This window comes from Mercenaria mercenaria, chromosome 6 (genome assembly GCF_021730395.1).
Source record: "Mercenaria mercenaria strain notata chromosome 6, MADL_Memer_1, whole genome shotgun sequence".
NCBI lineage: Eukaryota > Metazoa > Mollusca > Bivalvia > Venerida > Veneridae > Mercenaria > Mercenaria mercenaria.
In genome coordinates, this window is record NC_069366.1 from 56,866,145 (window position 1) to 56,938,233 (window position 72,089).

The following is a 72,089-nucleotide window of genomic DNA, read 5'->3' on the forward strand; positions in this document are numbered from 1 at the left end:
GGAATGTAACTATTTACTATGAAGCTGAGATGGTTTTGGCGACATTGGTCATGGCCTGCAAGAAATGTATTCTTTCATTTGACGTATTTAAGAACTTTTCATTAAATACGCACAGTTGTAACAAAAGCTTTAATTTCTAGATCGTACATCCATATCATGAATGACTTTTCACCTAGTGTAATGTTAACAACCTTAAACTAGTATTTTTGGAATATTACCATATGAAGATAAAATAACCATCAAGTATTTTAAAAAGTAATTAATTTTTCATCTTCTGTAATTTGTTTAAAATGGCCCAGTCCGCTATCTAAAATCTGAGTACGTTAGCTGACGTCGAAGTTGCGATACGAACTGACATCGTGTCTGCGTTCGCATACTCGATTAAATCTGGAAAGATGCAACTAACCTAAATTTATGGATAGTCTAGAGAGCATAATAAAATCAGCGGCGTGTCTATGAAGCATGTTTATTTTTTAAACAATTATCAGCAGTGACTGGAACCATTAACGGGATATAATCAAAGTCAGTCAGACATGAATAATCGCTATCAAGCCAGTTTAGAACCAGTAATTGTTTGATGACACGAGGAAACTAATTTGCATTTCCATTTAGGAGATTAATAGAGGAAATTATTTCCATTCATTTTGCATTCTGTTGTCATATCATATATTAGATCCATGGGAAAACGCCGTGTCTTAAACGTTTCTTTTGAAGTCTCATTTGAATAAGGTTATTTATTGGATTGACTGGGCCTTTTATTATTTATGCAAGAATCAAATAAATGCTTTATCTCAGTTATTGTCCAATGTCAGACAAATTAAGTACAGAAATACAATTTTCTTAAGTCAGAACTTGATAAATCTCTTTTAGGACATAACGTATTTGCCAGTATATATATATAAAGCATCAGAAGAAGAATGAGTATCAGGGTTTCCATTGAAATGCTTTCCCGGTGTAAATCATCAAAAGACTCTCTTTTACATACAATATTTACACATAGCAAGTCGAGATGAGCAGACAGGGTTCTCTAGAATATTCAGAGATGTATCAGAGAAAGAAATAGCGGATTTTAAAGTATGGTGGGAATTATATTCTTCATGATTTTTTTCTTTTTGCCTTGTACGTAGCTGAAAAAAGGCTTATTCTTAAATGTGACATTATATATAAAAAAAATTAAATCTTATTTATAACGTGAAATAAAACTAATGGTTCATCTTGTATGTGGATAATCAGCTCGGAATTAAAAGCATGTTATCTGACCTGTCCAATGCTACTTGATAATGGTAAGAACAGGAATAAGGGACAGCGAACGAAATAAGCTAAAGCGATACTAACTTGTGTCAAATTATTAAGAATTACATACATACGGTTACTTTTCTAGGTCTTTCTGCAATGTCTGGCCTGGTAGTCAAAGCCCTATTAGTCCATCCACAAGTCCGTGAGAAATTGCAAAAACTACCGTAAAAGACTGAAATGCAGTAATAAAAAGATATTAATGGAGGGAAAATCTATTTGATAATAGTGAAAATGAAGAAAATAAACTTCATGATGAGATAGAAATACAAATATTTATCACTGTATAAGGGAAATCTTTTTATAAGAAGAAAAAAGTTTAGGATGTAACTCGAACAAAATATTTTAGGATAATTATATTTTTCAATTCATATTCGATCCGTCCGCTTAGCTCAATAGAGAGAGAGCGCAGATCTACAAATTGTGGAGTCGTGAGTTCGATCCCTGGTCGGGACATATATGTTCTCCTTGACGATTTGATTAAAGACATTGTGCCTAAAATCAATCATCCTCCACCTTTGATTCATGTGGGGAAGTTGGCATTTACTTGCGGAGAAAAGGGTTTGTACTGGTACAGAGTTATGTTAACTGCCCACCGTTACCATAATCAAAATACTGTTGAAAAACGGCGTTAAACCAAAACACAAACAATTGTTACTGACGAAAAAGCGAGATGTCATGCTAAACGGAACTAAAATTAACTCCCTCAGCAGCGCTATCTTTATCATAGACTTCGTTAATATTTTACTAAATTTTACTTTTGTAACCCAGATTTATTTTTAAAATTTGAAAATAATCTAAAGGCACTTCCGTGACAATATAATATATAAAACCTAACATTTAACTGGTGTTTGTCACTGACCGTATCCAGGCGGTGTTTATTGTTTTTCTATCTATTCATGTACGTTTGTATGTATTTCTATTTGTTTTTCATATTATTCTATATGACTTTCAATAATATATAAACCCACGTATTGTTAGCGTTTTGACTGGGACGGGCTGCTTTTTTATAACATGCCTTTTTGTTGTAGGTTCTTTGTCACTTTTAATCGGAACGGTGAATTTGAAGTTATTGTAAACAAACAGAATGGTATACAAGGAGTCAAGCTCTATCAAAAATTTAGAATTAATCAGAAAGACATATACTGATAACGATATCTCGTTCGTGGAAGAAATTATGACTGGTGACCACGGACTAGTTAAACATTTTATGTTATTCTCCTCTTTGACATTTTTATGTTTCCTTAATGTTTATATTGTCTTATCATTAATATCTAAAAGTGAGAAAAGTTTTGAATGCGAATTATGCCATATTATTTTTGGATTCAGTTTAAAGATATAGAAGACTTTTTGGAACAAAGTACAGTAAAGGGAAGAATGTTAAAGCGGTTACTTTGCCCATCAAACGTCCCACAAACGTACCAATTGTTTTGTATTAAAATGTAAAGATGAATTTTATTAAACACACACACACACACACGCGCGCGCGCACACACACACACATACACACAATTTGAAAATAGAGAATATAGAATTAGCTTCGTTCCCTTTTATGTTGAAATTTATAACCTGAAAGACTTGACAGTGTAGACACAACATTTATCATCCAAACTAACCTTAAAATGACTTCTTTCTAGCCATTAACAACAGAAATCGTAAGCCATACTTGCAGTGACTCAACTGATAATAGTGTTTTACTTAACAGAATTATTGCAAACTTGCAAAAACAATAAATAGAACATGTTATAAAAAGAAGAATCGGATAAAAATCCAAATCCAATCCAAATATTGTCATATTTACAAGAAATCATATACAAGAACAACCAAATCAAACATGCTTTCAAACTATAACATTAAATGAAATTTCAATATAGCATCGAAGAAAAGAAATACAATGTCAGCTCAGAATAGTCCGATTGTATGCCTCAGGTAAATAAAAAATATATTTCTTCATCCAAGAAAAGTAATTAAAACTTGCCAAATTTCTATGTTCATTGTGAATTTAATGAGTAAATACAACAATGCAGACTATCATTATCAGACTGCACAGATGTGCATACATTCATACATTTTGTAATTACTATTGGGCAAATATACATCAAACTGTAATAACATAGGGAACAGATCTGAAACACATTTTTAAGGTCACTAATTATAGCAGGGACGACCAGACTTTTAAGGAATACACATTAAACTGATTACCGTGTTGCAAGTTAAAATAGACTGTAATAGCCAAATCATAGCCAGATCATAGCCAAATCATTTGAGCAAGAAATATTTTGATTTTGCTCTAGAATAGTAATAACTTTTACAGATTTACCGAGAGCTAAGTAATATTGTATTCGGCAGTATAATAGATTCCTTTCTCTATAAATTTCCAAGTATCATAAACCATTGGAAAAGTCTTTTACTTCTTTTGATTATCAAAAGCATCTATCAAAATTCTATTATTCTATTTCACTTCTTTATGGTGATTAAAAATAACAAATATCCAAGCTTTTACTTTCCCTAAATTCTGAATTTTTAGTACAGCTAATTTATTTGTGAATTCCATTGATGTAAAATCTTCAATGAAAAATCCGTCATCCAGCGATAAGAACACTGTCTCGTATATAAAGCGTGCTTAGTTTATTGGTCAGCGGGCACATCGTCTGCTCGAGTTTATACTACACTAATCCTCTGCATTCAATTAAAGCGCGCAGTGAAGCGTGGTAATTTCAGTTGTTCTTTGTGCTGCCATTTGAGAACTATTTTCTGTCGGCGGAGTGTGAAATCTATGGTGGTTATCAAAAAATGGATTAAGCTGAAATTTGTATATGTATTATTGTGGTTCCACTGAACGGAATTGTCCTCGACCATCCGTCCAAAAATGATAACTTTTGATTAAGTAATTGGTCTCAAAGTTATCAAATCAATGAACACTGAGCAAAATTCCGACTTTTAAGCAACATGTGTACGTTACATCTAATATTACAATAACTAACATGGGAGATTCTGCAGTCGTCTTGTACACTAAATATGATGTTATATTGAAACAGCAATAATTACTTCAGTTCAAACGTTGTTATTTGCAAAGCGACTAACTCGTGGTTGGTTGTATTTGGTAGTACTTTGATTTTCAATCTGAGCAAACTGGCCATGCATCTTTTGCATGTACGTATGATTAAAGCAGACAAAAATGTTTAAATAGTTCTGAACCCGTGATGTATTAAAGTTGAGATTGCATACAATTTCACTTTTACTTTTCTATCATTTGAAGCAAAATGTAATGCAAATATGGTATTACCTGCAAGCTTCATCTCAACCCCCGCCCCTACTCAAAAAAATTCACTGGCAACTTCTTGTCATCAGTTAATACACTTGCGAAACAATCAGGTTCAACTCATCGTAGCGGTCGTATTACATACGTTACATTGTCCCAGTGATTTAGTATTTCTTATAATATAGAAAGTATAGAATCGTCTAGCTATCCAATATGAATATTGTAGGGAATCAAATATGAATATTGTAAGGATGATTTCCAGTTATGATTAGTATTCGGTTCAGCTTGTATACAATGTGTGTTATAACTGAAAAAAAAAATCACTTGATCAAAAAGAAACATGAGTATAAATTAATGCCGAATGTCATGACATTGTTTAAGCAGTTTATGTACAAAACAGATTTACGCAGGTATAGCCTACCTGTAAATATGTCATTACCAGAAACAAATGCACAAATAAATCAAATTATGAATGATGATGTTAGCCCGACATATGGATATTATGTAATACATTTACCAGCGCATTAAGGACAAATGTACGCTTCATACATGTACTATATCATAAAAGAGATGTAAAACGTTTATTCAGATATAAAAACAAACTTGCCTAATAACGTGCACTGAGTGCAGACACAATATATATCTGAACATTCATCAGGGCCTTTATGGCCGAGTTGTTTAGTTCACTGACTTCAAATCACTTGCCCTTCAGTTCGAACCTCACTCGGGGCGTTGAATTCTTCATGTGAGGAAGCTATCCAGCTGCCTTATGGAAGGGCAGTGGTTCTACCCAGGTGCCCGCCCGTGATGAAATATTGCACGGACGGGCTTGCTTGGTTACACTTAGTCCTTCGCACAATTTATTTTCTATTAAGGTTTAGCTGTATATCACAAAACAACAGATTTTTAAGCGAATGAACAGCATCTTGACACACAACTTATCTGTCCAATACTGTTCTGTCCCACGGAGTTGAATACTTAAAATATTCTAAATGAGTTGTCCCCCTTTAAATAAGAATGCCATTTGTAAAGAGATAGATGAAAACAATTGTCAAAACGATGTTTTACCTAGTTATATAAAGTTTAAACACTCGCACGATGTTGCAAATGCATCAAAACGAAGACATGTAACAGCTTTTTAAAAATGGTGAGTTTTATAGGCGCTGGACTGTCCAAAAGTGTGGCCCCTTCATGTAGTCCATTTCCGGAATTGAAAACATATGATGAATATATTGACAATGGTTTCGTACAACAATATAAATGTTTTATATGCTGTTATATTTTCATGACAAACCATGCGTTCTTTCTATGATTTGATAACGTTCGAACTTTTTTCTCCGAGACATGGACCTATACCTTAAAACAGTCTTTAAGTTTTTGCCGTATGTCTTCCCGTACTTGGGCTCAGTGTTGTCGTATTTTCTGGTGGAAATTAGCAAATGTATTTATATCTACCTTATTTATATTCATAACCTGATATCCAGACTAACGTATGACATAAGAAATATTTTAAACTTCATTAATTAAAAATCAAAATTTCCTTCTAAAATAATCATTGCTAATTTAATCTCTCTTAGTCCATTAATATTTTATAGAAAAGTTTTACATGGAGTCCATGTTAACAACTGAGTTTGACAGTTTTAGAGCTCTTAAACTCCTGTAACGCTTTGTCGGTTATATTTTCAGTACAAGGAGACCAGCATGCGCTCAGTTTGTGTAAAAATAAAACTTGTAAAATGAAGAATAAAATGCATGTCTAAAGCACAACATTATATGCTCTTTATTTACACTTCAATACTGTATATAAAATTATTTGAATGTGGGTGGCGGTTTTCTTTGAATCTAGACGTTTTTAGGATCCGTTTCATCATAGTCTTGACTTCTGACCGGGGTCAACATTTCTGCTTTTGGGAACAAAACATTTCATTGCCTTTGAAACGGTTAAGATATCTGTAGTATGGGTAATGTTTTAAAGTCATATAATTTTTCTGATGTAAGATTAATTTCTATTAAAAGAAAATGTATTGAGGCTGTCAAGAATAGTACTCAATGAATAACAGATCAAAAAATTAGTCAATTAAAAGATACAATACATAGAACACAAATACGTAAAATTGCAGCAGACTCGGTTTGATTGAGTCCATTCATGAGAGGTAACGAAGTGCGCGTAACACCCCGCAAACCTGCTAGCAACTCAATTATAAAATTTGATAAATATTGAATGGACTCCATGAAGCACAGGGCCAGAAAGTTCACGACCGCCAAGTAGCACTTAGACCACTCTTGTGTTTGTTATGCCTCAAATTGATGTCTGCATGCAAATATAATTTCTCGATACCATTTTCTGCTAAGTTAATGAGAAAATCTCAGACATCTTATAACTGCAATTACTGTAGAGTTTCTGTTAAAACCACTTAAAGAAGTTTAAAGATAATTTTACTGTCTGACATTTACAAGTGGAGTTTCAGACAAGTTGCTACGCAGGATTGTAAGAGTAATATCAGGACGGTAAATGGTGTCGTTCACCTATCCAGATCGTCTCTTTCTTACTGGTACTCTTTTAACATAAATGTGTATGTTCTATAATGAATTTTATAAAAAGCAAACTAACCACAGACTGAGAAAGTAAATATGTGTAGGTAAAGAACCATATCAATGATAACATAAGTGACAATGTTATTGTTCAAATTACTGGAAACTTTAATCAAACATTCACTTCCAACGACCCTTGTTTCATTTGTTACCTTAACCGCATTACTTGTCTACTAGAAGGACGATTGACTATTGGTGCGATCGTGTTGGTTTTTTGCCGAGTTCGAGAATTCGACTGTGATGTCCGACAGCCCTGACATTGCTGTCCCAGAAAGCTAAGACATTCATGAAAAGCAACCTTTTTTCATAGCCAGCAAGAATTATTTAATACTTGTCTATCTTTCAAGTCCTTTCAAAAGTACATACTCTAAGAGGCTTAATATAAACAGTCCATGGCGTAAAATAGTAAGAGTAAAGGTTACATCCATATCTTTTTTCGTCAGAAAAGAATGTATTAATTTAAGTTAACCAGTTATTCAGTAGATATCAGCATACATATAAAACTATACGTTTGCTGTGATTATCGTGAATGTAGGACATGTCTAATTAAAAACGTGTGTTCACAAAAAAGTCAAGAACTGATTATATTTTGAGTTTGCTAAAACTTTTGAGAATTTTATTCACTGAGAAAAAAAGACGATGGAAAGAAGATACTCTCTTTAATATCACAGTAACATCATCACTGTGAGCAGACTAGCAGACACCGCTATCGGCATACAGTTCGAAAAACATTTTCGCACCATTTCCTGTCGGAAATATTATTTACACTAGCGTTTAGTTTCTGTCTGATGGCTAGTTATTATATGTAATTTTGATGCCATTTAGACCGTAGAAGAGATCATGAAATTATCATCTAGAAGACAACGTTGAAAGAGTAAAAAATGTGTTCTTTGTTTTCTTGTAAAAGGGACAAACTAGTATTGAGATTGTAATTCGAGTACTGGTTTGCAGCCGCAAAGAGTCGCCTCGTATTTTGGCTAAGTTTTGAAATTATTTCTAGACCTAGGGATTATGGAGTCTATTCATAATATAGTTCAAGTAAAGTCTTGACTAGGGACATGGTGCATGTTTCCTTACATCTCACGAACAGACTCAAAGTTTAGAGATGACCATTTAGACTTATTAAACAGAGTATTCTATAATTTTCTTTGGTTGCGGTGAAACTTTTCAGCAAAGAGCTTTCAATTCATAGATGGACTGGCACAGGCTGGAATATATTATTTCTGAAAAAAAGTTTTTACATCGAATATTTATGTTGTAAAACACTGGTAAAAGAATAAAATAAATGCCGTTTAGTCACGACAAAGCCTGACGATTGCAAAAAAAAGTTTTAAAAAATAACTAAATGAACTATAACATTCGAAATAAAATTAACATCATAATGTTCCTAGAATCTTTCAAATTAATGAGACTGGTTACTTCATTTTAGGACAAGTGTCAACAAAACCAACTAATTGAATATGAATTGCTTAGGAAATTACTTTGCTCATTCATAAAAGAAGTGGTCATTTCATCTTTGAATTATGTCGATGAGGTTTAAGTATATCTCGTTCATCTGGCACCAGGTCCAAAAATAAATGAATATTTCTATAAAAAGCACTTTTGCTGTTCTATAATTGAAATGAATATGTGTACAGTTCATAAATTTTCAAGATTAGAAGTATTGCGAGGAGAACTAACGACGGACATCATTAGAATGTGAAAATAAGGGTTCTGATAGTTCACAGAATCAATTCGTAAACGTATCATTATCGTTAACTGTTGCATTATAAACATTCTTTGTCGGTCCTTTATTCTCTGTATAGATATGTCGACTTAACATGCGTAAGTATATTCAATATAAGAAGGGGAAAAGGTCAGTCATAGCTACTGTTTTTTTCCCCAAAAGACTTCCATTATAAAAGATGACACCGTCACAAGCCCCCAAATTTAAGGATGGCCATTTAAAACGTGATTGTTTTCAATAAGATAACATGTTAAACACCAGAAAATAGTAATTTTATTTAGGCTTAACAGATCCATCAGATCCATATTTTTTACAATTTCTCTTCAAACAAATTTACCCCACTGGTAAATGGTATTTAGGCGCCAAATGCGCACCGGCACTTTCTAAAGTGACAATCTAGAAGTCATGCAGTCAGCCAGGTACTTGTAAAATATTCCAGCTTTCACGGACAATATTAAATTACATTTTTTGACATTTTGTTGACACATATTTCATGATTGTACACATTACCTTTTAATCCATTTATCTGATGTCTCAATGACAGTCAGACGGGACATAATGTTACATTGCAGACTGTAATATTGATGTATATTTTTCAACATAAAAGCGGACTGCGATAAAACACTTTATAATAAACAACACTTTAAACTGAAAATAAAAGTACTTTTTACTGATTTAAAATCCTGAGATTCTGCTATATCTTACTTGTGCTTGGAATGAGAGAGAAATTACCCGTGTAATTGCTTCTTTGAAAGCTGATTGGACGTAATAGGTATAATGTATCCTGCACGACTGAATTGGTTGAACACGTCGGCTAAATTACTACATGTATCACCATGAAGGAAATGCGCTTTCTTTGTAAAAGGAACTTAGTTTTGCTTTTGTTCTTTTGGTACATGTTGTAAATCATGTAAATTGATCAGTACTTTACAAGATTTATCGATCCTATCTACAAAGCATAATTTTATTCGTTTTGGCTTGTTATTGGTGCAGTCCTGATCCAAACAAAGTGTATTTTCCAATGAATACGATAATGTTAGGTAGCTAGAACTTGTTAAGATTGAGATAAATAATCTACGTATTCCATAAGTAGTTAAATGTTGATCCGAAAATTTCCTTTTTGCAAAGAATGGGACTCCAACTTATTACTATGCTTAGTCTGAAGTTTGATAAAGTCATGTTCCTTCTAAAGTTCATGCGATTTTGTAGTATATTTGTTCAGATATCGTAATAATTACAAATTATAGCTTCATACTGTCCCGTAGTTTAGTTCGTATAAATTTATTTCCTTTGCTGGGGAGTGGAGCGATTCCTCTTCCATAACAGATAATACTATAAGATAGTACAAAAACTTGATATCTCGGCGATAAAAGACATAATATTTCTACTTCTTTTGATCTAATTCACGAAGATTGTATATGTTTTTTATCAAGACTGTATCAGTCAAAATAAAAAAAGATATATATCATTAATCGTGTTGTCTCTTATGCTTATGATAAACGTACAAATATCGGTAAATCATGCCATGTTAAGAATTTAGATACTTTATTAGAAACCCCTTTAAATGCCATTCAGCTAACTCCGTAGTCCAGTGTTTAATGTGTTGCGAGTCTTTTTTTTTCTCAGTTTTTCAGAGTTTAACCCTTATGAGGTCACTATTTTTTAGGGTTTGTTTTCACTTTTTTCAGGTTCAAAATATTATTCTTATTGATTTTTGCGCAAATGTGTAAAAGAAATCTTTGTTTTTCAATGCATAGCTGAGTTTTGTAATAAACTGAAATGAGACACAATTATATCGTAAAACATTCAAGCATTCAATGTGTCACTACCTTCTTAAAGGACTGAATGTTAGGCAGTGTTGCAATATTGGAGTAACCTCTTCCAAGAGTTGTATTAAAAGGAGTACTTGAAACAATCTGAGACGGAAAGTAAGGGGATGCATATGTTGGTTAACCTGGTCGAGGTTTAATATTTAGTGAGGGAGATAGCTAGAAGATGGTGGTATATATTGTAAAATATAACAAGTTTGGAATTTAAATGTCAGGCAGGCCTCAAGGGTATGTCAGTCAAGAGTGTTTTGCATATATATTATACTAGTGTAGCGGGAGTGGTCATTTTGACCAATCTGATTGCACACCAGTGGATTATTTCCATCCTTTGTATATTGAACTGTACATCTTGTGACCATTCTGATGAGGCATATTCTAGTTGAGGTTTGATTAATGTTTTGTAGCCCTTTTCATGCGATGTTTTAATGTTTCGTTTGAGGCAACCTAGTGTTCTGTCTGCAATTTCTGTCATTCTTGATATTTGCGTATTTCACTAAAGGTCACGACTGATGTCAACAACAAGGTATTTTGTATCTTTAACTTGGACTGATGTTTGTCAATGAAGTTTGTATAGGAATTCAATGGAATTCTTAAGGCGAGTGGTGTGAATAATCAGGTATCTACTTGGACTAAATTCCATGTCCACAACTTTTCGCATCTGTTTCTAACCTAAGGAGATCATTTTGTAACCTTGCGTAGTCTGGGTGGGACGTTACGTTGTGGTAGATGGCTGTGTCACCTGCAAGTAGGCGCACCTGGGGCGTTACCGAGTCAGGGAGGTCATTTATATAAAGTAAGAAGAGGAGGTAATCATGAATAGTTCTGTTTGAGATACAGGATGTGACGGACATGATCAGATGTGAAACAATCACCCACTACTGAGTTAGATCATCGTATCCGAGGCACTGTTTGGTCAGAATCACAGCTTTTCTACTAGCTTTTCGTTTTGCAGTTTAGGACATTTATATATTTTAGTAATATTGGTACGATATATCCAAGAAATGTGTATGCATATTTATAAATTAAGTGGTAGTACATGTTAAAGTATTATCAACTTGAATACACTTCGATTTAAAAGATAACACATAAATCATACAATTTATACGTACATCCTAAAAGAAACGGTGTTGTAATTACAATTATGACAGAATTTTGTGACATTCTACGTTAAACATTACTGCTGGTGCCAGCTACTGTTGTAGATGAAGTTACGATATTGTGGGTACACAGAATTCATTTGTTTGCTTGTCACTGACTCAAGATTGATGCACAAAACGATAGATTATTGTATTGTTACATGTCTTCTGTCCTGTTTTGTCGGGCCCTATGGTGATTTCCTTATTGCTCTGTCTTCTGCAAAGGCATTGGGTAATAGATTTTCGGTTCTTAAGCATTGCTTTTCAAAGAAAATCATAATATCATTTTTGTTTTTTACAAAACTTGCCTTTTGTTTCGTGTGTGAAGTTGTATTTACACTTTCCTGTGATTTTGTAACATGATGAGGGTCAGGGTTAGGTTACGTGCAACATAAACTGGTTTAACTCCCAAGTGATGTTTTGCCACTAAACGTACCAGGGCGGTAGCAACTGTGTTTCTTTAATTGTATGTTTTGACCTTGTGTGTAAGCTCTGTGTGTATGCCTGCGTGCGTGCCCGCCTGAATCTGGTCGGATCAAAGCTATTTACTAAATTTTCCTGAACTACAGTTACACTGCGAACATGTAAATGCTCTTTTCTGAGTTATGGAAAGCTGTGTGATATGTTGGGAAAGCTAAAGCTATCATGAGAAAAGGGATATCGGCAAAGCATCTCATCGAATTTATAAGTGCTGCGGGAAGACCTATTTAGTAAGACACAAGTAACAATTTTATACATCTATAGAACGGATAATTATTTTTTAAATATTGCTTAGGTAATGAGGGTTTCTTTGTTGTATGACGGATAAACATTTGAAAATCTGAAATTTTCGGGGTCTTTTTTCGACAAGTATTTGACAAAATAATTTTTAGAAAAAGTCAGGAATCTCGTTTTATTGTGCGCGATATACACTTTTTCAAAACAGGAATAGTTGTTAAATTCAAATATACTGTATATGTACTACACAGTCTGATATATGTTAGCAGTTTGTAGCAGTGTTTACACTATCTCGTCTTCTTGTTAGATACTAGTCTAGAGTTTTATTCTATACGAAGATAAAAAACGTACAGAAGTTAAGAAGTCTTCTTTAGTCAACAAAGCCGAACATGTATGATTGTGTTGATTACAACTTCACTTTATTCGCAAAATGTGCGTTTGCTTAAACTGCTTGCAGGTATTCGTTTCAAAAAGAGTAAAAGCGCCAAAGTGTAACCATTTTTTCCACAGCTATTTAATACAAGCAAACTCGAAAAGTAAACAAAGTCAACACAAAGACAAACCCATGGAAACTAGCAGACGGCAACTTACTTGTTCACTAACATAATTACCACTTCTAGAATTTTGCTAATGATACTAAAGCATTTTAGGGCGCTTTTCTTTACTTATCATTGGCCAATGTAGTGTTTTCATTTTGATACCTGTTTTGTTGTTGTTGGGTTTGGTTTAAACATATTTTATTTATTTTAAGTCATTACATGAATAATATACAACAACTGATTGGTTTTTGTCTTTTTAAAGCTGCTGTTTCATGTCTGTGGACTTAAAAAATTTGAAGACAAAATATATGGTAGTTTATATTTGTTCATTTGTTCATTTTGTTTCATTTTGTGGATCAACTCAACCGCAGTACCTATAATTTTGTCTGGGTTTAACGTCGCACCGACACAATTCAGGTTACATGGCGGCTTTCCAGCTTTGATGGTGGAGGAAGACCCCAGGTGCCACTCTGTGCATTATTTCATCACGGGCGGGCACCTGGATAGAACCACCGATCTTCCGTAAGCCAGCTGGATGGCTTCCTCATATGAAGAATTCAACGCCCCGAGTGAGGCTCGAACCAACATCGGTGAAGAGCAAGTGATTTAAAGTCAACGACCTTCACCACTCGGTCACGGAGGCTTAAATACAAGCAAGATTTGAAAAGGAATGCTGGAAATAATGTCCGAGTGTTCTCTGAAAGTACAGAAAACTGGTAAAAGTATCAAGCAAAGGAGATAATCGGAATACAGTGGTCATATGATAGGTTACATCACAATAACAAGTTACGTATTTTAGTCAACATACCTTATATTCCTCGACGAATCGAGAGAAACGACATCTTTTTTTTCATGCATACTATCATGTGAAGTTACGTGATTCCCCATTGTTTAGCTAATCATTTGTTTTTATAATGATGAGTGATTGTTTAAGATGATATAAGACAACATATACTAACTGTTGCCCAGTTGTCTAGTGGTTACACCTTTCACAGTCAATCCAGAGTTCCGGGTTCGAATCCCGGTCCAGGCACTGAAATGTCTGTAATGTTCTTGAGTGTCTTCTACCTAAACTAAGAGGGCAGTACTTGTTCTCCTCAGGTAAGACGGCTTCGAATGTTTTGATGCTACAAACCGAGCATGTAAAAGCACTATAAAGTTCTATTCGCAAAGAGCTGTGTCTGTTTTAATAATTTATGAGGATTTCTCTCGCTCTGCACTTTGGTCAGCACTTCGGATATATTTCTGTGGATGAATGGTGCCCCGTGGGATTGTAACGTGTTTATCATGAAAATTACGCTATGTAAGTTCCGTTTAATAATACTAAGTAATAGTAACATCGACTTTATAATAATAATAATAATAATAATAACAATAAACTTCGACAAAAGGAAAGCGATAGTCTATTCCAACATTAGGATGATGTGTTAAACGGATAATAACGGCTCATTGTTTTGTTTAAATGCATTTCCATCAAATTAAATTTTCTTTCTTTGATTTGTTTTATTTAAAAGCATAACTAAAATATGATAAATGCTTGAATGTTAATTCCAGTCTTTCAAACAAAATTGTTTCGCGTTGACATGCCAGCTACACATAAAAAATTCTTCCTGTCCCCAAATAAAATGAGTTAAAGATAAATTGTTTCCTTCTGTTGCGTTCAATCTTTTTTAATGGTGCGTTCAACTTGATAGTTTCGTTTTGCCGCGCGTCAAAAGTGTAAAACTTTCAAAAAAAAATTCTGGAGCATTTGTGCGCTCCAGGACGACACAATGAAACGTGTTACATAACACACATTTTGCGAGAATAAAATTATGTGTTCTGTTGCGTTCAGTGTTTTGTTCTGCGTATTGTGATAATTTCTTTTTGTTGCACTGGCTCAGGCGCCAAAACTTCACAACAAAAACATTCAAAAATTTAGTAACGGTGCTTTGATGCCCGTGCCAGAAAGACAAACGAAATGTGGTATATATATTTCACAAACACGCCAACTCGACAAAGTGAAAAGAGAATGGACAAATGACCCAAATTAGAAAATATTCAGTGTTTTACAATATTCACGACATTCATGACTATAAAGGGTTTATAGTTTAAGCATTCCATCGCTGTTGTCAATCTGTCTAAATAACTGATGAATATATAATGAAGATAATGAACTCTTCCTTTTGTTAAACATCTATAGGTGTGATGTGTCTGAAGTCTTTGATATCGCATTAATATGTACTGTTTTATCTATTGCTCTTTCGTCTGTCTTCACTCTGAAACAAAACCATTAAGGTTTTTTTATTGATTATGATTTTTACCGTTCTTATTGTTCTGTTTCAAGTTTCCAGTTACAACATAAAAATGCGTGATTCAACTTAAATATAAAGCAAATATGCCTAAACAAAATTCTAGTAAAGAGTAGTTATATTGTTAAACTATGCAGACAAAATCATAAATGTTTTCTGTTTTTGAAAACTACCTGTATTTCAGCAGTCTGATCCGGATACTTTGAAATGAATTGAGCAAGCCTGCTTAGCTCAATAGGGAGGCGCAGATCTACGGAATGCGGGGTCGTGAGTCCGATCCCCGGGCGAGGAGAATGTTCTCCGTGACGTTATGATAAAAGACATTGTGTCTGAAATCATTTGTCCTCCACCTCTGATTCATGTGGGGAAGTTGGCAGTTACTTGCGGAGGACAGGTATGTACTGGTACAGAATCAAGGAACACTGGTTATGTTAACTGCCCGCCGTTACATAATTAAAATACTGTTGAAAACTGGCGTTAACCCCAAAACAAACAAACAAATCAAATAAAATGGGGTTTTGTTTTGCATACGGTAAAAGAAAGAACTATAACACAAATCAATTAGATTGTGTTTTAAATTTACTTTCCAAATTGCTGCCCTTGTTCGATAGTTTCCGGAAGAAATCGGTTTAATGTTTCCGGCAAAAATATTGCTGCAATACCACCGACGATTGAAAGAACTCCAAACACGACTTGAGGTAAAGCACTACCGAACCTGCCTCCAACAAAACGATCCTATTTTTAATGTAAAAATGTTTATACTGAAGTCTAACTTGCTCTACGTTGAGTCAACGGTTTACTGTGCTGTTTAAGATGACGTTTGAAATTATTGTAGTGAGAATTATACTGTGTGCACAGGACAAAGCATAAAAGTGATATCAATACCTCTTGCACATAATCGGTAATGTAAACCAGTGAAATCTCATTAATTAATTAGTTGTTAAGAAAACAGAAAATGGAATTTAGAAGCGTTGTTTTCTAATCAGTAATATAAAGATGAGATACTCACTAGTTCAGCTATATACGGAGCAACCATGCCACCAACCCGGGCCATACATGAACTTGCACCTAGACCAGAATTACGGACCACTGTTGGAAACAGCTCACTCGAATAAATATACGCGGTAGTAAAACCAGCGGACAGTCCCATTTTACCAATCAATGCCAGAATAGTTGTAGCTACTGGTTTATCTAAAATAACAGATTCTAACAGTAGTAAAATCAGAAATGTTCGCGTGGAATTTATTTTCGCAATGTTTATAACTGTCAAAATTCCAAGTGCTTAAACAGTCTTACGCGCCAAGCATGCCGAATTTTCTACCGCGCGTACCAATTCAAATAAGAACATAGTGACTTTTAGACACGTGAAATGTGAATGTGCAGAGATTTTTTTTTGAATATATATAATAATATAATAATCTCATATTCCACTATATAAAAGACACACACACACACGCGCGCACACACACACACACGGAAATATGAGACAATTATAAGATTTGATTTGTTAGATTTAAAGTAATACCGATGAACTTAATGTTAACTGATGACATTTTTGATGGTGGAAAAAATATCCAGGTACGCCAAGCATTGTTTCATGGGTACCTTGGTAGACCCAACGACCTTTCGTAAGCTGTCACATACAGAATTCCACACAAAAATGAAAAGAGGATCCTTTTCAAACAAAGAAGGCAAACACGCAATATAATGTAAGATTGGTACGACTGAGCATATTAAAATGTGCAACACCCCACAGCCTTGAAAACAGGGCTAAGATTTGAGATATTCGTGAAAATTGAAATGAAATTGATTAAAATAGTGCATTTTGTATATTTTTGTTACGAAATACTTGTTTTCAGACCTGTAGCCTTATATAAGTTTTGAAGCAGTTTTAAAGCAGATATCAAAGCTACGTTTACCAGGAAGATAAATCAACGTGAATATTGTTGCTAGGCAACCAGCTCCGCCTATGAACATACTTCCGACCATTACTGGTTTCCTGCCTACCCTGTCCAAGATGAGTAGACATAGTGCGATCGCAGGTATTTCAACAAGCGCTTGTAACATGAAATTTAAGTAGAGGTCGCTTCCAAAATCACTGACATTGAAGGTTAGACCATAGTAACTTAGGCATACAGTTAACCTGAAATGGCGTTGTCATTTGTTATATTAACCTTTAGCCTTCTAAATTTCTAAAATGGACTGGTGCATCATTCAATTTGGCAATGCCATTTAGTATTTGAAGGGTGTTCACTGAAAATTTACTGACTGAATAACATGACAGTACAGACCATGATCATCTTGGTCTGTACTGGAATCACTTGGTGGAATCACTGCCCACCAGCAGACTAAAATGTTAATATATATATATAGAATACCCATGCTTCCATTTAACAGAAGATAAATCTTAATAAATTCAAAATTCACAACAATTTTTAAAGTCTTAATTGTTAGGGGAACAGATTTGCAAAACCTGGAAAATCATAAGCATTTGCTTCCGATCGGAAGAACCTGTTTCTGGTGGTTCTTTATTAGCAGTCCAACTTCAGGTTCAGACACCTTGATTTTATCGGAGTTAATTAATTTGTACCAAACTTGAGACTCGAAGTAATCTGACATTATCAAATGTACATGGTGTTGTTCAGCAGACATAAATGAAACGAAGCATACTCATATGCGCGCGGTTGTAAGAATTTAAAGGTGCGTCATTTTGCGCATATCATACTCTATAAAATCGTGAAGATGTTTCTATTCCTTCTATAGCGGACTCCCTAACATCCTAATTAGATGATAAATTCCTCATACTAAAATTGTATCACTAGAAAGGAAACTGGCTGAAATCAAAAACAACATTTTGAACATTTCTCTGCGCATAACAAAACAATAACAAAAACAGAAATCTTACCAAATTATGAAAATTAAAATTGTTCTGATAGCAAGCACTCTTGAGGAAAACAAATTCCACAAATTTCCTTGAACTGGCTTTTGCTCGTCTTTATCGGTCAGAACCTTGTCAAAAAACTTTTGTGGCAATGCAATTTTGTTCCATTTTGCCCAACGATTTATAACTGCTTTTCCTTCTTCGGTTTTACCACGAGAAAACAGCCAGCGTGCAGATTCTGGGAAAATCTGTTTACTGAAATGTTAAGGTAGTGTATGGTAATGCATGTAAAACAATCCTGAAAACAGAATAAGTGCTTACTGACATGTTCTTTCTATTTAAGATATTTTGAACGTAAAATATGTCTTCAATATTTGTCTTTCCATTATCATTTAGCAACACAATCTGAAACGATTTTTTTTTTCATGTAAACATATTTCATATTTATTGTAAACATAAACTATTTCCTTTTCATTTTGAAAATAAGCGCGAAAAATATTACTAAAACAAACAAGGAAACAGGCTAAGGGTTAAAGATAAGTACGATAAAAACAGGCAAATGCTACCTTGCCTTCTACGTAATAAAAAGTACGTAATAAGCGTGATCTTAAAAAGAGCTCCATGAATAATGAATGAAACCTGAAATCATTTGTTTTGTTGATTCTGTGCGAATACAATTTTCTTTACCCGGCTTGTGAATCACTTGCAGAATTGAAAGAAAAAAAAACACGTGCGTGTACGTATACGCATTCTTTTTACTACTTTTGTCCACGTGTGAGGTAAAGTAAACATGTACTTAAATGCAATTCGACGACGCGGCTGTTGTTCACGTTGTCCATAACGTCACGTATGAAGAGGGCAATATACCGTATGAAAATAAAAATGTATAGGTAGATTTGTCGGAAGTACAGAGCATGGCAAAAACATCAGGAGTCATTCGTCTCAAGACAAAGCAAAACAAACAGAGAAGTAGGACAAAACGAAAGAACAAAGGACCACAGTGGGACGCCACTCTCGGACGATCGTTGGCAAAATTACCAGCAGATAATTTCAATCGGCATTTGGTGGGTAACTTCACTCATTAAAAGAAGAGGGGATGCAAAACTTGGGTTTGGGGATAAAGAAGGTATCATTGCCAACATGCAAGTGCAATACATATAATAAGAAACGGACAAAAAGCAAGTTGAAAATAGGGGCGCCGCCTTGGAACGGTCGGTAACCTACATGTATAATGTAAAATATGATTAATTGCACAACTTCTATGCCAATTAACTGTCAGGAGCAACATGATTTCTAAATCTAAGAAAAATGAGTGTGTTCTGGTCCTGTTTCTATAAATTGTAAATAGGTTTTTATACTATATTTGTGTTTATCGATTACTCACAACCAAAACGGCAGGTACAAAACTCCCGGAAGTGATGCAGCTATAAGCAATGTACTCCAGTCTCGAATGAAATATGCCATGCCTGCCAGGGCCATTTTTCCGACGGCACCGATAAACGAATCTAAATAACCAGCAAACTTCCTTTCAGATGGACCTACAAACTCCATACCTGACAACCGAAGTATTAAACAATGATATTTTTTTATCGTTGAACAATATAAAAAAAGCTATGCTTGACATTCCCAGATTCGAGTATAGGTGAGTAATATTTAGGGCTAGTGAAGAAAAATGGAATATTTTGAGCACCTTAACCATATTTAATGTTTTAAGTTTAGATCTGATATGTCCGCGGTAACAGTTAATTTCAAGTAATATATTAGGCAAAATGCAGTAACTTTCAAAAGAAACGTAATAACTGATTGCAACACGCACGTTTAGACATACTCCTTTTATCAGGGACATATCAAGGAATAAGACAAGGCATTTTATCCCGAATTCATGAATACGATTTTAATATAACTCACGGATAACAAACGCAGGCATCCACTGACCAACATTAAAAAATCCAACGAAGAATGTAAGAATGATGAAAACTGTGTAGTTAGGACTCCATGCCATCCCGAGAGAACATGCAAATATGAGGGTCAGAGATGTACACATTGTTGTTTTACGTCCAAACCTGAAAAAAAAAAACAGTGTGCAGAAAGCGATTAGCGCAAAACGTATTGTTTGGCACATTTAGGTTTTATAGTTCACTCTTAAAATATTTCTTTTCGTAATTTTCTTATCTCTTTCTATTCATTTCGGACTTTATTTTATTATTCTTTTTATAGAGTTTTGCTTATACAGTAAGTTGGTAACCATGTCGGTTTTTCTTGGTACATTAATTGGCGGCGAAAAATAAAAATGTGGTGATCAAAACAGAACACCATAGTCCTACTTATCTGAGAATATTCCAGTGAGTAGGGAACCAGCAAATATACCAGCAAAATTAACCATCTGCGCATTTGATTTTAGTATGGCATCGTCACACACCATATTTAGCTAGAACAAAAAAAAGAACCATTGATTAAACTAAACCAATCTCTACCCAAAATTCTCTCTTTTGTCATCTAAGTGGAACTGCAAGAACGATATTAAAGTTACAAGACTTGAATTTGTTTTTAAAGATCGGCTTGATTAGTTTAATATATACGAATCAACCAAACAACTACTTTATTCTTGATTCTCGTTAATGATATCAAAGCATGGTCTGCTTTCTTACACTAGTCAAAATAGTTTAGCTTGAGGTTGACTACTTATGAACACAATTACGGTACTGGCCAACAGCAAATTCATTTTAGTCAGATTTGTGGTTTATACGTAGATGCTTACATGTACGACCTAAATAAGTCAACAGCTAATAATTGTTCTACAAACAAAACTTATACTCACATCAGCGGCAAGGGAAGATTTGAAAATAGTTTTATCATAGACCCATCTGCCACATTTTTCAAGTGTTTCTTCACCATCATTATTAACAAACATGTAGTGACACTGATCATAATAGTAATCTTCACCAGATGGCGCTAGTGGTATCGTTCTATTGACCAGCTCACGATGATACTCATTCTGTATCTCGTAGGTATCATTCTCCAAACCTGGTATCGCGCATCTTTGTTAAAAGTAAAATGAATGGACTAGTTAACAATTGTATATCTAGTTACCGAGAACCTAGAACAAATAATTATTATTATTTAGGAAAAAAAAACTGTCTTTTCTAAAGAATTTCGACCTAAAGCACGTTGATTTCGATGGAGCAGAAGATATTCTTGAAAACAAAACCATTATGGGGCAAAATACGAAAGCCTATTTTACAACAAATAGACGATTTCCAAAGGAAAATTCGTACGAAATTACATGTATTACAAAATACTGGACAATAATTAATACAAGCTGTACACAGAGGCACCAAGTAACATGTGTGCTGATGTTCTTTCAGTACTAACGCACAAGTGTCACTTCAAGCACAATAAAATGAATCCGCAGGTAAAAAATGTAAAACATTGAAAATGTATAGATACCTATGTTCAGGAATAGCAAGAACAAAGAACGATGTAAGAATTAGAAGTCCCGCATAAAATGCTGTCGACGATGCCGCCCATACTATCCATCTCTGATAACAGCCGTAGTCTCCTATTTCTTTATATATTAAGTCAAACTGCATTATTAATCAAAGGCAACCGCTTCAAATGTCTTCATACTGGTAACTGTCTAAAAAGTCTGTGTGTATATTATCTTTAGCCGGCAGTTCTCGTTTTTATCTCCCAAGTTCTTAATTCTGGCAAACGCAAACAATATCAAACATGATTAGGTCAATTTGGGTCTTCTCAGCAGATGCTAAATTTCTAAAATGGACTGGTCCGTCATTCAGTTTGGACAATACCATTTATTATTTGAAGGGGTGTTCACTGAAAATCTACAGAATGAATAACGAACAGCGCAGACCATGATTAGCCTCCACGAATTTGCAGGCTGATCTTGGTCTGCACTGGTCGCAGAGGCAGAATGACTTGCCAACAGCAGGCTAAAGGTTAAAGCATTACTGACCTGACGTAACGTTTTATGAAACTCTTGTTTTGAATTTCATTGTTTCTAACACTGATATGTATAATATTTGTTTAGCAAATAACATCAAAGCAATTTTGATAAAAGCAAATATTTTATCGCTACATTTCATAGTTGTCAAATATTCTAAAAAGATAACTAAATAAAGATACAAGTAACATGCTAAGGGTCATCGTTTCAAGTATTTATAAGGATTGTTAACTTATGTGGCATTCAACTGTAAATAATATTTTACATGGGTTAATACATTCTAGCTGCATTGTAATTCTGCGACATATCAAATAAATAAATTGTCCTCCATTAGAACTATAAACTTACGTATCATTCACCTGTATCACCCAGAATTTAATGTTTTCAAACTTCAAATTGTTTCTGTGCTAGAGATCTGTTAAATAATATTCTCACAAGTTACAGTTGTAAGTTTAGACTTGCTGAATATTGCTTCTTAGCAGACAAAAGGAACTGTTGCAATATGCAAGCATATAGGATTTTGTTCTGAAAACATCAACTGATAAGCTTATTTTCCTGTACTGTATAAATGCGCAACCTGGAAAGCTTAAATTTCCATTATGTAAATGTTCCATGATACACATTCAATAACTATATCATCAGGGTTAAATGAATTGAATTTTTTTTATATTTAGATCTTAGTGGCAAACTATAACCACTTAGGTGTACTTTAAGTTACTTCTTATAATTCTCATATTGTTGTTATTTTATTCATTAGCAATAGCAAATATTCTTGTATAAAACTTTTCCACTGCATCCGGGCATGATTTAAAGGGAGAAAAAATATGTATTAATAAGGCAATTCAAGTACTAAATACGCGATTTTAATTTTTGAAATGCTGTGCGAGGATCGAATATTTATTCTTGCGTAGATGGAAATCGGTTTTCTGTGTTTTGCTTCTTCCATGAAAAAACTGTTTTATAACATAAAAGATGCAATCTAGTCCATAGTTTATTTTGCTGTAATATGTTGATAACCCAAAACACACAGTCATCTCCCCTCTAGTATGTGCTTACTCGCTTTATTCACCTGTTCACTCTCTTAAGAATTCAGCGTTCGGAAAAAGAAACGGTTCAGTTATTTTCGTTAGCCATAAATGTAATGAATCGCATGTTTTATTTCAAAGAATCGTATCAACTACTTTTCAAAGTAACAATCGGTATTTATTGTTCAATTTCTCACACAATTCATATAAATCTTAGAAGCAGGTCAACACGTTCGCACTCAAAACAACTCGTATATAAAACTATTATTATTGGAACTGTGTTCCTGTTTACATAAATTTTAGCTGATATGCAAAAATATAGTTAATGTCATGTTTGTAATAATGAGAAATGAAAAGGAACGTTTAAAAATAACTGAACACATAATTTTGGTAATGTTGTTGATCTGTGCGCCCCTTTTTTATAGATATTTAAAACATGTTGACCGCTTCCAAGAATAACAGAATCGTAAAAATTCTACGGCAACAGAATCGTAAAGTTATCACCAATAAAGCAATGTAGCAACAATACACGTATATTTGGTATATTAACGTCTGCTGAACCCTTAGGTAAACTCTTCAGGATTCTGCAAATGTTTACACACAAAGAAATAACGTATATTCCGTTATATCACAGCCAGAAGTTTTTTGTTTCGTTCTGTGTATTGTCTTGCATCTCATAGAGAAAAATAATTATTCATTTTCCCTGTTTTAAGCAATCAAATACAGATAAAAAAGCGAATTCCCAGCAAAATAATAGCTTAGATATTCTAATATATAGTTTAAACAAATATTGCAGAAGGTTTTAATCTATCTGAGGGAATGGGCATTGCACCGTTTCTACAATTATCATGTTTATTGTTGGTAACAAATTGTCTCAGAAAGTTTGTCATCAAAACCAATTTAGATTATGGTTCAAATAATAGTAAGAAAAACAAAAACCTCTTTTTGAAGCAGAAAATTTTAATATCATGCTGTTTTATTTACACCGCACATTATATATTACAAAATAAATATGTCAATAAAATTTCCTTTTAAGGGGAAAGGCTTGTCTGGTGTTTCAATCTAGGAAAAATATCAAAGACTGCAAGTATAGCAGCTTATGATCAAAACACAAACAGTTAACATAAAACCGAAAACATTGTATAAAAGCATTCGTATCGTCCACTTGTTATATTTATAATAGTCCAATTAGGGTTTTCCTTTATACTATTTAAATCCGACGAACCCCACAGTATGTAGTCTACTTTTCTGTCTTTTTCGCAAACAAGATTAAGCGCTGAAAACATTCACAGAAGCAGTCTAAAACCAGATACCCCTTTAAACACTAATGGATTCGGTCACAACGTAAGCGCAGAAACTGGCGGCAAATTTTCCTCTGAGATATTGGCAAATTACATTATTTCAGGGGTGTGCTTACTAAGACAGGTATAAATGTCCATAAATTCTTTACAATAGTAACTAAAATAACTGAAATATGTAAAGTCAGAAAATCTTAATATATGTAATTGAAATACATTTTGTTATCACATTATTGTTTGTGAAACACCCTCGAATTAATAATAGAATGTCATAAAACGTAAGGTGCACTAAACTGTACACAAAATGTTCAGATGGCCACTCCTTCATATAACTCGGACGAGGGATCTAGCAAAGTTTTACCACATTTTAGCTTATCAACGAAGTCGGCGGAGATCATAAAATCAATCTGTTGTCAGGCTTAAGATTATTCAGGCGTGCTAAAACCCCTAAATGAAGACCTTTATTGACATAATTACATTTATTTGATATAACAGAGCTTCATCAGGTTTGAATAGTTTAAATGGCTGCGATATGTATTTCTGTGTACAGACTGAAGGTTTAAATGACTAGTCTGGTAGTCGAATTATTCAAAAGACCTAATTAATGGTCTTGAAAGTAAGAAATATTACAAAGTTTGGAACGATAACACTTTTATTAAATTAAACAGACCGTTTGAAAGAAGTAAGATAGTTCAATGTAGCAGATGATTTAGATTTCATTTGAAGTTATAGAATATTTTGACCAAAAAAAACAAACAAAAAAAATTAATTATTTGTTATGTTATTGTTAGTTATTTTTGAAATATTTTTTTACTGTACTATTTGAATAGTTTATTGGATCTTTCACACCTGTCGAGAATGATTATCAGGATAAAGAACTCTCCCTTAAGGTAAATGTCGTGAAGAACTATCCTTTATTATATTTGGCGGGAATCGAACACGATTTCTCAGTGCAATTTCCATATTTATAGCAACTGAAAAGTATAGTCCGTCATGTCAACAAAAACGATGAAAACAATCGTTTGAAGCATTCTAAGGTGTATTTTTAAACGTAAATCGTCAGCCTTTTGAAAACAATAAGGGTAATTTAAAGGGTGGCAGGAACTAGATACATGTCTTGTCTGTCTGTAAATACATTTTAAACGGACTCCGCACGTATTTTGAAGCAGCCCTTGATTTTGAAAAAACATGACCAATTTTGTATTCAAATTCGTTATCCTACGACTTATGAAAGAGTCGTAGTCGTAGTTTGACTATCTCATCGTATACTTCGTTCCAAGACGAATCCATTGGTATATACTTTTTATAACTTTTGTTAAGTAACAAACCCGCAAATCTAAATTATTTAAACCCACTCTTTTTCCGATAGAATGAACCTTAACGACGATAGAAAACAAGTGTGCACTCAGCAAATAGCAAGTCTATTGTCTAGTGGTCAACATTCAAGTTTGTTCAAATCATGACCCTGGTGTCAAAATTGACTGCGCCCCGGGATAAACAGTTTTTTACATTGACTTATATAGGGAAATACCTTTTAAAAATACTCTTTTTAAGGAACCTTAAGGCATTTGGTGTGGTCTAGTGGTTTTTTTTTACCAAGATTGTTCAAATCATGACTGTGGGGCCAATATAGCCCAAAACCGGACGGTCCCTTGTTTTGCACAGACTTATCATGCCCCTCTTCGAAGGAGGGGTATATTGTTTTGCAGATGTCGGTCGGTCGGTATGTCAGTCGATCCGTAGACCAATCCATTATTGCAGTAGACACGACTACATTTGGGGAGGCATCATAACCGAAACAATATAATAGCTATGGCTCCAAGCCAAAAAGCAATTCAAAGTATGAGCGTCGTTCCCCTCGCGTGATTTGTGCGTGTCATATCTGACATGTACAGGGAGACACTAATTGTTTTACTGTTTGCCACCTAAGTGCAAAATAATCTATAAAGAGGTCTGTGATACTTATGGAAATAATAGTGTCATTTAGCACCGTTATTCGTTGGATAAAACGTTTCAAGTTAATGGGAAGAGCAGTTGAAAGACAAGAGAGGCGTTGCATTGCGAATTCCTGTTCCAAACACGTGTTGTATAGAAAAGATTTGAAAAATATTTTTAAACCGCCACCCTTAAATGGAATGAAATACATCCACCTTTTAAAATTGCTCATGTGCTTGAATTTCAATCCTATCCACAGGATCTGGTCCAGTGTGATTATTTGTTATTTCCTAGTCCGAAAATGTTTCTTTCATGGCTCAGATATTCATATAGAAAAGCCTTGGGTTCAGCTATTATTCAGTGCCTTAATAGTTACCTCTTGAAGATTATCAATCATAAATAGAATTATGAAATTGTGTATTAGGTATATAGGAATGTACATTGAAGTTGTTTCAAACTGTTCCTTTAATGAAAAGTTATGGAGTTGCATTAGTTTGGGAACAATCCTAGTATACTACAAATACCAGTATATTCTATACACATGTACATACATTGGATTGGCATTATTTTTATGTTTTATTTTCAACCGAGTTTTATTATTGCTGGATTTTAGTTCACCTTGGAATAATTTAATTTACACTATCTCATCCAACAAGGCATGTTTTCAAGCCACACACGTAATATGAATGAAATCTATAAAAAGATCTTTGGAAGCATAAAATATCACAAAGCAAAATAGTAGCAGACTCTATTTGAATGAGTATGTTTATGAAACATAACGGAATGTGCAACTCCCGTTATGTCCATAGTACCAGTTTAAGCGGAAAACTCATATGTAATGACACTATCTTTACAAATACTTAAGACCACAAAGACATTTCGCATAAAATTATGAATTTGGGCAAACATCGTCACCGCCGATATCAATATATAACAGTTTCTTTTAAGGAATGGTTAAAAGTTAGTGGTATCTGCGTCTTTTTCTATAGTTGCAACGTGTATTGTCTTTTCAACTGGCATTTCATCGTTCCTGAAAGAGAATTAAAATCTGGTATAGAATTTTGACAAAGTTTTCAAGTACATTTTTGGTTTACACTGAATTGTAGAAGATATATTCTTATGATCATGTAACTTAACAGATTATAATATTTGATATTTTAAAAGAGTCTCAATGACAAAAGTTTAGACAACCAAAATGTAAATGCATGGTTGGATTGTAGCAGGTTTATAATGTTCATTTTGATTTCGGCGATATACTATTCCGTAGATATTTTATATATTTTTTTTTCAAACGAAGTATCTTGTGACTTTTTTAGTACAATCAACACCTTATCTTCTGGGTAACTTTTAAAATGATCACTATATAGAAATAAATCATACTTTCCAAACTTCTCTCCCTGTTCGATTGTCTCTGGAAGGTATTTGTTCAGAGTTTCTGGAAGAAATATGGCCGCTATTCCTCCAACAATAGACAGACTACCAAATATAACTTGAGGTAGAGCTACACCAAACTTGCCACCGACAAGTCTGTCCTGAAAGTTAAGTGCATAATATCTTAATGCGTTTGTAGACCTCCTTCGCCCAAACATTTTGGTAAAATTGTTAACAATGACTTTTTTACTTTTAATTTAAAATGTTAGTTAGTGATATTGCGTTAGAATTTTCTGTGAAATAAGAATACATGTAAGTGCAAATTTTAAACAATAATGGTGTCCTTCACGCAGGCATGTACTAACCATCGTCTCGTCTTAGTTGAAACCACAGGGCAAAATGTATAACATGTAGAGAGGCGACTGCTCTGGCAAGTTTAGTATTTTTTTCTCCGGCACCATGATATACAGCTTAGTGCGTATACTTGGATACGCTTTTTAGTAACTCGGTTTGCACTCATTGCACCATGAAGATCTGGCTTCAGTATTCATTTTTACCGAGATCTTATTTTCTGTTATAGTAATTTTACAGGCATTTAAAATAATATGAGTTCTGAGTACTTTACCAAGTCTGCCACATATGGAGCGACCATGCCGCCTACTCGAGCCATACAAGAACTAGCACCCATTCCAGCGTTTCTTACTACTGTAGGAAATAATTCAGAGGAAAATATGTACACGGTTGAAAATCCGGCAGACAGTCCCATTTTGCCAACGAGAGCAAGCACTGTTGTAACCACTGGTTTGTCTGGAAAGATAAGATAATGCTAAAGGAAAAGAATACTATTCAAACGGATAGTTATCTTCTAACTACTAGCAATATGACTAGGACAAGCAAAGGTCACTGGGTTTCAAAACTGTAACTTAAATTGCTACTTTTGTAATACCTAGGTATGGTTCAGTGTTGTTGAATAAGTTTCTGGTCCTTTGGAATCTTGGAGTCCATTTAATATATTTGTATATATCTGTTTATATCTGTACACACACACACACACACACAGTCAAGCCCATTCTGCTATCATTTAATTAATTGTGTTCAACCTTATGATGTCTGGTTCATTACTACTCGGATAAATCACGCGAAAGACTCAATTATTTGATAATTTTTATAATATGAAAAAGAAGGGGTAACTCTGTAAATTCACAAGATAACAGTCAACATACCTGCAAAGAAAGCACGTTGAAAATAGGAACACCGACTTGGAACGGTCAATGAAACTTTGTAAAGGGATGTTGTATGGGGTTTAACAAATGAGTGATATACCATCCCACACCGAGCCTAAATTCATCTTGGAATTCGAGGAAGCATATTTTTCAAAATATAAAAAGTACAAAATACTACATATGTAACAAACCTGGCAGATACAACAAGGTAAAGATCGTTCCAATCAGAGCAGTGCCTCCAATCAACATACTCCCGACCATCACTGGTTTTCGACCTACCCGATCCAGTATCAGCAGGCACAGTATATTTGCCGGAAGTTCAACCAGAGACTGTAGCATAAAGTTCAAATACAAGTCGCTTCCAAGGTCTCCAATGTTGAAAGCAAGTCCATAGTACCCTAAACACACGACTAGCCTGTAATTTATGCATTAGACAAATAGAAACAAAGGTTCAAGTCAAGCTAGTTAAGCAGTACTTTGGTACAACTTCTTCATGTATATGGTATATTATATATATATGCAAATAAATATTTCTATTTAATTTCCGATAAGCAGTACAGAAAAATGATATATATAACACTTTCATCTTAAAAATCCGAACAACAGATTTATTCGTTTATCAAAACCAATAAAGTTTTCATTCATAAGAAGTACTGGATTTAGTGAATGAATGTTAACTAACCAAACACATCATACAAAGACTACTTTATTTATAAGCTAAATGTTCCAATATAATGCAAAAAAGACTTACCTACAGTAAGCGTTAAATAAATTCGTTAACAGTTTGAAATGCAATAAGTAATCATATATTCACTTTTATATTTTGCCTGCCTTAACAGAAAATATTCCAACCCCATTGTCAACATGATAATAACATATACCAGTGTAACATTGTCTTATGTAATATCATCAACATATATACATATGTTACAGATATCCAATCGCAAACCATTTAACACCAAACTATTTAAAACTTTATACCATATTGTAAATATCAACACTGTCCTGATGCCAAGCACTCTGGAAGAAAATAGGTTCCAAATCTGACCCTGTAAAGGCCCTTGATCTTCGTCGTCAACCATAACTTTGTCAAAAAAATTTTCAGGTAATGTTACTTTATTCCATTTTGCCCATCGATTTATTACCGCTTTTGCTTCTTCTATTCTTCCACGTGTGCAAAGCCAGCGAGCTGATTCTGGAAATACCCTTTTACTGAAAATGAGCAGAGAAATAGGTCAATAAATACATTGACTTACTAAGGTTTCATCTCGTGCGGAAAGCAAGCAAGCGGACTCTGAAAATAGCATTTTACCAAAAAGTGAGTAAATGTAAAATGTAAGTCACTTCCTTTTAAGTTTTGTATTTAATGTTAGATTGAGGTGTACTCTGTGGCAGTGGTTAAGATAGTTTAATTTAACTTAAATGTACCTTAACCATAATATCGCTCCGGTTGTGTTATGTGGAAGTCATTCGATTTCTACATTGGTGTCTACTCGGGTCTGAGACAAAGTTTAGATTGGCATTTGCGTTCTCTTTCACTATCAAAAACTGTATGGCTGTTCAGTGTATAACTAGGTATCGATCATTAGATACAATCTAAATTATTCGCAGAAAGATACTTACAACCACAAAGGCAGATAAATAACTCCCGGAACAGAAGCAACTATAAGCAGGGTACTCCAGTCCCGAATTCCATAAGCTATCGCTGCAAGACCAATATGACCGAACGAAGACATAAAGGAACTTAAATAACCAGAGAACTTCCGCATTGACGGTCCAACAAATTCAATTTCTGAAAAATGCGTGGAAGTTTTTCAAATTTTGTACTGTTTTAACATTTTGTAATTCTGGAAGTACTGTTTCTTTAGGACTGAATAATGGTTGAGAAAGACGTTAAACCCGAACACACACACACACACACTGTTTCTTTGTTTGTTTCTTTCAATTACGATTACGTTTTTTTGGCGTAAACATGAAAAAAACTAAGAGCAAAGAACCTTCACACCGACGATAAAAACTGCCACCTTCTTCAAAACTCATGTAAGATATTACAAGAGGTTCTTACAGAATTCATAATTTTATTTACTTTTTTCTTTCAATACAATTATTACTAAAACATCGAAAGACAGAATCTATATTAGTAACAATGCTTCTCATTTGGTTATAATTAATTGACTTCCACAATATAAGATGCTTATATGGAATCTGACAAACTATATTGACATCGGATAAATTCTTGAAACCTGACGATTGTAAGAATTTAACGGTAAGGATTCTGTACCTTACGTGTGCTTTTATACGTACTATCAGATAAGTCAGAAACAAATCGTATCACCTGGGCAGTTTGCTTAAACATTTTATTAAGACGAAGAGATGACGATGCAGTTATTGTGTTGGAACTCAGGCCTTGCGGTACATTCTTTTTATTTATATATTCTTTTAAGTTCGAAAAGGATTTAAATCTCATTATAACTGATTGAACTTCTTTCCAAATAGATGTTATGCATAGATTCAATAAAACATTCTAATATGTTCATCAATATTCAAACCATTGACAACTATTAAAGAAAACAATTATCGGAAATAGGATTGAACAAGATATTAGTGTATTTTATGTTCAAAACGGAATATATGGCAGCCACATTTTTAAAAAAGCAATGGAATGTAATAGAATTTAGGAATTACTGATTACAAATGCAGGCATCCAGTGTCCCACGTTGAAGAAACCGACAAGAAATGTAAGAATGACAAAAACAGCATAATTTGGACTCCAGGCCATTCCAAGAGAGCAAAACAAGATGAGTGTCAATGATGTGCACATGGTCATTTTACGCCCAAACCTGCAAAAAGAGCATAATGTAAAATTGTCTTGGTTATAGATGGCGCTGCTTACGTCATACATCGTTCAAAGATTACGTCATATATAGTTCAGATATTACTAGAATGTTAATGTTTGTCTCTTTACCAAAGTAAATATTGTCATTTAAAATCCTTGAAAAAGGCAGACGGTTACTTTGTTTGTAATGCTTAACACGATTCTAAACGAAAACACTTTATCAATATACTAATATGCAGATATTGTAGATATTATATTAAACTAAAATGTAAAAGAATCATTTTAAATGTCTATACGTAAACCAGTACATATATACGCAAATCATTCAAATGTCCTTTATTGCGAGTGTGAGCTTTGAGCATCATGATGTCAAAAATAAAAAGAAACGAATGAAAACAACTTTACTTGTCAGAGAATATCCCAGTCAGAAAGGATCCAGCAAAAATTCCAGCAAAGTTGACCATCTGTGCATTGGATTTTAATATCTTCTTGTCACATACCATGTTTAACTATGAAATTAATGATATATTATCACCAACTGCATAAGCTTTTAAAAGATAGTACTATAATGTAGGTACAATACACGGCAAAAAAGGACCGTTTCTTTAAAGGTATACTAGACCCAAATTTCATATTTGAAAACATGAACAAATTCTACATATAGTTAATGTGAACATAAAAATAACATGTTTATGTGTATTAATAGTACTAAGCATTAGATTAAAATCAGTACACGTTTTGCACATGTATGGCTGAACACGGTATAAATGTTTACTGCCACTAAAAATCTGGATTTAAACAATCGACTGTTACTGATTGAAATATAATTACGGATGCAGCTCCTCTACATACAGAATTAATCTATATAATTAGTTAAATTAAATAAATTGGACGAGGAGTTTTTACATTTGAAGTAAATATCTAAATATTTTAGTGACAGATAGTCATTGAATATCTCTAAAATTACAAAGCCATCAGAAGCCATACAACAGTGCATAAAAATATAATGAAGAAGTAGCAAAAGCAAAAGATCGGCAGTTTCAGATAAAATAGCTATTCTGAAATCAAAATTTCTTTACATCAGCGCCAAGAGATGTCTTGAAGATAGACTTGTCATACACCCAACGATTGCATTTTTCCAGCGTTTCGGTGTCATCGTCGGTGATTTTAATGTAGTGGCACTGATCATATTTATAGTCCTCGGTACTTGGAGCAAGAGGAATCGTTCTATTTATAGCAGCAAGATGATTATCATCCTGTATAGCGTATGTATCATTCTCCCAACCAGGTACTGCACACCTAAAATATCAAACAAAAGGTAACTGCACAACATGTGGCAATATATAGAGCAGCGTTTAACGACGAAAGAATGCAAGTGCAAGGCATATTTCAATATAGGCATTGTTTAATGCTTTGAGCCGGGAATATGTGGCAGCATGAAGCGGTGTTCAATGGATTAAGTGGGACAATGTCATAGTATAGAGCTTGGGAACATGGTATAATGAAAAGCAGTGTCTAACGTTATAATGTGACAATATATAGCCGTGTTTATGGTTGTAAAAGGGATGTATGTATAATATACATAATGGTTTTGCGTATATAATTTGGAGTGGTGCTTAACGTTATTAAAAGCAATGTAGCAATTTCAAGCGTTGTTTTATGTTATATGTTTGCAACAAATGCAAATACAAGTGTGGACAATGTTATGTAGCAATTTGGATAGGTTTTCAAAGTTGCAAAATTGGATAAGGTTGCCAAGTTGCAAATTGAAGCTGTGTTTAACGTTATGAGTAGAAACCATGTGATTATTTAGAAAAGTGTTTAACGTTTTAATTTTTCGACTAAGTGATAGTTTGGAATAATGTGTTACGTTTTAAGTTGAGAAAACGTCAAAATAAAGAACTATGTTTAACGTTGCAGGTAGACAGCATGTGACATTATAATGTTTAGCGTTCTAAATGAATTTGAATTGGCAACTGACTTTTAAGTGGAAAATGAGATGAAAATGAGTGTGTAGTTTTTTATTCTTATATGATACATAGTGCTACCATATTTGATTTACTACTTTACATTTATTTATTTTGTTGGGTTTAACGTCGCACCGACACAATTATAGGTTTTATGGCGACTTTCCAGCTTTAGTGGTAGAGGAAGACCCCAGGTGCCTCTCCGTGCATTATTTCATCACGAGCGGGTACCTGGGTAGAACCACCGACTTTCCGTAAGCCAACTACGTTATATAAAGGACGCTTCAGAATAGAAATGATATAACAGATGGTGTGCACACTGTAACGTTTATTAGGCGGTCAGAATGACTTACTAGAGCTCTGTGCCAAAAAAAATCCGCGGGACGTGTTACTTCCAAGAAAAAGTAGTTCCCTATTTCATTTTTTTTATATTAAAGACATTTCAGAATCGCAATGATATATACAGCAGAACCTTACTTATTATAAATCAACAATTCGAAATGGTTATTTATAAATCACTCGGTCTACGCATTTATGAAATTATTCCGAAAGCGTATAACCTCTTTGTATTGTTTCGATGTATAACAACACACTCGTAGTTCCTCTTTATATAATTTCTTAAATATTTTTTCAAGATTTTTATATTCAAATGCGAATGGCAGTATAATGATTAACATACTAAATAAAAAATAAGGTTTTATGGTACTAAGTATATATATCTTATCCTTTGTGTCCTGTAAAGAAACTGTCATTATGTTATATCGATAAAAATCATCTTTTTTGAAATTCTCAAAGTAATATATTGATATAATTATAAAACACCTAAGCGAACGTTATGTTCTCTCTGTTATTTGAAAATAGTTAAGAAATCGTAGTATCAAAACTAGATTGATTACAAATATTTTCTTATTTATAATATTATGCTGAAAAGAATAATACCTGTGTTCTGGAATAGCTAACACGAAAAATGAAGTCAAAATCAGAAGTCCTGCATAGGCACTGGTGGACGAGGCCACCCATACAACCCATCGTTGATAACGCCCATATTCGCCGATCTCTTTGTATATTAAATCAAACTGCATCTTTTTAATTCATACATTAAACGTAAAAATTTCAAACCAACATATTCAGATGTATATGACGACGTAAATATTACAATATGTTATATAATTGAACTAAGTACCGTTGATATATGCCTAAATGACTTTAATATAAGATAGTATACTGTAAATAGTTGATAACATAATAAATAGTACTGTTTCTAACCGCTTGTTGTCTTTAATCATAAATGCAAAATAACACATTGTAGAGTCGCCGGGTAAATTGTCGGCAGTTAATCAAAACAATATCCAAATGCTTGTTATAGGTAATATGTCAGTGACGTTGGATAGCAAAAATTGTTGATAGCAAGCTGTATCATAATAAATAACATTATGTAGGAGAGTGCATCATATGTTTACTTAAACTTTAGGATTTTAACGAATGCGTGAAGTAAGCTTCAAATACACACTATGACTGAGCATAGATTAATTAACGTAAAAATGTCTTACTTTCTATATGAATTTAGCAAGGTCAAAATAACATGTTAGCTTTTGTATGTATGCCTTCAATAAATATGACAGTACCTGGATAAAATCAAGTAATTGATGAGAATGACATCTGTTTGTTTACTATTTCAAAGGCTGCACTTTCTATTTTCTATTGTTCTGATAATAAGCTTAGTAGACCTTTATAACGGACACGGACAATGTAATCGTACTATGTACTATGGTCACTATCTGGGGATTTTCTCAAAACACAAAAATTGTAACCACAGGATTTCGTATTTTTTTTAAGATATTAATATAATAAAGGTTTTCTAGTAATTATAATTATCAAGGCACAACATATCTTTATAATTCTTGGCAGTGCTGTCGTCTGCTGCGAATAAATCTTGTCCTCAAGGAGAACACAGACGAACACTTTATATTTACATATACATCAGATGAAAAAAATACCATGTTCAGTTTAATCAAACGTCACATACCTGTAATTTTATTTATTGTCATTTGATAAAATACCATTGTTTACTTTTGAAATTTTTGAGAATTATTTTGACAGTCTATCGGCAAGCAACGCGATTACAGCATTTCATCGTAGTGGCAGTAGATACATTTTGAACTAAATTCATTGGATTGTAGCTGTTTTTTTGTATAGGTAAAACAATTCTGACCTCAACTCAATAGACCATTGCTAGGTCTTTTCACTCAAATAAGTATAGTTTATGTCAGAACATTATCTACTAATTTAGATACAGCGAATTTGATCCAAACAGCTCTAATGCAATTGCAAGCTGGTGTTTTTAACTATGTTATTTCTCATGTTTGGTGATGATAATATGTCATTCTAAACTCTTGACCGAAAACCATTTTTCTATTTTCAGTAACAAACAAGCAGCTACCCCATATATATCCAAGCCTTTCTATATTAGAAAGCTACCTATAAACAAAGTTTTGTCATAACATCTCGTTGTTATTTACTGTAATTAAGCTCAATCAATTTAAGCGAATAAGGATTTCTATAATATGTACTCACACCGACGTCTGTGTCGGTTTTGCTCTTCGCTCTCGGGTCAAAGTTGGCCACCTTCTAAATTTTTCTAGTAACTGCCCCTATAATCATTAAACCTCATATTTTGTAATAGTGTTGGTTCAATTTTAAGTCAACCTTCTCAGTGCCTTCTTACTACAATCACTATAATAAAAAAAGCAACATTTCTTAAGGACTGATTTTATTAAAGGATAAATTTCTCATATGCTCCAACTCTTTACGCCTGTACAACTGGCAATGGCTTCATCTCGTATCTCAAAAGTGCAAATAGGCAAGTAAGAACAAACAGTAAACCACATTATTTATTTTATAATAAAATAAGCTTCTCAAATAAATAGGTACTATTTCTGTGAAATACTGATGTTTTACCAACCGGAACGGAATATATTGCAAAACTTAACTTTCGTTTTGAACAGGCTCTATATCACAACTCTCGAAAGTGCTGACGTAAAACAGGTAATCTCTGATAATCGATCTTTATAAATGTCAGTTACAGTCATTTGTGATTAGAACTATATTGCACGTTTAACTGAAATAAGGTTCCAAATTGGTACAGAAAGTAGTCTTTTTGTTTTGCTACTTAGAGCCTCCTCGGAAGTATCATTAGCCCTTTCCTCCACTTACTTTAATAGTCAACAAAAATATGTGGATCCAGTGTTTACATGCTGTATTATAGCTGATATTGTTTCTAAGTATCTATTTTCCTCCATCCCTCTGACTCTTACACCCTGACTACCAAAACATGAGACAACAAACAAATAAGTTTTATGTTGTTCTAATTTTTAAGTATTGTCCCAAACACCCAGATCCTTCAACCACCCAATTACACTCCTACACCGACCATCAGTTATCTTTGTAATTTCTATTCATATTCCTTTCTTTTTTAATTCCTTGTGTATCTTTTAGTTGTTTTAGAGCACCCCATCCTTTACAGTTACAAATACGTCAAAGATCACTGTTTATGTATAGCATGCAACTTTACAGGATTAAACTTTACCTCTACACAATTTAAAAGACAATGCGCTGTAATTATAATTATACTTATTACATACTCCTTTCTATTCCCCGTTAAGTTAACACTGGTACCGGAATCGTCAATATTTTTCCATACACTGACGCCTGAATTTCATATCGGGTGCTAATAACCTATAAATATTCTCGATACACACTAAGTATATAATAAGTTACCATGATTCCAATAATATGTTTGAGAAAACCCCTCAAATTTGACCGCTGTACAGAGTAAGTTTACATTTACATTTCCATGTCCGTGTCCGTGATAAAGGTCTATTAGTGAGTAGTTATTATTTCATACTGGTACTGACAAATTGTATTTAATTTCTTTAATGACATTTCTGAAAAGTTGACTACAAGAATATACATATGCGTGTGTCTTGTGTGTCTTGTTACAATTTCCCAAATTGAGCTTCGTTGAGGTTATTAAAAACGGCCTCGACTGACTTCCCATTGAAGTGATAAAATTAAAACATGGTGGAAAAGGGCGTTAATAACATGATTACATTGTTAGAAATTATATTAATAATACCATTAAATATCACGTAAAAACAACATATAACTAATTGAAAATTGTTATTACTAACAAAAATACAAGTCTAATTATATTTATATTTTTGTTGCTAATAAGACTTTTTATTTTTTATTCGATAATGATGAAATACACATTTTCAATAGCTGTTTCGTTTATCAAGTGCAACGTTTAGACGTCACGTCATGTAATCAATACTTCACACCGAGTTCAAAATTATTATTGTAGATATTATTTCTAACTAAACAACCATTAAAATACATGAAATAAAAAAAGAATATGTTTGGAGGGCGTTTTTTTTTTTTGGCGAAAATCTGGCCACCGGCTGGAATATCTTTTTTTTTTGTACTTGAATTAATCTGTATTTTTCACTTTTACTGTCGCAGCAAAATTCCCTGACGTTTCGAGGAGACAATGGACATAACTAAATAAAATTTGAATAGCTTCAAGAATTATCTCCAAAGAAGAAAGGTCCACGAAAATAGCGAAGCGGCAGAATTAATTTTGGGAATATTCCGTATGGTGTACTTTCAACAAGATAAAGTTAGACCTTTCATTCAAAACAAAATCTATATCTGCAATATGATTTTTTGATTGTGAAATTTTGAGAAAAAGTCGACCGTAAAGTAACTAATCACCTTCGCAAGAGCACATAAAAGATGAATGCATTATTGTGAGATCATAAAAGAACAATGTGCATTTTACTAATTCTAGAGTCTAGAAAAATTGAACACTAGAAAAATGTTATTCGGTGTAATAACACTGGGTGACCAAAACACTCTGCTTATGTTACATATGGGAAAAAAGAAATAGAATAAAGTTCCTATATATCAAACAAGAGTAAAACCATAAAAATAAAACATTCTTGAAATTAAAGAATACATAAATATTGTTGGTTGACGTTGTTTTATGTTAACATGTAAATAAATGCAAAAATACAATAATCATACGTGTATAGAAATGTATTTCACTTTCTCTGAATTTATTCATTACTTACCTTTCCCTGAGTTGCAATACTGCTTCTATGTAGTTTTCCATTCTGAGAGCTGTTTTGAATACTAAAAGGTCTTCTCTTTTACGTCAATTTTCAGGTTTTTGCATCTTTCGAGCAGAAATATTATCATTTACTTTAGTATTTCCTCTTCAGTTTTTCCAGTTTTGATTGAAAGTACTTGTTTGATTTTGCATACAAACCTAATTCTTTGTCAATTGTATCACCCAGCTGAGAGACAAAAGCACGATCTAGAGCAGTGAGACCTGATATTTTTATATCCAATGATTAGCTATCAATATTAAAATGACTGAGTTTAAAATGTATTTCGCTAAGAAAATCATGTAAGAAAGCGATGATATATGATATCAAGTATTCATTTCAATTTGAAACATCTTCTGGATAAGAATAAGCCGAACTGGAAATTTCTGTGTAACCATTTCTTCCCGTATGTGAACGAACTATTTTAACGTTTTGACTTTAATTCATACATTTTAAAGTTTCGGTTATTTCTTTTCATCCTTTTCACCGACATATATTCCTTAACAAAATTTGAAATAGTATGGTCATTTGATGAGCAAATGTAGCAAACGTAATTTGAGAATCTTGTATACATTTTCCTGCAGAGATTTGAAAGACTGCTAACGAAAGATAATGTCTTACATAAAATAGTAAAATAGTACAAAACCCATACTTGAAATGATTAAGGGGATTTCATGATATTTATCAAGATATAAATTAATCCATTAATTACAAGTCTGTTCAAGTTTTATCAAAATCTGTTCCGGAATCACTCTGAAGTTAGGATTCAATTTAATTATCTCGACTGCATACTATACTATTCCCTGGGACTTCGAAGTGATTGTGTACGGTCTAACAACACTACTTCGGAGGTGATATTTCCTTTTCTGCGGCGTTCGGCCTGAATCAGCTCCATATATCGTTGGTTGATGACATTTTGTTCAACTAGTCTTGATTTCTGGTTGGATGGTTGAAGAAAATATTTTTATTACTCTTAAGAAGTAGGCAATGTGTCCGTCTGTACTTTGATTTCTTAGAAGTATGGGTGGGTGTGCATGTCTGTTGGTCGTGTGCACGTCCGCGTTCTACGGGCTGCGATTTGGGGAGGCTGCGTTTTCGGAACATTGCATTCCCTGTTGGAAATCTACCCTTGTTGTTTTCTTCTCTTTTTTTTGCCAAATATTGATAATGTATAGACTATTTTCACCAATAATGAACATCTGCAAAGTGTTATTTTCGAGACTCGCGTTTGGTGATCTCACGATTTCTAATACATGTACATCTAGATAGCTCAGGTAACAAGAATTTATACTGAATATTATGTTGGGGAAGAAAATAGTAGTTGAAAGTTTCGTTTGAACGTATTGTACCTTCTTAATATTTTAACTGAATAAGACTGATACTAGTGCACTGTTGTTACATGATTTTGAGATTTACGACTAGTAAAACTGAATTCATGTCTTCGACAATGCATTTGATTATTCTTACATAATTCAAGTTGTTAGAAAATTGTAATCTGACAACATTTTGAATATATGCATTGTGCTGTTCATTTATTTTCCGGGACATTCTTGACATCAAACAAAGTCTGATATAACATAATCAAGGCGTTGTCCTCTCCTCTTCATATTCGTGTTTGGGTCATTCGTGTGTTTTGGTTATTTAGTTGCGTTTATCTAAAGGAAATGAAAAGGTACAAAATAACCAAAATAAAAAAGTTCTTTTCTGAAATATTTAGAATGACACAATTTCTGGTATAATTTTACTCGTCAATCTACAAATACAATATCGAAGTTGTTCCAATGTTATTTAATGAACGTTGTTCATGGAGCAGTCCTAACGGAAAATTCTCACTATGCATATGTCAATGTAGGACAGGCACCATGATCAGGTATATAACCTAGCGACAATAGATGGATTCCTTTTCAGTTTTTGAAAGAGGGCTCATTACAGCCTTCATTAGTCTATGCTATCTTTTTCTTTTTTTAGGAATATACCTGCACATTATACATTTCACAGAAGTTATAAATTGTAGAGTTCGTTATGGAATAATTTTCCATTATTTCATAAATTATCGAAGTTTTAGTTCGATGGCGGAAAAGATAAAGTAATTCATGATTTAGGCATTTTAATTTCATAAATAAGTAAACGAGTACAGAGAGAAGCATTATCTGATAAACACAATAATAACTCTGAAAACATGGTCATTTTACTTTGCCGTTTACATTCACTTTATGTTTTGTATAGAAATAAGCCTTTAAAAACATAATTGGTGTAATGATATCAGGGAGGGTTCTTCCCGCGAAACTTCGCGCAAGATCTGACGTTCGCAAAAAAAATGCCGTTCAAAATTGGGAACCTATGACACACGGCAAATATCTCACACAAAGATTCTTGAAAGCAGTGAATTCCATTTGAACCGTGCCATGAGAAAACCAACATATTGGCTTTGCGACCAGCATGGATCCAGACCAGCCTGCGCATCCGCGCAGACTGGTCAGGATCCATGCTATTCGCTAACAGTTTCTGTGATTGCAATAGGCTTTGAAAGCGAACAGCATGGATCCTGACCAGACTGCGCGGATGGCATGGCTCATATTCTATATAGTATGGGTTTTTTTTCAACAGTACATGTAACATATGCTTAGGAATATTTTTATCAAGAATTTGAATGACGAATGATTGTTGATTATGATCTGAAGTCACCAGTCATACAACGTTAACGTATGGATCAAACTCTTCTTCACAGTCTGTATGTAAACTGTTTGAAACTAGTTTAACTTTTTTATATTCCTTATATCTGTAACTGACAAGATGTATTAGATTTTCTTGTGGGTAGAACGCCAATAAATCGCAATCACTGAATGACGAACTCACGATTTCGTCCCTGTAAAAGCCGCCTTTACTACTTAATCTCAGGACAGAATTATTGTTCTTGTCAAGTAACAGTATATTTTCATCGTAAATAGAAATTCCTATGAATAACTGCCTTTCAAAAAGGCTTTTATTACTATCAAAGTATTTCCACTGTTCCTGTACTCGCTCTTTATCTAAAATCTTAAAGCAGTAAACACAGTCATAGTCGGATATGAATAGTTCCTCTCCACTTGCATTCAGAATCGCATATTTCGGATACCATGGTTCATCGGTGGGAGAGCCCAGCATATATATGTCTTGTTTCCCTGTATCCAATCTATAAACATGTAAGTGGTGTCCCAAACATATAACATACAGGCAGTTTTTGTGTGATACCAAAATGCATTTATCAGATTCGCAATTCCATTCGTACAGCACTTGCTTAGGCTCATCAAAAGAGATGATAATCAACGGTTGTACATCAGGCGACATAACTGCGACAGTATTTTTATTCAATAACGCCAACTTATTGCTATTTTTATTTTTCAGAGGAATTCTTGAAACTATATCAAAATTTTCCGTCTCTATTATTAACAACGTGTTCGTTCTTTTACATATTCCGGCAATTTCTTTTCCAGATATTGCAATAATATCTTTTAGTGATAACTGATTTAATGCTGGCACCTTTTTGGACACAATTATTTCAATTGTACCACTTGCAATGTCATTCTCAATTTGTTCTTCATTCTTTTCTAAGTCTGATTCCAAACTCATTGTTTCATCATCAGAAAAAGGCGGTACGGTGATTTGTAAAAATGAAGATCCTTCGTCGGATATAGGTGCATGTGGCCGCTCATCAGTAGGTAGCCTAATATTATCAAGGGTCAAAGGAATTCCGTGATGAGATTCCACGTCAATATTCGAGAGATCTTTTTGTAAATCTGCAGGTCTTATTTCAGACACATATCCTACCGATTTCAAGAAATGCAAAGTTAGGTTTCGCTCAAATTTGACTTCTATTTTAGTGTTTCCTGAAAGCTGTGGATACCGCTGCTTTAAAATTTCTAATTCATTTTCTATTGCTTCATTCTGTGGGTAACTGTGGTTTCTGGAAGAAAAAAAATTAAAGGTATATGTAGCTGCTTATCAAATAGAAATCAACTTTTGTTTTATCTAAATGACAGCTCTAAAATATTTGTTTAGATATAAGACAAAAAATTAAACAGTTGACGATTAGGCACATTTAATTCCTATATTAATAAAAAGAGTAACGTAAATGGTATTAGTCAATTTATTCTCTTCCTCGCTACTTGATAACTGACTTCGCCCAAATAATATATTTTGGACATAACAACTAACCCGGCAATTGCTGTTTAGACAATATCTGAAATATTACTATTTGAAGCACTTGATCTTTATTTATCATAATTTTGAAATTAAGCATTCACTTAGATCGACATGTTGTCAACAACATATCTAAATTTCAAAAATATGGAATTACGCTAAGATATAACTTTATTCATTTTACTACCAAACTAATTATTAAAACAGCAATAAAAATACGCAGAAAAGTTGTGCTTTTAGAAAACGAATGATTATACTCTATCAGAATAAAGAAATAAGACAGTTTCGGGCGATTATCATTTAATTGTCCTTCAAAGAATTGTACTTTCTGCTGAATTATAAAAAAAACTAAAATAACTGATAAAATCTATAAAAAAAATCCTTTGGAAGCATATAATTAAAACAAGCAAAATATTACAGCAGATTCGGTTTGATTGAGTCTGTTTATGAGAGGTATGCAATGTGCAACATCTCTAACGCCCCCTAGGACCGGTTTAAGCGGAATTCCATCAAATAAATATTGAATGGACTCCATGATCCCAAAGGACCAGATAATATAACAACACTGAATTCAAAGACTAGCTGAAACAATCTGAACTTATCAAACCAAGAGATATACGCGTTTGTTTAATACATAAATCAAAGGAAAATAATACACAGTTGTTGCTTGACTATTATATATATTCCAATATATAATGAACACACTACAGAACAATTAATGAAATACCTTTCTTTAAGTCGCAGTACTGCTTCTTTGTGGTTTGCCAGGTCTGTATCAAATGATTGGGCCTTTTCTTTCACCTCCATTTTCAGCTGTTCAAATTTGTCGCTAATAAACTTTATCATGTATTTTTGTTCCTCAATTATTTGTGCCTCCGCTTTCAATTTCGATTCAAAGTATGCTTGTTTGATCTTACACATCGCTGCTATTTCATCTTCGAATGGATCATCCTGGGCAGACTCACAGCTTTCTTCAGAATGATCTGAAATTATAACTCTTACGTGACGCCTTTTAAAACGAAGAAAAATTAAATGTTAACAAATATTGAGAACAAATGAAGGCTAAACCAGGGGCAAAGATCCTATTGCATCACAATTACAAACACCAAAATGCATAATTTACGGAAAGTTATTTGAAATGTTCTAAACAATTCTAAATTTCTGTTCACTTATTAAGTATTTTAAAGTATCATGTCTCTCTTTTGTCGCTTTCAAGGCGCACTGTCTGGAAAGATTTAAAAGATCGCAAATTCAAAAGAAGTTGGCGAGCTGGTTTTACGTCTGAAACTTTGAAATATTCAGTTTGTTGTAACTTTTTAATTGACAAATTGACACAATTGAAATTTAGCTGATATGGTTTTGCTAGAGAATGCATTTTCATGAAAAGAGCATTTAACAGTGACAGTGCAGAAAGAAAATTTAGCATTTTTAAGACTAAGTCTAAATTTCAGACTTTAAACTTTGATGAATACAGGCCCAGAAAAGAAGCATATTGTAACAAGCTAGGATAAAGGTTACATTTCCATGATGGGATTTCAAAAACAACACTTAAAAAAGAATACAGTTTAACTTGGAACATGGCTATTCTTAGTGGATCCTTGTCCATGAAATTTGTAAAATGATCCTTTGCAGCAATGAGTGCAACCAAGAAGAATAATAGCAGACTCGGTTTGATTGAGTCTGTTCATGAGAGGTTATGAAATGTGCAACACCTCTCACGCCCCCTAGCACCGGCTTAAGCGGAACTCTATAACACATATGTTGAATGGACTCCGTGATTCCAAAGGACCAGAAAATATAATAACACTGAATCCAAGTACGGGGAGACTTTTTACAGCCACCACACGGCACTTAAAGGGACACTTAAGGAACTTGAGGTTCCAAGACTCATACAAAATGAAAGAATGTGACTGTTCATATTAATATTTCTAACAATTACCAATCTGCTTCATTTTTATCATGAACTGATCCGGATTTCTTGTGAAGTCAGGTTCAATGATATCGACAATGTGGTCTTGTGATGTGGCCATCAACGCGTGCAGAAACTTCATATACCATTCCTCGGGGCTTAAATGTGTTTGTATACAATCCAACAAAACTACTGTGGCGGCAGTATTTCCCTTCCTGCGGTGTTCCGACTGGATCAACTCCATATCTCTTTGGTTGATTACATTTTGTTCCACTAGTCTTGAAAGAAGTTCAGGTGTGCTGATTTGTTGTTGGATGTTGGAAGAAAATATTTGTATTACTTTTTGGCAATAGCCATTGTGTCCTTTTGATCCCTTATTCCTTAGAAGTCTTGCCAAGTACTGGTAATCTAAAAATAAGACCACATACGAATTAATTTCTTCATCCAAAAAATCGGCCTCTGTTGTGGGACCAGCCAATGATACGAAACTTTCATATTTAAAGTAGTTGGTCATTTAAATATTGATACCAAAAGCAATATTATAATAAAAAAAATATATCATTATATCCAAGTACAACTCAAGACATCATCTTAACTGAAATATAAAAAAAAGATGGTTGATACAAAATTATTTAGAAGAATGCATGTAGTGAAAATTTGAGTTTTCGCCTGCTGTGTATTTATTTGAATATTCAGAATGTTCAGAATGTTAAACATCTGCGATCATTATAAGAATTTAGACTAAGTTTATGTCTTTCACGTATTTCAAAGTACCTGAACGTTCGAGACAGCGTATAAATACTTCTCCATTACCGGATGAGATCACATATTCAAGGAGTTGACCTGTTGCCTTTACCTGGTCGTATTCGTATGTCTGAAGTAATTCATCGCGTTTATCTAAATGGGAAAGAGTGCATGTAATGAAAATGAACAAAAATGCATGTATGTATTTATACAATTTACATTTTAAAATCTCAACTAGAAAAGTGTCTTAACAGCGATGTTTGCATCAACATTTAAATGCAGGTTATTACATTGCAAATCGTTGGACTTTGAATCACGGCCAGCATTAATTCTCCCGTATCGGGTGTACGCACGCACTGAATGTACACTATTAAACCTTACCCTAACCTCAAGTGAGTATATTGTACACTCAATACGTGTGTACATCTAATAGAGGCCACATAATGTTGGCGTTTGAATCATTTGGCCCACACCCCTGTGTGTTCGAAATCTTGCTTAGACTGTAGAATTTTTCCATATCCATCTGGCATACTAAAGGTCATTAGTTCTACCAATTTCGCGCGCTCATAATTAAAATAATGTGTGGATGGCCACCAGGGGTCGTTATTACTATCAAAAGAGAGTTATCGCTATGTCGGCATATATTCTAGTCAATATGGTGTTAACACCCAAAAGAAACAAACGAAAAACTGATACAATACGTTTAACACATATAAATCAAGAACAAAAATATATATTTAATACTTTAAAAGATATTTGTATGTGAAAATACGCTGTGCGGCTTACAGTCGTGCAAATAAACGTATATACTCTTCATCGTGTCCAAAGTTAATCAAAGACGGGTTTGCTTTATATCGTTTCAATGCATAATTTCTCTTAAACTTGATCTCTGAAAACATAAATTCTGTTTTTGCGAACGAAGTTGGTTTTGGATATTGTCTCGAAAAGGAACATCTGGTCGCACATCATTTCATTTTTGTTACTTAGAGCTTACCAGCCAATATCACTGTGGGTATCAATACATTTACTATTGACGGTATATCTAGCGTCTCGGTTATCACGCTCCTGAACCTGTTAATATTCTCAGATATAGTTTTGTTGTCAGTGTTGATCGCTTCAACTAGGTCAACTGTTTCTTTTATGGCGCTGATATCAGTTTCGTTATCTGAAACATATTCATTTACACAACAAGTTGATGTCTGCTTGCCAGTCACTTGTGAAAAATAAGGAGATGAGCAATTGGACTCTGCCATGTAAATCATACTACCTATAAATAATGACATGTTGGTTACTAAATGAAGACGACACATTCTTTGCACCTTTGCATTCCTTCAAACTGAACAAAAAGGTCTAGGTAAGATAAAATGCATTTCTTGAATGAATCAAAATAGAACTGATACACAAACTGGATTTCCCATTTGTTGTTAGGATTTGTACAAATAAATATTTATCAAAATAGCAATTATTCTCATCAAGTAGCATAAAATATATATTTACTTAAATGATCTGCTTTATGATTCCTTTTCTCGCAGAAATCGGGATCTATCTCTTGAACAAGGTGTTCATAACCGTTCTCATAAAGCGCCTGAAATTGCATCAACTTTATCTGTTAGGAAAAAAGTTAGGAAAATGTTTCTATTTTTATATTAACAATAAAAAAAAATTTCAATCATAGCCGGCATTGAAATAAAGGCAAATACACCTCAAGGTTCAATGTTACAAATATCTGAGTTTTGGAATAAGTCAGAGAAAATGACCTTATCGGTCAATATGAAATTAATACTTAGAAATAGCTATGGTCGAATGACTAGATACATCAAATGTGATCCAAATTGGCTATTTCTACTTCTAGAAAAGTAGATCAGATCTACAAGCTAAATATATTCAACAAGACATTTTGAAGAAACAAATATAATGACATAAAACAGGTATCGCACAACACGAATAACAAGTTGAAATCGGAACATGGCATTGGAAATGTCTGTTTTCTGACGTTATATAGAACCAAAGAAGGTTACGTAGTGAATGATAGCAGACTCGGTTTAAGTCTGTTCATAAGCGGAGATTAAATATGCAGCACATCTCACGCCCCTTGCTATGAATATCCTAAATTAACATAGAATGGACTCCATGAACAACATCACCAAGTACGTGGCGACTTTAAGACTGCTGTTGTGAAGATATATAAATCTACATGAACATTTATTTAGAATTGTAGCTAATGATAATGTATGGCAATATATATCGTAAAAAAAAACTTCAAAGAATATAATAAAACTGTAAGACTGTTTTCTTGCTTTTTATGCGGAGGTAATTCAACAATAAAATAGTTACTGATCATATGAGAATTTGCATGTTTCTCTTCAATAGAATTTACCTCTAGAAATCCCTTGTACCACATTTCAGGTGCTAGATGTGTTTGTATTATATCCAATAAAATCATTGCAGCTGCAATAGGACCTCTGTTTGTTTGTTCTGCATGTACAAGCTCTTTGTCAGGCTCATCTATGATATCTCGTTGGTAAAGTTTGTCAAGTACATCTAAAGGATTTAACGATCTTTCAAGAAATGGAGCAAATATTTCTATAATCTGTCTTTGCTGATTGTAACTTGTTGTGTTTGTTGTTTTTAGAAGTGCAACCAAGTAAGGGTAATCTGTGAAGGGTAAGAAATTTGATTAGTCTTGTCCAAAAAGAATGTAAACCAAGATAAGACTGGTTTGTTGAACAACTTTAGTATCATTAAAAGGATATCACATAAGTAATCACTAACAAAGCAAGGTTATGCACACTACATGTATACTGTATAACAAAAGCACTTCATTATTGCCTAAGATAACATAACTATATTTGTTATAAATGAAATATGGGATTGACCTACAATATTACATATACATTCTTTGAAGGTCTTCTAGCACATAATTTTAAGAAAGAAGGAATCGTTTTTGAGTTTAAAAGATCGCGACTGCGTTTAAGGAAAATTCAATATTTATGTTTGCCAGGTTAGCACCGGTATGATATTGCAAAAAACGAACACCAGTTTCTAGTTACCGACATTGTGATCAGAAAATCTGGTGCCGTGACCAGGTGCTTACAGAAGATGCTTGTTTGGCTGAATATCAAGGTAGTTGGGTGGTATTATAAGTCTGATATTCCTTTCATTGATAATTTATATCTAATTCATATACTTATACTCACGGGAGTGTTCAAGAGCATGCTGAAAAGACGTCCATTTCCCTGGTTCATCAGATCTGATGAGAAGGTCTAGAAGACGATGATTAGCTCTCTCCGTAGATATGTCATATAATCGTTTTATTTCCTTCGCGTTAACTGAAAATAACACAAATTATACGTCAAAATGTTCTGTTATGAAAATTACAAACATTCATGTGAGGGTGTATCGCATTACTATGACTTTGCTTAAGTCTAACGTGTGTTATGTGTGTAAAAAAGAAAAGTTTAAAAAATCTCAGCTGTAAAATAACAACTATCCCGGTAGTTCGAGTCGCACCCATCCTACCCCATCCATATAATACTATGGCAAGTGTACGTGTTATGATACTAGCATTTGACAAATATTACATTTTATTGCCTGACTATAATGTTAGACGTTAGTTTATATCAGTTAATTCTTTTAATTTATATTTTTCAAACAGTTTAAATTTGCATGCAGCAGATTTAAAAAATAGCCAATGTCAATCCTTCAGTAAAATATTTTAATCTTCAGATATTTTCTTTAAAAGTGGAAAATCCTCCTCATATGTATTTTACTTCAACACTCGACAAGCAATGTTAAAATACTTCCAGTTTTCACTGATAGTACACATTTTTACTGTGTTTAGCTATACATGTATCAAATACACAGTACTTTCAATACACATATACAGGGTAATTTTATGTAACAGATAACATAAATTGTAGAAACTGTTTAAATTTTCAAACACAAAAGTTGGGTCAAAGTATACCTTTAAAATTAAACAAGTTTTTCGAAGTTTGGAATTTACGATTGAAAGGCTACTTAATGTAATACTTTATCTGTTAATACACTCTTTTAGTAGAAAACTCTTAGTTACTCTAACTAAATGTTATTTATGTCATTAACATTAGAATTTATTTTAAAACGATACAGGTTTATCTCTGGTGAGATAGTTCTATTAAAATTAACCTGATCAGATTCGCAAACAGACTCGCGTTAGCCAAATAAATATCGAGACAAGTATTGTATTTAGTTATCTTTTTGATGTTTGCGCGTTTGTCACAGTGAGATGAATATCTCATCACCTGTCACCAGTTGCGCCTAATTTGAAATTATAGGGTAATATACAGTCAAACCTGTCTATAAAGACCACCCTTGGGAGTGCCAAAATGTGGTCTTTATTGAGAGGTGGTCTTTATTATTCACAGGTTAAAATACACTGTAAGTGTTAAAATGGGGAACAAAATACGTGGTCTTTAGAGCCAGGTGGTCTCTGTTCAGAGATGGTCTTTAACACAGGTTTGACTGTAAGCATGTTCCTCATTTAATGCGTATTTTATATTTTTGATACTCCTATAACATTTTTCTCTGCAAGCCTTCAAACATGCCTAATGACGTCCAATTTTGATGAACGTGATTTCACGTCCGTCAGACGGTTTTCGTAAATCGTTCTGTTCATTCTACAAGTATCGATTCATATGTTCATTTACAAATGTCTTTAGAATGGTGTATAATTTGTGGCGATCATTTTAACCTTAAAGTCGATATTTACATTAAAGTGACATCAGAGCGACAAATATAACGTTGAGGTTTGAATGAAACATTTGCTTTAATCTTGTCTCACGTAAAACCCGCGATAGAATTTGACAAAAAAAAAACTGACATGATTATGAAAACTTACTGAAAACTTTATTTTCCGTGGAATGAAGGAATAAAAGCATGGGGTCGTAGAGTTCATTTATTCCTTCAATTGACGGAAAATAAAGTTTTCATCATCATGCTATTTTTGGTCAAATTTTATCGTTTGGGTTTTACATGAGACCAGATTAAAGCAAACGTTTTAAGACATTTCAAAATGAAAATATGTTGAGTAACAAGCAAATCGATACTTGCTGAGTGAAAAGAGTGATTTACGAATCTTTGCGCGCTAACCACTTGGATACAAGTATTTTTCATGTTGAAGCAAATTTGTCAAGAGTATTCCGATTGTTCAATATGTATCTTGTAACATGAATCTTTTCCTTGTATATGTATGTTTCGTATTCATCAATTTGCTAATTATTCTAAGGCATACAGACACTAAATAGAAAAATGGCGCGAAAAAAAAATGGTAGTCGCATAATGGCGGACACAAATAGTCCTTAGTCTTTTTGCTCTGTACAGCTATTTTCCTTACTTTCTTTGCATTTTTTTTGCTAAAATCACATGACAGATCTATGCTTGACATGTAGGTAGCATTTTCATAAAGAAATAACATCATGACAAAATTTTTCACGGAAACTTAGATCATACATCACCAGTATAATTTGGAGTCTCATTTTTTAGCTGATTTTGCAGTTTGTGTATTTGACTGAAATTATTTTTCTTGCATCAAACATGACCCCCACTTTTCTTTTGATTTTTAGTTAGCCCTGACAATATTCTTCAAGAAAATGTAAGTTACAGAAATTTAAAATGGATCCTGATGTGTGCTGCGGTCATTGGAAATAGGTCAGTTTTATACAGAATAAAGAACAACAACTATTTAGTGTGTTATAACCTATAAAAGCAAATATGTCAAGTGCTTTCCGGTTGTCCAATAACTGTTAATACGAATCTTTTCGCGGTTATCACTTATTTATGTGAAAATGCGAATCTTATAAAGTAAGATATCCAGTAGATATTTGGAGGGGAAAATATCTAATTAATGGCCGTTCTGGGCACACTTCGGGTTTTTATTCATGTTAAGATAATTATCTTAAAGGAAAAAAATTCTCAAGCAGTAATTAGACATCCAAATAATTTTCTTGATATTTATCTAGCTTAAGCGAAAATGTTCGTGAATCTAAAGTGGTTATCTTACGGCAGAACTGTGCCATTTCGATACTTAATATAAATTGCTATCTTTGTTTTAAAAATGTATTTTTGAAACTCATCTGCCGGCCTGCTCCGAAGTTTACCTTTTCGCGTACAGATTACACCTTTCGAAACATATTTGTGGTATAACTATCATAAGGCGTAAAAAAAAAATTGTTTGTTTCCGGTATCCCGACCTACCCTAAATTTTTGGCCCGGCCCTAAATGTTTTTATGGCCTTGGAGAATATTTTTTTCAACTTTTTAACCAAAAGTTGCAAAACTGCACTTTTTAACCTTTAAACATGGCCAGTGATGTTAGAAATCAACTTACTGATACTCTAAAGGCATAACCCCCTTATTTGTATTCATTTTTTGACACAAAAATAATTTCCGAAAAGTCTCCCTTAATAAAAAAAAATCCAAAAAAAAATTTTTTTCCGACCTACCTACCCTAATTTTTTTGAGCATGTTACCGGAAACAAAGAATTTTTTTTCTTTAGGCCTAATTTATCGCTTCGATAACCTTTTATTGAATAATGACTGATATGAAATACATTGTGTTGCTTTCCTGATTGAAACGTTACAGCGTACATGTCCCTGTCATATTATTTTAACTTATAAAACTTATAAGAAAGGCCTTTAGACGGTAGCAGCTTTGTAAGAAGAATCAGATATAAAAGGAACATACTATAGAACTTTAGTCTATCGTTTACAGCATTTAAAATTATAGAAACAGAATGAAAAATTTTATTTTCTTGGAGCTCGGAGGTCCTTTAGTGTATTTGAAAGAATGCATATCGGGTTTATAAGACGCAATCACTGTATATTGGAATGTTTGTATTTTTATTCTATATCTATTTTATCTATCCAATCGTGAACGTCCATTTGCAACACGTGACCATACAATAAATTACCTTATTGGACACACGTGCGTTCCTTATTTGGATGGTTCAAAAAGTCCCATGTTAAACATGCGATAAAGCCCGAAACACGTGAAAATGTTTCAAATGTTCATCGGGTGAAGCAGGCGCTCTACTAGAGGCTATATACCAATAAAAGAAAGTGTTCTTTGTTTCATATAAAATTCAGCTAATTCAGATCAATTTTGATACAGTTTTTAGATTTTCACTCCGTCGTAGACCTATTTTCCACAAGATATCCATACATTTGCTTCAAGAAAACGAAAAGAAAAGGGGGTGTTATATAGTATGCAGTGAAATGCAAGTCGACTGAAGTTAGGTACCCTCATATTGCCGCATTTCAGAAAGCGGTCCGCAGAATAAACACGCTACTTTCGTTTTCAAGTAAACAACTCGAAAACATGCGAATATAAGCATGAAAAGTGTCTTGTTTTATGTAAAATTCATTCCACTAGTTAAATAATGCCCATTTGGCCCCCGGTTTATTTCTCGACTTTAACATGACTTGTAAATGGAACTGCGCAGGTTGTCTTTACGGAAGGTTTTCCGTGGTGCAAATGCGAGAAAAATGGAAAAATTAGGATCTATTTATTATGGACTTCTTTCGACTACACCACGGAAGCACATTTTGGACCGAATTACTGCTATATAGCCTATAAGGGGAACTACTTTATTTATTTTTCGGCAACTTTTGCATTTATTTCTCAGAAAACCTTCCGTAAAGACAACCTGCGCAGTTCCATTTACAAGTCATATGTTAAAGTCGAGAAATTCGTGTTTTTCTGAGGCCACCCCTAGTCCGTTTTTCAGCCAAAAATGTCACCTCATGTGCCAGTTTTCGCATTTTTCTAGTGTTTTGCACGAGTACCGCAAGTGTTTTGATGCACAGCAGGTAAAATAAGCACTACTTCATCTAAATTGCCACGAATTTAACAAATCCATCGTGATTTCATGTCTTAATCATACAAATACGGCATTTTAACGGTACCAGATTTAGCGAAATTATCACCTCATGTGCGAAAATTTGGTCAAAAATAAAAAAAAAAATCTAAAAATAAGTCTCCGTTTTGTGCCCAAATGTCATTATACGTGACGAAAAATAGAATTATGAAATTCCACTCTTTCTGCTGCCACTTTGAGAAAAATACATGATTTGCCCCTTATAGGCTATGTACCAATAAAAGAAATTGTTCTTTGTTTCATATAAAATTCAGCTACTTCAAATTAATTTTGATACAGTTTCTAGATTTTCACTCCGTCGTAGACCTTTTTTCCACAAGATATCCATACATTTGCTTCAAGAAAACGAAAAGAAAAGGGGGTGTTGAATAGCATGCAATGAAATGCAAGTCAACTGAAGTCAGGTACCCTCATATTGCCGCATTTCAGAAAGCGGTCCGCAGAATAAACACTCTACTTTCGTTTTCAAGTAAACAACTCGAAAACATGCGAATATAAGCATGAAAATGTCTTGTTTTATGTAAAATTCATTCCACTAGTGAAATAATGCCCATTTGGCCCCCGGTTTACGCGCAAATGCGCGAAAAATGGAAAAATTAGGATCTATTTATTATGGACTTCTTTCGATACACCTCGGAAGCACATTTTGGACCGAATTACTGCTATATAACCTAGATCTATGTACAGAGTTTGATTATGCGTCTTGAAATAAGGAAGGCAAAAAAAAGAAAAATTAAAGAATCATTTTTAATTTAAACTAAAATAAAATAGATATAGAATAAAAATGTTATTTAACATTGAACTTAATCTGGCTACCGACTAGAAAAGGGATATAATTATACAAAATTTGAATAGCCTCACGAGTTATCTCCTGTGAACAAAACATAGGGTCTGAACGCTCCGGTCTGAACACAAGACTACATTGAACTGTACAATAAGAGATATATATTGGACTCGTACCCAGCTTTTTTCGTACCCAGCTGGGAAAACCATATTGGACTCGCCTAGCGTACCCAGCTGGGAAAACCCTATTGGACTCGCCTAGCGGCTCGTCCAATACGGTTTTCTCAGCTGGGTACTCGTCCAAATATATCTCCGTATTGTACAGGACTATATATATATGTTAAATAACCTAATAATATTAGATATATAATGTTATTTGTAAACAACTTTCGGTTTAATATCCACCGGGTTAAATCAGTCCACAAAATATGTCAATATCTAATTCAATGAATTAAAACTTAGTCAACCCTTGGTTTAAATATAAGTAAATCTACCTTGATTGATCACATGCGGGACTAGGAATTGTAGCACAGCGGGGTGTTTAATAAGTCGAACTATTTCCATCCGCAGCTCACATATCCGTTCCTCCATTTTGTGTATGATGTCTGCTATGAAGACTACTGTATGTTTTACATCACGTGATATCACACCCTATAACGTGATAGCGCGACACCACCAGATAACATAACACCAGATCGGATAACGCGACACTCTGCGGAGTTTGTTGTCGATTAGAAGTAAGTATTTTCAATTTTTTCTTTACACAGTGTGAATCAATGAAAAGCAGACTCTTACCAGGTTTCGAGGATAGAAAGAGGCATCTAAAGGAATGTTTTCTGAATTAAAAAGACCACCAAATAATCATACAGATGGCTAATCCACGGCCAGATTTTCATTGTTTTGGATATTGAACCGAGGATTTTTTCTCATTTCTGAAGCAACAAGCTTGGCATTACCTCAATAGAAAGTCAAACATTCTCTCTCTTTGTCTGCCAAATATCCCGGCGAAATCGCCATTACTTTCGAAAATACGAGGTGTTAAAGTCGGATGGGTAGACCAAAAATGTTCTGTCTGACACCACATAATTCCCAGGGAAGGTTCTTACTGACACCAACTTTTGAAGATTAGATGTTCTGTCTGACACCAGCATTTGATCATACTTTTTTTTTGCCTTTATTTCGCTCGGTTTGCAGTATTTCATCGAATTTACGCATGTTTTCGGGTATAACGGGTCGTTAAATTCATTTTTCTAATAAGGGTTTAGGTTATAGTGTAGAAATTCACCGTAATTCGGTCGAAAATGTGCCTTCGTGGTGTTGTTGAAAGTAGTATACATAAAAAAATACTTACTTTTTTTTATTTTTGGCACTTTTGCGTGTAAAATGGGGGCTTATTTCATTCGCAGAATGTATTTTCAGTAAAATAAGACGCGTTTCAAGTTAAATATCGCGTGTATATGGCAAATGATGAGAGAAAACGGAAGATGGGTCGTGTACTGCGCGACGCCGTCAACAACGCGATTCGAGAAAAGGCCAGTGGCTCAATCTGGCGGCGTTCCACCACAGATCTGTCTACACCACCTTTTCTTTTCATAGTTTGACGGCTGATTATTTGTAGTTTACTATATATATATATATATATATATATAATATATATATATATATATATATATATATATATATATATATATATATATATATATATATATATATATATATATATATATATATATATATATATATATATATATATATATATATACATGTGTATATGGGTTTCTATGGGTTGAAGTTCTAGAAAGTATAGTACATGGATCTAAACTATGGCGAATTTACACTAGAACCCTGGTATAAAACCTTTACAGTTCAAGACGACATTCCGCACGATTTTAGGTGTCATTTTTTATAATTTATTTTTCAATCTTCATACATTTACAAAATATGATGACTTGGACAAATGTTTTTAACAATAGATACAAAACATGTATTTTATGGTCATCTAATTAAACAAACATTTGTAGTAATGGATGTCACAAGAAGACTTTTTCTATATATATATTTTTAGATGAAAAAAATTAGAGAACAAAACATCTAAGAGAGAAAAAAGTTAAAAAGAGTAGATATTATTGGATGTTTAGATCGTCTCCAAACTCATATAATTGTCTAAAAATTGTAATGGTTATTTATGCTACAATCATGTAAAAATCAATTTGTAGGCACACTGTCTAGAAAGTATCATTTTATTATATAGATGAAGAATAAAATATGTAAGATATTTTCTTTTTTTTTTTATTATTATTATAGCCAACAGCATCTACATTCATACCTCAAAACCAGACCATTTGATATTATGTTGGTTTATTTTGTCATTTGATAATGCAATTTCTTTTTCAAGTTTTATCCTGATTTTAAGATATGATATGAAACTGTCAAAACTGAGTGTTTGTTTTCTATTTTTGATTTGAAAAATGTAAGATTTCATTAGAAATATTATAAAGTTTATCACATTTTTTCGTTTTACGTTCCTTTCAGCGATACCAAAACTGACTACCTCTAAGCTAAATTGTGTTTTGAGATTTTTCTTGTCAAGGTACATATGTAATTTGTTCCATAGTTGTTGTACACAGTTACATTCCCAAAACATATGTTCTAATGTTTCAACATGCATATTGCAGAAATAACATAAATTTGATTCTGTTAATTTGTATTTAAATAATGATTTGTTTGTTGGGAGAATTCTCATCAGATGTTTGTATTGAAAACTTCGTATTTTTGTATCTATTGTTGCTTTCTGTGTTTGCATGTATATGTTTGACCAACAAGAGGGGTTCTCTGATATAATCGCTGACCATTTCATTTCCGACTTAATTATTGGTTTTGGTCTGTTTCTTCTTTGCGTGTCGTAAAGTAGTTTATTTGGTTCTTTTGTCTTTCTTAATTTATCTATAAGTAATTCATTTCGTGCATAAGATATATTCTCTTGCTTAAGCACCTGTTTAACAGTTTGTGGAATGCTTGCTATAAGATTGTAGTACTTCAAGAATTGATTGTTTTCTATATTATATAAAAATTTAAATTCGTCAAAAGTATAGAAAGCTTTTGTTCTGTAATCAAATAAATGTTCCAAATGCTTTATTCCCTTTTCGTACCAGTCTTTATAGAAAAATGTTTTATTTTCAAGTTTTATGCTTGTGTTATTCCATATTACCTGTTTACTTATGCTCTTATTGTTGTCCTGTGTATTAATATTTACCCAAGCTGTCAATAAATCTTTCATAAAAATGTTGGATTTACATATAGTTTCAATTTCTTTCTGAGAATAATTACATTCAAATAAAAGTTCTCCTCCAACATTAGATAATAATGTACTATAAAAGATCTTCCATTGTCCTTGGTTACTTTTATCTATTATCCTTCTGATCCAACAAGCTTTTATAGCATTTATGAAGTAATCTAGATTTATCATTTTTATACCACCCATTTTGTAGTCCAGTATAATAATCTCCCTATTAATTTTATCTGGTTTATTATCCCACAAGAATTTAAACAATTGTGTTTTAATCTCTTTCATTACTTCATTTGATGGGTTTGGTAACACTGTAAGAGGGTAAATTAGTTTTGGTAAAGCTAATGATTTTATAACAGTTACTTTTCCAAGTAGTGTTAGTTTTCTATGTTCCCATTGTTTTAAACAGTTAGTAAAATTTTGAATCTTGGGTATCAGGTTTAACGTTATGCTGTCTTTTTTATCATTTGTAAATATCATTCCTAATGTTTGAGCTGACTCGGATGTCCAATTAAACATTTTATCTTTACAGTACTGGAGGTTTGTATCTTTTAATGATCCTATCCTTAGTATGTTAGTTTTGTTGATATTAAGTTTCAATCCAGATATACACTCGAAGTTCGATATAACATCTATTAGTTGTTCAAATGAATGTTTTGCACCATTATTGATAAAGGTTGCATCATCTGCAAACAGGGATTGTTTTATTTCAACATTATTAACTGTTATGCCTTTTATGATCTCATCAGTCTCGATATAATTTGAGAGGATTTCAATGCAAATAATAAATAAGGAAGAGGAAAGAGGACAGCCTTGTCTCACTCCACGTAGTATTGAAAAGGGTTTTGATAGATAGCCATTATTTATTACCATACTGGTTATATCATTATAAAATAATTTTACCCACTGTATAAGAGAATCACCAAAATTGAAGTGTTTTAAACACCTTATCATAAAGTTATGATCTAGTGTATCGAAAGCTTTTTCGAAATCTGCGAACAGTAAAAGTCCTGGTATTTTATTTTGTTGTGCGAAATCTATTATTTCATATATTAACCTAACATTTTCCCCTATATATCTGCCTTTTATGAATCCTGTCTGTGCACTGCTTATGATAGAATTGATAATCTTTTTTATCCTGTTTGCTATGGTTTTGGCGGCAATTTTGTAATCTACATTTAATAGACTTATAGGGCGCCAGTTACTCAAAATTTGTGTGTCTTTATTTGGTTTCGGCATAAGCGAAATAATACCTTGTTTCTGCAAACTAGTCAGATGTCCGGTGTTGTAAGAGTAGTTAATAGATTGAATAAAGTACGTTTTAATCTCTGTCCAAAATATCTTATAAAATTCAACAGACATGCCATCTGAACCTGGACTTTTTTGATTCTTCATCTCCTTAAGAGCTTCGAAACATTCATTTTCGTTTAATATCCCTTCACATTTTTGTTTTTCGTTTTCATTTAAAGTTCGCGAATTGGGTCTAAAGAAATCATAATCACAAGTTTTGGATTCTTTTTTGTTATATAGCTGTTTATAGAATTCTGCTTCTGCCTTTAAAATTTCATTTTGAGAAGTTATTTCTTTATCGTTGATTTTCAATTTGTATATTGTTTTTTTTTCTGCGTTTCTTTTTTCTAAGGCTGCAAAATATTTTGTATTTTTTTCATTTCCTTCAATACTTATTGCTTTTGCTCTGATCAACATTCCATTAATTCTGTTATCAATGATTTGATTTAATTCCTGCTGTTTTTTGTCAAGTTCTTCCTTTAAAGTTTTTATATTAATGCTATTATTATTTTCGCTTAAAATCTTTTCTTCCAATACTTCTATATTTTTGTTTATTTCTTTTTCAATTTTATTTTCTTCTCGTTTTCTATGGGTGGAATATTTTATTGTTTGATTTCTTATAGTGCCTTTAATGACTTCCCATAGAATGTTTGGGTTTGCATCCTTATTAATTGTTACGGTTTCTCGAATGGCATTTCTTATTATTGATTGATATTCTTTTTCAAGTAAAATGCTGTTGTTTAATTTAAAATAACCAGGGCCTTTTTTTGTGTTAATAAAATCCAATTCTAGTTCAACCAATGAATGGTCTGTTTGGTAGCCTGGTTGTATAGTGCAATTTTTGACATAGTGCGTTAAACACTCAGATAATAAAAAATAGTCAAGTCTACTGGAGATGATTGGAATTGTATTTGAATGCCATGTATATTGTAATTTTGATGGATTACATAATCTCCAAATATCTATTAAGTTTCCGATGTTAATGATATCATTTATTTTCTGTCTGCAGTTTTTATGGCTATCAATCTTTCCATTTTAGGTGTCATGACAAATGTGTAGAGAAAGTAAAATCCCGAATGATTTAACGGTTGTGCACCTCGGAGTGGGGTAGGAGGAGTCATATTTTGATAGGATTGTCAGAGTCAATATTCAACTAGCTCTGAAAGACCTATTCATATATTGTTGACCTATTCATATTCTGTCAATGTTTTAGTATCTAGATATATATGATATATGAGCACCATGAGAAAACCAACATAGTGGCTTTGCGACCAGAATGGATCCAGACCAGCCTTCGCATCCGCGCAGTCTTGTCAGGATCCATGCTGTTCGCTAACAGTTTCTCTAATTGCAGTAGGCTTTGAAAGCGAACAACACGAATCCTGACAAGACTGCGCGGATGCGCATGCTGGTCTGGATCCATGCTGGTCGCAAAGCCACTTATAATGTTCTCATGGCGCGGCTCATATAGAAGTAGAACATATATTTTGAGGGGGTCTCAGGCGTCATTTTGATTCATTGTGCTGTTGGTTGAATCCAGACTTTTGAATTGAAAAGACTGACTGGCAGATAGGTTGCTATTTACAGTAATGGAGACCCATTATTAAAAAAATCTTAGAGTCCAAAGGTCGTGTACAGAAAATTTAAAGACATTCTCTCCTCCATAACTTACTCTTTGGTACGCTTTCAAAAAATCGAAAATGAATGTACTATCGTATAGCATACATGCCCTTGATACATTAAAACAACTTGCTTGAATTGAAGCTGGCAATATTCATATAGACACCTTAGTTAAAATGTTAAGTTATTGCCAATTTTCAATATTACAAATCATCTGCAGGCCCGTCGGAAGTATTGTAAAGTTGCGGGTGCGAATTATATAGCGGTCGATAGTTATGATGTATTCAAAGTTACAATAGATCATTTAGTGCAAAATCACCCATCAGACTGTATCAGATATCGAGAAATTGAACAGAATCCTGAAAATGGTTTAAATTAAAAGGTTTTATACCAGTATAAATTGAAACCACTGACCCTTTCTCGAACGAGTTGTTGACGGCGTCGCGCAGTAAACGACCCATCTTTCGTTTTCTCTCATCATTTGCCATATACACGCGATATTTAACCTGAAACGCGTCTTATTTTACTGAAAATACATTCTGCGAATGAAATAAGCCCCCATTTTACACGCAAAAGTGCCAAAAATAAAAAAGTAAGTATTTTTTTATGTATACTACTTTCAACAACACCACGAAGGCACATTTTCGACCGAATTACGGTGAATTTCTACACTATAACCTAAACCCTTATTAGAATAATGAATTTAACGACCCGTTATACCCGCAAACATGCCTAAATTCGATAAAATACTGCAAACCGAGCGAAATAAAGACAAAAAAAAAGTATGATCAAATGCTGGTGTCAGACAGAACATCTAATCATCAAAAGTTGGTGTCAGTAAGAACCTTCCCTGGGAATTATGTGGTGTCAGACAGAACATTTTTGGTCTACCCATCCGACTTTAACACCTCGTATTTTCGAAAGTAATGGAGATTTCGCCGGGATATTTGGCAGACAAAGAGAGACAATGTTTGGCTTTCTATTGAGGGTAATGCCAAGCTTGTTGCTTCAGAAATGAGAAAAAATCCTCAGTTCAATATCCAAAACAATGAAAATCTGGCCGTGGATTAGCCATCTGTATGATTATTTGGTGGTCTTTTTAATTCAGAAAACATTCCTTTAGATGCCTCTTTCTATCCTCGAAACCTGGTAAGAGTCTGCTTTTCATTGATTCACATTCACATTGTGTAAAGAAAAAATTGAAAATACTTACTTCTAATCGACAACAAACTCCGCAGAGTGTCGCGTTATCCGATCTGGTGTCATGTTATCTGGTGGTGTCGCGCTATCACGTTATAGGGTGTGGATATGGTTTTCAATAAAAACAAAAATTTAAAGTTCAGCACGGTAATTCCCCTAAAAACTCCAGTCACTTCATATAGTTAATATAAAATTAACAAGTTATGTGTATTAACAATAGCGCTATGCAATAGGTTTAAAATAGTACAAACTGTATACATGTATAGATAAACACTGTATAAATGTGTACTACCACTAAAATAACTAGCTGTTTTAACAATTCATAATTTTAACATGTCCAAAACTTTGCAGAATGATATTAATTTCACTTGGGTAATGATTACATTTTACTCGGATTTTATCATAGACTCCTTGTGTAAAATCTCAAAATTTAAATTAAAATAAAGGTATTAAATCCATATAATATTACAATGAAACTTCTAAGTTTTATTGTTTTTAGCATCATCTGGGGCATGTGCAGTGAAAAATCTTAATTTGATGTCTAAAATAGTGTGATATTTATTTCTAAAATCACTATATGTTCGTTGTAAATATACTTCGTTATAGGCATACAGACACTAAATAGAAAAATGGCGCGAAAAAAAATGGAAACGCATAATGGCGGATACAAAATAGTCCTCAGTTTTTTCGCTGTGTAGAGCTATTTTCCTTATTTTCTTTGCAATTTTTTTTTGGTAAAATCACATGACAGATCTATGCTTGACATGAAGATAGCATTTTGATCATGAAATAACACCATGACAAAATTTTCCATGGAAACTTAGATCATACACCACCAGTATAATTTGGGGTCTCATTTTTTAGTTGATTTTGCAGTTTGTGTGTTTGACTGAAATTATTTTTCTTGCATCAAACATGACCCCCACTTTTCTTTTGATTTTTAGTTAGCACTGACAATATTCTTCAAGAAAATTAAGTTACAGAAATTTAAAATGGGTCCTGATGTGTGCTGCGGTCATTGGAAATAGGTCAGTTTTATATAGAATAAAGAACAACAACTATTTAGTGTGTTATAACCTATAAGACGACATTGGTAAAAAATGAAATCTGGCCAGATAATGGTGGAAATGGGCTAGTTTGATTAGAATTTGATAGAAAATGACAAATTAATTGCAATTTTGTTGAAAATGAGGATAAAACCCAAAAATATCACATTTTCACTGTTTTGGGTGTATTTTTTTCAAAAACTGCATATTTATAGGCTACTGATTGCTATTTTCTGTCCATCAGAGGTAAAAGTGAAGATATATAACAGTTTAAATGTGTAATTTCCATGCAGATCAGAGTAGAAAATGTCAAAACAGGGCAAAACAAGGCTGAATTTAGGGTAACTGCTTCAACATTATGTCGCGACAGCTATTTTTGACAAAATCTGACGCTTTGTCTTATGGTACTGAAAATGCCATAAAAACTTGGAAACAGTTGATATCAAGCTAAAACCTTGTATTTCTTCATGCATTTGGGTTTCTTGTACATTTCAAATGAAATTGGCACACTGTCAGAGAAAAAAGTTTTTCTTATACCCAAGTGGAAACTGGCAGGAACTCGAAAATGCAGCTCTCTGATTGGTCAGTTAGAACCCAGATGAACAGTGATGTCATGATAAAGTTTGAATCAACTGTACTGTACCTGCATGACATTTAATTATGAATGTAGTTCTATATGCATATTTAGTAAAGCCGAATACATTTGATGAGGATTTTATACATTTGAAGAAAATATCAAAAGGTAAGATTTTTTGGTGAAAGATGGCCTTTGGATATCTTTAATTGTCAAGACAGTCACTCATTACAATCTGACTAAAGTACATCTCCAATTAACGCTACCTCGTTCTGATGACCCTTCTGCTAGCCAATCAGAGCTTTTTGAATGTGAAAGTAGAAGTTTAAAAACTCTATATTTAGCCTTTGATTTTTTTTGTTGGAACAAGTCGTCTGATTGGTTCAAATAGAAATAGATTTGCGAATAAAAAATAGCAATATTGGAAATCCAAAAATATGAATGGGTCATTCTCAGAGACAATCTGACTAAAGTACTTCATTTTCTAAACGAAGATCTGAGAATGACCCATTCACATTCGTCTTCTGTATATTTTGGATTTCCGATATTGCTATTTTTATTTTCGCAAATCTATTTTTATTTGAACCAATCAGACGACTTGTTTCAACAAGCATTCGGCTGAACCATCAAAATAGCGTCGCATGTCAAAGGGTGAGAAAAATGTGCAGTCAGTCCGGGGCTCGAACCCGGGACCTCTCGCTTACAGGGCGAGTGCCCTACCGGCTGATCTAACCGGTGTAATGAAGTATTTCGACCCCCATAGAATAACGACCCCCGGTCATTATTCTATCGAAAATGTGACTCCTTTCCTGTAGAATATTGACTCCCCTTACAAAAAACTGACTCCCTTTGAAAACTCTATAGAATAACGACCCCCGGTCATTATTCTATAGAAAAACTGACCCCTCCAAGTAAAATACTGACTCCCTAAAGATGACTCCCTTCGAATCTCATAGAATAACGACCCCGGTTATTATTCTATAGAAAAAGTGACTCCTTCCATGTAAAATACTCACTGCCGAAATTACTACATTCGAACTCTCATACAATATCGATTCCCGGACATTATTCTATTTAAAAAAGTTACTCTTTCCGTGTAAAACACCGGCTCCTAAAAAGACTTTCGACGATAATATCTATTAAAAAGTGATCCACACCAAACCTAACGGACAATTTTACTAGATCTACAACTCTAATACCCTCCATTGCCAATAGTTAACATTTTGATTGTACTACTACTACTGGTGCCGCTACGTTTATTGCTATTACTACATGTACTTCTTCTTCTTCTACTACTACTACTACTACTACTACTACTACTTCTACTACTACTACTACAACTGCTACTACTGATACTACTATACCTGCTTCCACTAATACGTCTTGTACATCTACCTCTTCTTCTCCTGCTGCTGTTGTTGCTGTCACTTATTCCTCTGCTGCTGCTGCTGCATCTGCTACTGCAACTGCCATTACCACTGTCACTACTACTACTACTACTATTGTTGCCGCTACCGTACTTTACTGCCACTGCTAAGTATTGCAACTTCTATTAATACAAAGTTCTATGCTAGCAGTTTCTTGTGCAGTTTTCTTCTGAAGAATTACTTCATACCGAAGTTTGCAGGGATTATTGACACTGGTGTGTTTTGTGAACGTATTTTGAATTGTTATTTTCCTGAAAAAAATGTATACACCAAGATACAGCGTCTAGAAATAGAATCCCTTTTCCCGTTGCGGAATGCTCTGATTTCTGTGTCAAGTGATGGTATCTGGGGCTAATGGTCAAACAGAAGGACGGACGGACAAGGGCAAATCTATATGCCCCTCTCCCCCGAGTGGGGGCATAAAATGCAGCAATTAGGCCTTAGATTCATGAGTTACCACTAAATTTGACCAAATGACCGGGGGTCGTTTTTTTATGGGAGTCAATATTCTTCGTGAGGTTCAGTTTACTTCACGTGGGGGAGTCATAGTACTATGATCTGGAGGTCATAATACTATGACCGTGGGGTCACTTTTTCTATAGAATAATGACCGGGGGTCATTATTCTATGGGGGTCGAAATACTTCATTACACCGGCTGTCTGACACCTTACGTGACTAAGTCCGTAACATGACATCTGATTTCTCTCAAAACACGAAGGCGTAGTCGCGATGTGGTCGCCATAAGAATTGTAAATATGAAAACCCCAGGCTAATATAGATTTTTTTAAACTTCTACTTTCGCTTACAAATTGTTGTGAGTAGGCTCTGATTGGCTACCGTTAGGGTCGTCAGAACGAAGCTATCAATAGCACGTCTTCAATCCTATGTGCGAAGTGTTAATTGGAGCTGTACTTTAGTCGGGTTGTCTCGAGATAAAGTGTCACTCATTAGATCTGCCTTTTTTACTTATTTTAAACAGTGTGTATATTTACAAAAATACTATTTATCGATATGACTGTCCAGTGGTTAATGTGAATGTCTGGGCCGCTAAATCCTGGGATCGTGGGCTCGAGCACAACTCGGATCGCGAACACGCCCTCTCCCCTGACAGCAGTACTTGTTTTTCCAGGAAGCAGATTCAAAAGTCATTCAAATAAGCTTGAAGCTTTCATCAAAATCGAGCTAAAATAAATTTGCAAAAACAAAACTTAACTAAAACCTTAAAATTTCTTTCACACGCCTTTGCAGTTTCTGACCATTCTCCCAGCTGTAAACGTAAGCCTGGTTCCAGACTGCTTATAGACTGACGCTCCAAAATTAGCCCAGTATGAAACGGAGAGAGTGAACACGGGCATCAGTCTATGTTTATGGCGTACCATTTGGGTTGAAAGTAAAGAGAAACACCAAGTAGTTATAAAACAGTACTTGCAGGTACAATTGCATACCTGCAGGTACAAAAATATACCTGTAAGTGTAAAACAAAAATGTACCTGCACGTATAAAATTGTACCTGCAGGTGTAAATTATACATGCAGATACACTTTTATACCTGCAGGTACAAATCAGAAATGTACCTGCAGGTATAAGTGTTTCTCGCAGGTATATTTTTGTACCTACAGGTACACTTTTATACCTACAGGTACAAATCAGAATTGTACGTGGAGGTATAATTTATACCTGCAGGTATAAATATTTTTGTACGTGCAGCTACTACCTACAGGTACAATTTAATACCTGCACGTACAATGTTATACCTGGACGTATTTTTTGAAAATTCATACCTACAGGTATAAAGTACTTGCAGGTATCAAATTGTACGTGCAGGTATAAAATGGTACGTCAGGTAGAATTTTATACCTGTACGTACACTTTTATACTTCCACGTACATTTCCAATTTGTACCTGCAGGTATATTTTTGTACCTGTAGGTATAAAAATATACCTGCAGGTACAATTTTTAAACTCCTTGTTTTATCTATTTACTTTTGACCAAAATGGTCATATATGTCGATCTACGACCATATCCCAGTCGTCCGATGGTTATATGTTGCCAATTCAGAAAAAAAATAAACATGTTGTTATTGTTTGTGCCAATTCTTCACAATCTGACATAATGCATGATAAAGGTAGCAACCTAACATATTTTTACCGTTCGTCTGGTAAAACATAAAGGTATATTTAAGCCGGAAACTAAGAAAATATAGTTAGCATTAGAAAAAAAAGGTATAACGATGTTTTCGGTATATCCGAATGCAATTTCTTATGTAATAGTTAAAGGATCGATACGAGTGCATTATCGCAAATATTATGGCGTTGGGTGCAATTTAGGGGTTTCTTGCGAAGATAATAAATCGATGCCTTTAACCGAGATTAGTGTCTTCGCTGGAAAACCTGAGATTTTACCCAACGCCATGATATTTGCGTTAATGCACGAGTGTCTGTCCTTTAACTGTTTAATCGCATGGAAACAATATATCAAAAATTATATAGATTTTTCATAAAAAAGAGATCCCCAATGGTAGCTCTAATTATTATACCTCACTTTTGTCTACAATGGTAAAATCCCATTAACCGAAAAAGAGATATTTTGACTATCAGAAACATTTTCAACCTTTTTGACACGTGACCGAGCGGAAGTTACTGTCAGGTCATGTGACCGAGCTGATATTTTGAATGTCATATAAGGGCAAATAACTGTTTCAATGTTTTAGCCAAATGATTGCCTCCCTTGTACACATACAAAATGTATAGTAATGACGTCACTATTCAATGTGTACAAGGGCCAATTGCCGCGCTAAAGATGAAACTGTTGAATTAAATGAATTAAAAACATTTTTTAAAACTTTTTTATGTGCTGAATTTTGTTCGGAATAATAAAATAAAAATATCATATGACAGCGTGTGTGACATTGATATTGTCAATTCTCGAAACAGAATGTCACCACTCGGCTTTCGCCTCGGTTGACATTCTGCCCTTGGGTTGGCAATATCAATGTCATACACGCTGTCATTTGATCATCACATTGATTTCTTTACTGTTATTATACCATTACAGTTTTTTCTGTTATCTATGGTGGCTGATTTCTGCCATTTCGCGTTTTCGCCCCGCGACCCCGCCGAACGAAAACACGAGAATTAACAGGTTAAAATGGCGGGGGCGCGGGGCGAAAACTCGCTATTTAGCGTGGGCGCGGAGCGAAAACTCGCTGTTTAGCGGGGTCGCGGGGCGAGATTTAGTAACTGGTATGTCGGGGGCACGGGACGAAAACACGATAATCAGCGCTGCTTAAACGTCGAGTTTTCGCACCGCGCCCCGACATCCAGTTACTAAATCTCGCCCCGCGCCCCCGCTAATTATCGTGTTTTCGCTTCGCGCCCCCGCTAAATAGCGAGTTTTCGCCTCGCGTCCCCGCCATTTTATTTGTTAATTTTCGTGTTTTCGCTCGGCGGGGTCGCGGGGCGAAAACTCGCTATTTAGTAGGGGCGCGAAGCGAAAACACGATAATTAGCGGTGATTTAGGAACTGGAATGTCGGGGGTGCGGTGCGAAAACTCGGAGTTTAAGCAGCGCTAATTATCGTGTTTTCGCCACGCGCCCCCGACATACCAGTTACTAACTCTCGCCCCGCGACCCCGCTAATTATCGTGTTTTCGATCCGCGCCCCCGCTAAATAGCGAGTTTTCGCCCCGCGCCCCCGCCATTTTAACTTGTAAATTCTCATGTTTTCGCTTGGCGGGGTCGCGGGGCGAAAACGCGAAATGGCAGAAATCAGCCACCATAGTTATCGGTAAAGTTCATGACTGTGAAGAATGTTACCATGTAAATCGCATTGAAAAGATCAAAGGAAAGTAGCCGCACTTTATTTAAGGATCTCCGTAGTGATTCTGCATTCTGACTGTCTTAGTTAAAAAGTTTATTTCATTTTTACATAGCTCATTCAACACTTGGTAATATTCTTTTTTTCATATAGTGTCAGAGGAACAGATAAGCCTCAGAGTTATTTGGGTATTGCCCCATCATTTTGGTTTAAATAGCATATTGGCTAAGCTGAATTTTGGTATTTTTTGAATACCTTACTCCATGATTTTTATTTCAGTTTCGTATTCGTATATTTCAGTTCGAAATTTCTGAACTATGATTTGATATGCAAGTTTAATACATTGTAACTTTCTACAATATTTCAGTGACGATAAAATGGGAGGAAAGGCACAATATATTACCGATTTGGAGACAAAATGAAGGAAACTGACACAGTATTACTTAGCTGCTGTGGGACTTTCAGCAGCTGAGATACTCAAGGGCTATGGGATGATATACGTAGACCTAGTGTTAATAGCACTGTGTTTTTGTTGGTAAGAATATTTTCCAAAATTTGATAATAAGCTGAAGTAGATCTAGGTTAAGGGTTCATGTTGCTTCCAACAATTCCAGAAATAAAGTATAGAACGTATTTCAATATTGTTTGCTTACTGTTACCATCTTTTAAGCACCAAAGGCTCAAAGTGAGCTTTTGTGATTGTTTGGTGTCCGTCGTGTGTCCCTCCACAATTTCTAAACACAGTCTTCTTCAGAACTACTGTCCTCATTTATACAAAACTTCACAGAGGCCCCTTTCAACATTGTCAAAAAAATTAAAATACAGGTTGCTGCCCATATATAACTTGTGCTTCAGTTACATCACGCCGACCATCTTTTTTAAAGATATTTCTTGTTTCTGTATTTGGACGGTTCAAAATGTCCCAAGTTAAACATACGATAAAGCCCGAAACGCGTGAAAATGTTCCGAATGTTAATCGGGTGAGTAGGCACTCTATGTACAGAGTTAGATTATGCGTCTTGAAATCAGGAAGGCAGAAATACAATATTCAAAGAATTATTTTTAATTTAAACAAATATAAATTAGATATAGAATAAAAAGGTTATTTAAAATTGAACTGTACAATACGAGATATATTTGGACTCGTATCCAGCTGGGAAAACCAGTATGGTTTTCTCAGCTGGGTACTCGTCCAAATATATCTTTATATTGTACAGAACAATGTTAAAGAGCCTAATATTATTATATTGACGTAATGTCACTTTTACACATGAAAACCAATTATTTCGTAACTGAGCTATTGCTGATACCAAGAGGATTCTCCAGCGGTCAAATTCGGCATACTGGGTTTATGAAATGAATGGATTTGTATGAAGTGTTCGTTAGTACATTTTTGTTGTTTTCTCTTTTTTGTTTGTGATACAATACAAAATTTTCTATTTTTTGTTTATGATACAATACAAATTATTTAAGTCAGAAAAACTATTCGTTACTGCGGATTCGAGAATAATAATGCACTCGATCATTCGGGTCTCGTGTAATATTTTGTCAAGAATCCATAGTTACTCGTGCTTCCTTCTGTTTTCGAAACAAATCTACAAGGTTTACTGCATATGTATTAAAGAAATGGTGTAGTGAAAATATGTTGGTTGATGTGAAAAGAAAAGTGATCAGTAATAAGGTTAGTTGTACAAAGTAATATTACATATAAACTTCTACCATATCTGTGAAACAACAAAATTGTTGTTAGGAACCAATATTGATAATCATCTAAGTTGGAATATACAGATATACCAGCTTTGTTTCAAAAGGTTTTCTAACTGTATGCTAAAATTCGTATATTCTTCATCTATTTGATTATGGTTGATTTGCATGGGGGTAGAGCATCGAAAGATTAACTGAGCATGAAAACGTGCTGCAGAATAAGCCCTAAAACTGTCATCAGGGCATCCTCGGCAGACGTGTCCGAGAAACTGATGTTAATACATGTATCAACCACTGAGCGAAAAGACCGGTGCTTAGCTCAACAATATTTTTGCCGTGGGGGGGGGGGGGGGGGGCGGTTAAGTGGGTGGGGGCGGGGCTAACATCAAAATGTTGAAGAAGAAAAAAAATACTTTTTCTGATATTATGTTTTAATGTCAGTTAAACGATTGCATAACAAATCAACAAAAATATTGATATATACATTAAAGTACGTTAGAAACATTTTTTAAACATCCAAAAAAGGTCAGAAAATGGAAATGGTCTGGGCAGCTTGAAAAAATGGAAGGAGATAATCGTGCAGTTAATTACCATTTTCTAGCCGATTTGTTGAACAATATATGTAGGGATGGAACAAAAATAAATAATTGAGAAAAAGTATACTTGGAGGCGGGGAAACCGACCTTTTATTTGTCTTCCATTTTGGAGCAAAATACCAGTGGGAAATATAAATACCCACCCCGCTCCCCCTCATACACACCACTTCCACCACTATCACCAGCACTCCCCCACCCCCACCCCTATGACAAAATCACTCCTATTCGATATGTACAGATACTAGGGGACAAAAATCCACCCAACTTTATATCTTTCCTTTCTATATATACAAATACAGGGAAAAGCTAACCAGTAGTGGGGGAGGGGATCAAATTATCTTGTCTCTTTGTACAAAAATTAGGGTCTGGGCTAAATAAGGGAAAAAAGTCATATGCGAAAACTAACCAGAGGGTAGGAAAAATCAACTTCGTGAACCGGGAATAAGGGGAGAGAAAAAAACTGGTTACTTTTCTCCCTTTCTGTGTACAAAGACTAGAAGGAAAACATTACCTAGGGGTAGGCGAGAGAGAAAAAAACAAGTTGGCAGTGTTTTCACAAACACTAGGTACTCTTTATATACGTTTTCTTCAAAGTTTTATCGGTGCTTACCGTATAATTTCAATAAGCTAAAAGTCCGTTGCAACCTACCCGCTTAGTTCTATAGGGAGAGTGCAGACCTACGGATCTTTGAGTCATGAGTTCGATCCACAGGCGAAGCGTGTATTCTCCGTGCCGATTTAATAAAAAACATTGTATTTAAAATCCTTTGTCCTCCACATCTGTTTCATGCGGAGAAGTTGGCGGTTAATTGAGACGAACAGGTTAGTACTGGTACAGAATACAGGTACACTGGTTAGGTTAACTACCCGCCGTTACATTACTGAATACCTTGTTTACGCGACGATAGACAAAAGAAATGTTGTTTCTTTGGAAGCGAGAATGTACCAATG

The 72,089-nt window shown here is 34.0% G+C and overlaps 3 protein-coding genes across 3 annotated transcripts; all 3 read right to left on the reverse strand.

Moving 5' to 3' along the window:
* Positions 1-14,393: 14,393 nt before the first annotated feature.
* On the reverse strand, positions 14,394-22,015 carry LOC123550480 (organic cation transporter protein-like). The gene is made up of 10 exons (XM_045338909.2): positions 21,714-22,015; positions 21,085-21,304; positions 20,591-20,694; positions 20,175-20,329; positions 19,651-19,819; positions 18,291-18,521; positions 17,305-17,528; positions 16,395-16,576; positions 15,969-16,120; positions 14,394-15,352 (listed from the first exon to the last, which is right to left on the reverse strand). The coding sequence occupies exons 1-10, from the start codon at positions 21,854-21,856 to the stop codon at positions 15,271-15,273; spliced, it is 1,662 nt and encodes a 553-aa protein (XP_045194844.2). The 5' UTR covers positions 21,857-22,015; the 3' UTR covers positions 14,394-15,270.
* Positions 22,016-26,476: 4,461 nt separating this feature from the next.
* Positions 26,477-35,072, reverse strand: LOC123550479 (organic cation transporter protein-like). Its single transcript, XM_053546019.1, has 10 exons — positions 34,822-35,072; positions 32,995-33,214; positions 32,321-32,424; positions 31,765-31,919; positions 30,703-30,871; positions 30,061-30,291; positions 29,271-29,494; positions 28,482-28,663; positions 27,866-28,017; positions 26,477-27,515 (listed from the first exon to the last, which is right to left on the reverse strand). The coding sequence occupies exons 1-10, from the start codon at positions 34,962-34,964 to the stop codon at positions 27,440-27,442; spliced, it is 1,656 nt and encodes a 551-aa protein (XP_053401994.1). The 5' UTR covers positions 34,965-35,072; the 3' UTR covers positions 26,477-27,439.
* Positions 35,073-40,819: 5,747 nt separating this feature from the next.
* Positions 40,820-55,230, reverse strand: LOC123548821 (uncharacterized). The gene is made up of 9 exons (XM_045336383.2): positions 55,072-55,230; positions 49,080-49,211; positions 48,260-48,537; positions 47,380-47,467; positions 46,877-47,047; positions 45,913-46,035; positions 45,169-45,546; positions 43,957-44,212; positions 40,820-42,993 (listed from the first exon to the last, which is right to left on the reverse strand). The coding sequence occupies exons 1-9, from the start codon at positions 55,166-55,168 to the stop codon at positions 41,739-41,741; spliced, it is 2,778 nt and encodes a 925-aa protein (XP_045192318.2). The 5' UTR covers positions 55,169-55,230; the 3' UTR covers positions 40,820-41,738.
* Between the last annotated feature and the right edge of the window lie 16,859 nt (positions 55,231-72,089).

Bases quoted from the DNA above. Each gene is read 5' to 3' on its own strand.
- LOC123550480 (XM_045338909.2), bottom strand. From the start codon at position 21,856: ATGCAGTTTGACTTAATATATAAAGAAATAGGAGACTACGGCTGTTAT. The intron at 20,695-21,084 runs GTGAGTATAAGT...TTTTTGTTCTAG, and splicing joins AATCTTCCCTTGCCGCTGAT to CTAAATATGGTGTGTGACGA. The intron at 19,820-20,174 runs GTGAGTTATATT...TTCGGTTGTCAG, and splicing joins GATGCCTGCGTTTGTTATCC to GTATGGAGTTTGTAGGTCCA.
- LOC123550479 (XM_053546019.1), bottom strand. From the start codon at position 34,964: ATGCAGTTTGATTTAATATACAAAGAGATCGGCGAATATGGGCGTTAT. The intron at 33,215-34,821 runs GTATTATTCTTT...TTGATATTTTAG, and splicing joins TTAGCTATTCCAGAACACAG to GTGTGCAGTACCTGGTTGGG. The intron at 28,664-29,270 runs GTTTGTTACATA...TTATCTTTCCAG, and splicing joins TACCTTGTTGTATCTGCCAG to ACAAACCAGTGGTTACAACA.
- LOC123548821 (XM_045336383.2), bottom strand. From the start codon at position 55,168: ATGGAGGAACGGATATGTGAGCTGCGGATGGAAATAGTTCGACTTATT. The intron at 45,547-45,912 runs GTACTTTGAAAT...TCTTATTTTTAG, and splicing joins ACGCTGTCTCGAACGTTCAG to ATTACCAGTACTTGGCAAGA. The intron at 42,994-43,956 runs GTATTTCATTAA...TTTTTCTTCCAG, and splicing joins GTACTGCGACTTAAAGAAAG to AAACCACAGTTACCCACAGA.